Raw genomic sequence first — 72,089 nt, forward strand, 5'->3', positions numbered from 1 at the left:
AAACTTTCAGCATACTCAGTGATGCTCATTATTCCCTTCTTCAGATGAAACTCATTGTTGATTTCTAGAAGGTCCTGCTCAAAGCAGTATTGCAGTTTCAGTTGCACCAGGAAATCTTCCCACGTCATCTTGCTAGCTTCTCCTTTGGGCATCGAATCAGCTAGTAACTTCCACTAACTTAGTACTCCATATTTTAACAGGGGAACCGCGAGTGCAGTCTTCTGTCTGTTACTGCGTTTGTAATTCTCAAACACTGTCTCCATGTCGGAGATCCAGTCCATAACTTCCACCGGTGTTGGGCTTCCATAAAGACACGGTGGTTCGGATGCCATGAAATCCTTGTATTTGCATCCATGTCTGTCATTTCCTCCACATTGGTTATTTCGTCTGACCACTGGCGGTCTAGCTTGACCAACGGTCCTACTGTAGTTTCCTTCTTCCGACTGTCCATCATTCAGTTCGGGTTGCTCAATAGGTATTGTAGGTTCGTCCCTATTTTGTAGCAATCGCCTCATCTCCTCCATTTGACGATCCGACATTATCTGGATCATCGCTTGTACTCTGACCATTGTGATTGGCTCAGGTGCAACTGCTACCACCGGTACTTGCTCAATTACTTGGGGTTGAGGTTGTTGATTTATATTTCCATTCACATTTCCACTTTAGGTTCTTGCCATTTTGATCTATACACCAAAGTAGGTGAATTTAGATCTTTATTCATTATAGACGTTTAAATCCTCCTTATCACTCCGAAACGTTACATGTTAGTTGTAATATCATAGTCGAAGGGTTAGAATTCTGAACACATAAGGTTTTCCATATTCGGTCGGCAATAGACCATAGATCCGAACAAATAATAGCATATAAGGCATCCTCATGGCTATAACATAAAACATTTAGCACATAAAAGCATATTAGGCATATTTCCTAAAATAAGTTAGTGCTCGTGTCCAAAATATAGTAGACACTCATCTCACAATCATCACTTAGCATTCTAAGTTTAATTCTAGAAATCCTACAAATTCCTAGTTCGATTAAACTAATGTTTTGATACCAAATGTGTCATCCCCAATTTCGCGACCACAAAAGACCGATTTTGTTTATGCTTTATAATAAAATCAGAGTAACTTTTTAAAGAAAGTGTTGCGGAATTTGTTCCAAAAAGATAAATATGATAAAGATTTATCAAAGCATTTCCGAAGACATGTATTTCATTATATTAAATCATTTAAAACTTGTATAAAAATGTTCATCCAGCATAGATATCAAGAAAACAGATAATATGCACACATAGCACGTAATTTTTATAAAATACTTAATATCTATGTGTAAGATGAAAGTAACTATGCACTCACTTGTTAAGGTGGTGATTCTGAACTCAGACAACGTTTTGCTTAATTTATTTTCGTTCGACGAAACCTAGTATCATTACCACTAGATTTTAGTCTAATATTCATTGCGACTAATTATTAGTCTAGATTCATCATTAACTCAGAGTCTAGTTCATGATCTATCAAGTAAGGAACAACCAGGTAGGATCATATCGGAGTTATGGTCCATTTGGTATACGAAGTATACTGTTTGGAAATCCCACTTTAAACACCTCACTAAATCACAACCTAGACATCATCCTCGTAAGTAAATCAATCAGTATAACGACTTTGAATCACTGATAAATCTTATTTATAGGTTCATAATAACGATATTATATCTAAATAAAAGCTATATTTAAAGTAGGGTAGGCTTATCTCACTTACAACGGGTTTTACTATAAACTGGGCTGAGATGGAGCAGAGCTTCTGAGCCGAAAAGCTCTTTTTCTCGGAGCCGTCGGGCGCTATGAGGCTTCCTTCTAGTGATAGGTAGGTTCCCTAGGATAAAAGAGGGGGGGTTAGGGAGGCTAGAGAGAGAGAGAAAGAGAGAGTATAGAGAGAAAGAGAGTGGTTTTGGAGTGAGGAAGAAGGATGCCCTCGCACCTCTATTTATAGGTGTGAGGCCTCGCATACACTGGGCGTAGCTTCGCTGTACGCAGGGCATAAGGAGGCACACGTCAGATATTCGGTGGCGCATCGTGGCTTCTTCTGGACCGATCAAGGCGAGACCGCGGATCATATGGACTTCGTACGATAGGCGTCCTTCGGGCTACACGGGGCGTAGCCTCACACCCATCTCGTAATTTACCTATTCGACTTCTAAAATTCGTAACTTTCACATACGAGCTCCGTTTTCAACGTTCCTTATATCCACGCGTAGGCGGGACCGTACTCTATAACTTTCGTTTAGACTTCATCGGCTAATTTTGAATCTATTTTTAAAGTTATATTTTTAACAAGCCGAGACAGGAAAGTCTGTTTAAAATTCATAACTTCTTCATCCGACGTCTGTTTTTGTCTGTCTTTTACCGTTGAACTACTATTAACGAGACCTTCGGTTCTCATTTAGGTTGTGTTGGCTAAAAATCGGTCGATCTACTATTCGAACACCGGGCTGCATACTGTTACCCTGAAACTTAGAAAAATCATAACTTTTTCATACGAAGTTAGATTTGGGCGTTCTTTTTATGCACGCTCTAGGTTTAACGAACACTACGACTTTCATTTAGATCGCCAAGGCTAAAAAGGACTTTATCACAAACTCACTTTTCTTACGTTACGCAATGTCGTGCCGGTTTTGTCGTGAAACTTCGACAGGCCATAGCTTCTTCGTTATAACTTGGATTTCGATGTTCTTTATATCTCTGGAATCCTTGTTACAACTACTACAACTTTCTTCATTGATATCGGGTTTATCTAAAAATTTATTTTTGACACTTATTTTTATTATATCTTTACAAACAAGTATATTAGCACATAAAATCTCATAAATCACATAATATTCAAGTAATTCAGTTTTATTACTTCAAAATAGGTTACAATGGTTGACCTTGACTATTACATTATTGTTCTAAGGCTTAGCCCAGAAACACGGGCGTTAAATTTATAGACATGTATGTCCAATGCATGCCTTGATATCTTCTTAGGTCAAAATGTTGAAGAAATGGAACCACAATCACATGGATGTCTTCAAAACTTAGCCAAACTTTAGATCCAAATATATAACATTCAAGAGACCTCAAGGACCCATAAAGTTGCCAACTTTATGGAATCCTTCCATCCAAACTTCCCCAACATGAAGAAAAAGGGACAAGAAGCCTAGATCTAAAAGCTATCAACATAAAGTTTGGATCTTGAACACTTACAGTGGTCCAGAAATGGCTCAAATACAAACTCCAAGCTTGCCAATAGGTTCTCTACACCACAAGGGCCTTATTCTTCCTTCCAAGAGCATCAAAACTCCAAGAATAAGCTCATAAACGAAGAGGATGATATTAAGGTTTGCTTCAAACTTCTAAAGGGAAAAGGAGGTTGGAAATGGAACCCTAAATATGAGATTATATGTTTAAATACGAAGAAAACAATATAAGATCATAGGCTTAGGTTGCAGCTATTGTCACGTCATGATCATACTTATGTCAGGTCGTGACATCCTTTCAGATAGTCGTTCTCATTTTTGGCATGTCACGTCGTGACCTCCCTTTGGTCACGTCGTGACACAAGATCTTTCCCAAAAACCATGTATTTGAGTCATTTATACCCTATATCGATCCAATATGGAAAATGGGTGTTACATCTAATCCAAAAAAAATCTTCCTTAACCCCACTCCAAACATTTTTACTGCCTTGAAGTAAACATAAAAGTTATAAAAATAATTGCATCTATCTGGACTGACATTAACACCCACTTTGGTTTTACTTCTGGGGTTTCACTTAAGGATCTCCTAAGCATAATCCCATATACGAGCATAATGGTCTGTGAGCTTCCTATTAATAAATTCTAATGCTTTCTTCTTTGCCCTATAGCCTTCGTCCTTTGAAACTTCACATAGAAATTTCATCCTCGCAACTTCTTTAATCTTTCCCCCTTTCATTTTAGGCCTCCTAAACAACTGTTTAATGAATTATTTTGCAATCCAATCAGGATTGGCCAATGTAGCATACCTAAACTCCTTAATGCAAGTGTGTTTCTCATTCAATCCCTTAAATTTAAAGGACAGTTTGTTATTTATCCATGAAGCCTATAAGTTGAAGGGACATTGTTTACCATTCCTGTCCATACCATAGTTAGCTTGAAGCCATTTAGAAGAGTATCCTATCACTCTTATTGGATACCTATTAGCCACAACATAATTTGTCATACAAAACTATAATTTCTCTTAATTAGCAAACCTTTCCTCAATATGTGGTTTCATCTTCTTCTAACAAATACTAGGGTCATGCATACCATATTAAGTAGCTCTTTCACCTGACTCATCATCGATGTCCTTATCTAACCTTCCTTTATTATCAGATGTTATATCCTCTTTAATTTCTTCATTATCAATTTTATCTTGTGTAATAGGTACATGACAAAAATCATACAAAAGTTCACCGAAGCCAACATTGTTACGCAAAGAAGTGCATTCTTCTTCATCATTGTTGTTTAATAGTTTATCAACCACAAATGCTTCATTGTCTGATTGATTAGATGTTTCTATTTATAAAATAATTTCTTCAAAATATAATTCATATTGTTCCCATTTATCTCTGTAATGAAACAAATGGAAACAAAATATGCTAAAGCTAAAAGTTATGTAAAAACAAGCATATAACAATTGGCATCTTTGATATTAAGTCGTTAAGTCATTTACTTGCTATGATATTAAGTTGTTAAGTCATTTACTTACTATGATATTAAGCCATGTCTTACTAAACTAATTTCAAGAAATAACAATGTACTTTCATCTTAATATGTTAAAAGTCTAACAATTGGTAGATAACAACTTACTTTCAATCTTACTATGTTCAAGAAATAACAACATAATTCCTCTTACTTTGTAAGATAACATAACTAGGAAAAGACAACATAAAAACCTAATTCACAAGAAAGTTACGGGGAGTTAGGCTTTGTAAATAAAATTTCAAAAAGCATCAAAATTGGGACCACATCTATAGACGAGAAGAAAGGTAGCAACAGTGAAATCAAGAACATTTACCTTTGGATCCACATGCATTTCATTTGATGTTGTTGGTTCATCCATGCCCCACTTTAATGGTGATGGTGGAGTTTGTCTCCACCGAGTGTCGGGGCGTCGAGGAATTAGGGCAAACGGGGTTTGACACTTGGTTGATTAGATACACACTTAATGATAGGTGTCAACAAAACCGAACCCGAAAACCAAAAACCAAAAAAACGACAAAATTGAAATCGAAACCTAACCCTAACTGTCGGTTTTGGGTTTATATTTCTTAAAACCGAAAAAACAGGTTTTGGTTCGGTTTTGTATTTATAAGAAACCGATTAAACCTAAACCGAACCAAATATATGTATATATTCGTTATGTGAGAAAAAAAAATTTTGAAGTTTGGTCAAGCGTTTAAGGGCTTCGTCCTCCAACCTTCATGTCCCGACTTCGAATCCTATGCCTCTCACTATCGCAACTTTTATTTTGAAAGCTATGTCACGTCCCACATTTAATTTCTTAAGCTCTCACTTAGTTGATTCCCACATCGCCCATAAGACAAAACCGACACCCAACTTAGTTATTATAAAAAAGAGGCTAACTCCCATGCTTTTAAATGTAAATTTAGGAGTCCAATATCGAATCAAAGTCCTTGGTATTATATTTTCTATAAAATTCTAGAAAATATCTTCTCTATATAATGAACTTCTTGATAATATCTTAGCCTAAGTCAAAACCCATAAATCGGTTAGTTTGGGTTTAAACCCGAAACCGAACCAAGGAAAACCGAGAACTGAGATACCAAACCCATTGGTTTCGGTTTCGGTTTGTGTTAAAATTTTGAAACCGAATCTTGTCGTTTTGGGTTCGGATTTAGGTCAAAATCAACCCATGCTTACCCTTCTTAACGAGACACACTTGACATTGGTAAATTATGGTCAATGTGGCAACAATCGGTTATGTGGCACCTGATTACCGGGAGAATATGGAAAACCAATTATTTGGTTGATGTTCTAACAAAATTATAAATTATAAATATAATAATAAAATTAGAAAAATACGATGTTACAATCTAAATTTTCAATAAACTTAGGGATAAAACATTTTAATAAAATTTTACATTTTAGCCAAAAAAAAATCAAAGAAAACGACCGATCCTTTTCAAACGTAAAATTTAATAGATTATATGATTTTATCAACTAAATAATGCAATTTTACTGCAATTTAATTATAGTTCAATTACTCTAAATTAACCAAAATCCGTAATTCAAACCCGCCCTAAATAAATAAATAACCGCTTTTCTTTTTGTTTGTTTAAGCAACAAATAGTTACAAAATAGCGGTGGATCGCTTTTCTTTTTTTGTTAAACAGTGGTGGACCGCCTATTCAGTAAGATAACCGAATGGGAACAGATTGCTAAGTTTCACTGATAAGGATATGTCACCGCCAACCGGATGAAATGTATAACATTCGATAAAAAAAAATACACTTGATCACGGTTCACGGAGTCTCTATAAACTATTTGTAAATTGCCCCATTTACCAGAACTAACCCCACTCAAAATACACACGCAGGATCGATACACTCCACAAGGCCAGATGAGTCCAATATATATTATACAATGATTGGATTATTGGCTTCTTATATAAATTCTCCATTCTAAAGATCAGATTAATTTGCAAGGATCAAATTCTTTGTGGAAGCAACTAATTAAGGTTACTGAGTCGAAAAGGTTTATTAGGCTTTAAAAAGAGAGAGAGTGAGAAGATGTTGGGGCAAATTCATCTTGTTATTTGCAAGGTCGTTATGCCCTCCACCCTCATCAATACCTGCAAACATGTGCTCCATTGATGCAATCTGGAAGTCAAACATTCATGTATGCTCGGTTAGGCTACCTATTTCATTATCATATATAGTTTCACTTGAAAATTGAAATGATGTATTTAATTATACAGGAAAACAATATTTTGACATACTAACACACTCCCAACATATACTGTATGTAGCGAAACATGAAATTTTGGCAATCGTTCTTTCAAAAACTAGAATAAATGAAAACTAACTTGGAAATGAAAAACAAAGAAATATACAAACGAGAAAGATCTAAGAGTTTATGCTGCATATAGTTAAATAAATGATATTAGGCATCATGGTAAGTAAATCAATGATTGATTTGCCCCCTTTAATGGTAAAATATTAAACAAGGATATTTGTGGCCAGAAGCAATCATTTAGATTTGAATAAATTGTAGAAAATTAGATAATTTACCTATGGAAAATGTTGCAAAAGACTTACCTGCTTCACTGTTTCTTCCTTATCTTCGTTTAACTTCTTTTCCTGCTCAACAAACATAAATGTTGATTAGATTCATGTAGGGGATTATATATGATCTCAATGCATGTAACAAATAGGAGAAGGGATGTATGCGTATGATCTTAACGTTAACACCCTTGCATTTAACCAGATGAATTAGCCTCATCATACAAACAATTAACGTGTGGTGCAGTTTACAATTTTTTAAAGCATCTTCCCACTTGACTCTTAACTATGTGGCTAGCACTCTACCAATTAAACATGACCAGGTCTGTATGAAAAAAAAACTTAAGTAGAAGTTTACCTCTTCTTGGAGAGTTGATATGTAGTTCATCATCAACTGTGTCTGCATGAACAACCACAATTACTGTTAATTAATACACATAGTTTAAAAGTTGAGGAAAAAACTTTTTGAAATGAGAACTTCACATTACATGAATCACATATTCAACCTTAAAACTTTAAAATAATGGAACAAGTCAAAAAGTAGCAACAAAAGTCTAGAAAAGCGATGAATTAAAGTAGAAGCTAGAGATCGAGCAGATGAATCACCTTTATCGACCGTGTTTCCACAAGAGCAGCATGAAGTTCTTCTTCTAGTTGTGTCATGTCATTCACAGAGAGCTCCTTGGCATTATTATCTTCAACAAGCCTGTGCAAAAACTTGGATCATTACTCATATAATAATGTCAATTTCCATTATTTGGTTAACCTTGTTTTACCTGTCTACCGCATGTAGAAGCTCTTTACATGTTCTGAATTTTGTGCACTGCAGTGGAACTTCCTGTACGTATATATATAGTGCATCTCATTAAGTCACTAATTCAGTGTGTGTGTGTGTGTGTGTATATATATATATATATATATATATATATATATATATATATATATATATATATATATATATATATATATATATATATGGTGTTAAACACAATGTAGACGTTGTAGTTCATTTAGAAGTTATGGCTTACTGAATCTTTGTCATCTCCTTTGATGGTCCCGCTTTCTGGTTCAAGGCAGCTTTTCTCATACCTAGCAAGAAGATGTGCCACACTAGAGCATGCATAGTAATTAGGGAACATTTAAACGAGTAACAAACAGGCATGCATGTATTCTAGTTAATTCTATGTTGAATTAAATTAAGCAAAGGAATTCAAATACCCTAATTGGATGATCATATAACTTTGATCAGAACGCAACCATTCCAGAATTTGCCAAACATATATAAAGCTTTTCGTGGACCTAATGTAAACCTTTCCATTTTTGGTCATGGATTAACTTTATTAACTTTGTTTGGCCCATGATTAAAAGCATGACATTAAGCTCATAGAAAAAACTTAACATCCTAAGCAAACCAAAGTTAGGCATCCATTAAACCAAATATAATACTACTAAACATGCTCCTTCATTCTAGATTTCTAGTAGCTATAGGTCGTTCCAGCCTACCACTTATCGTAGATGATGTCATTTGTACTAGGTGATAATGTTCATTGTTCATGATTTCTCCAATGAAGTGACCAACAATCAACTTCCTTTACCCTTAAACTATTGGAATTGAGCCTTTAGGATCTTGAGGATTCACAACAAAAACACACATTCACACTGTAAATTATAAATGAGAAAGAAAGAGTTTAGAACACAAATTGTTTCTATATTTCGTGATGCATTAAAACTTATTACATAATGGGAGATTAAATACTCCTAGATACTAACAAAACTTCCGAGAAACTTGCATCAACAAATGCTTCAACGAGTGTGACCACATGCCACTTTATTCCCCTAAAGACATGGTCTTCAAAGAACCATATCAGATTTATTCAAATGAGCCTCTAATGTCTATAAACTAGAATTAACCTAACGCATTTCCCCCCTTAATTCTGAGTTTAAGCTATAATGCTTTCAACTCCAATCAAGTTCCTCATCTCTGTAAATGTCACACGTGGTAAAGCTTTTGTTAGAGAGTCTGCCCTCTGTTCTTCTCCACTTACATGCTTCACTTGTATCTCCTTTCTTTCAACACATCCCCGTATGAAATGGAACTTGGTGTCAATATGCTTGCTTCTTCCATAGAAAACAGGGTTCTCCATTAAAGCTATAACTAACTTGTTATCTACAAAGAGTTTGACTGCTTCTTCCTTCCACCCTGTCAACTCCTTTATTAAACTTCTCAACCACAGTGCTTGACATGCAGCTTCCGTTGCTGCCATGAACTCAACTTCGTATGAAGACAATGCCACTGTTTGTTGTTTTTGTGAAGACCAGGTGACAGCTTTTCCAGATAAGAAAAAAATGGTTCCTGTTGTACCCGTCCTATCATCCAAATCCGTTCCATGGCTGTATTGGAGTTAATTCTGGTTTGAATTTGAGTTTAATGCAATAAAGAGAATAATTGGTTACCACATTGTGGTTAACCTGGTAGTTAAAATTTTCAGTTATAATTTGGTAGTTTTAAAGCACTTTTAATTCAGATTTTAATGTGATAGAGTCTATAAATCGCAATCAGTTTGTAATTTTTTTTAGTGTGTCAAATAAAAGGCAATTCAGCAACATTTTATGTGTGCACTCTTGCCCCTGTAACAGATTTGTGCAGTTTTTTTGATCATTTTTGTAGCCTGATAATCAACACTTGGTATAAGAGCTTTCGGTTCATGCCCAAATATATCCATTATGAATCCATGTCATCATCCAACCAACTTGTTACAAGAGAGAATGGTGGAGTGCCATTTCAATGTCTGATGTTGACTCCCACGAACTACACCAAGTGGGCGATCAAAATGGAAGCTATAATGGATGCCCAAGGAGTATGGGAATCCATTGAACCAGCAGGGGGAGAAGCTGTGGATGAAAAAAAGAACAAGTTGGCTCAGGCTTATATGTTCCAATCAATACCAGAAGACATCTTGTTACAGGTGACAAAGAAGAAGACAACAAAGGAGGTGTGGGATTCTTTAAAAACAAGGTTCCTCGAGGCTGATAGAGTTCAGAAAGCAAGATTGCACACTCTCAAGAGTGAGTTCGAGGCCTTACGGATAAAAGACGGGGAGTCTATAGATGAGTTCGCAGGAAAGCTAGGTGCAATGATCTCAAAGCACAACAGTCTTGACACAACTCTTGAAGATAGTGTGCTCCTAAAAAAGCTACTTGACTCCGTCCTAGATAAATACCTGCAACTAGTAGCATCCATTGAACAATATTCAGATGTAGATGAGATGCCATTTGAGGAAGCTTTAGGAAGGCTCAAGGCCTATGAGGATCGGCTGAAACTTCGAAGCAATAACACAACCAGGGAAGGAAGTTTATTGCTCACCCTATCAGAAAGTCAAAACAATCAAAAGGCTTCGAATGGGGGTTCCTTCTCGAGTGGTAAGGGACGTGGAACATCACATCATGACAAAGGTGGTCGAAGTGGTGGACAAGGTAGAGGAAGTACACGGGGCAGAGGTGGTCGTGGAAGCTTTACAAAGTTTCATGGCTCACACAATAATCGTCAAAAAGGAAGGGATAAAAGTCATATAAAGTGTTATAACTGTGAAGAATATAGTCACTATGTATCAGAATGCAAAGCTCTAAAGGAAAGAAAATATGAAGTAAACTTGACTCAAACTCAAAATCGTGATGATGAACCAGAATCACTTTTGTTGAGTATCCTTGGGGAAGAGTCACACAACATGGTGTTACTAAATGAAGACAAAGTGTTCCCGGGACAGAACAACAGTGGTAAAGACCTTTGGTATTTGGATAATGGTGCCAGTAATCATATGACTGGCATGAGAAGTTTCTTTGCTGAACTCGATAACAAGGTGACTGGACAGGTGCGTTTTGGTGATGGTTCTAAAGTGAAGATTGAAGGAAAATGGACAATCTTGTTTAAGTGCAAGAATGGTGATCAGATACTTGTACCAGACGTATATTTCGTTCCCGCTTTGCATTGTAACATCCTGAGTCTAGGGCAGATGACAAAAGAAGGATACAAGATTGAGATGTTGCATCAATATCTATGAATTCATGATGAACATGGAAGATTGATAATGAAGGTACAATGGTCCAAGAACCAGTTGTACAAGATCACCCTCAATACTTCACAACCGATTTGTATGGCAACTAGTATTGATGATGAGGCTTGGCTATGGAATGCAAGGTTGGGGCACGTAAACTTTCGAGTTCTGGAATCAATGGTTGGAAAAGGGTTAGTAGAAGGTGTGCCAAGGATAAAACACCTGACTAAACTTTGCGATGGGTGTTTGGTCGCGAAACAAATCAGACAACCATTCCCAAAAGAAGCTATGTGGCGAGCAAGTAAACCTCTAGAGCTAATTCTCGCTGATCTTTGTGGTCCGATAACACCACAAACTTTGGCAGGTAACTGAAACTTCATGCTAATGGTCGATGACTTTAGCAGATACATGTGGGTATGTATGCTCAAATCAAAGGACGAAGTCTTTGCAGCCTTCAAGAAGTTTAAAGCTCAGGTTAAAAATGAGAGTCCATACAAGGTGAAGGTACTCAGGACAGATCGGGGAGGGGAGTTCACCTCCCAAGTTTTCTCAGAATTTTGCAGCAAATAAGGCATTAAAAGGCAATTAACTGCACCGTATTCGCCCCAACAGAACGGTGTAGTTGAGCGTCAAAATCGGATTGTTCTTGAAGCCACGAGATCATTCTTGAAGACTATGAGTGTGCCAAAAAAATTGTGGGGGAGGCTGTTCGTCACGTAGTGTATGTTCTAAATCAAATGCCAACGAAAGGAGTAAAGGACATGACACCGTATGAAGGGTGGGAAGGGAAAAAACCTACACTTGGACATGTAAAAGTGTTTGGCTGCCTTGCACACATGAAGAAGCCATCAAATCAATTAACTAAGCTAAGTGATCGAAGTATCCAGGTGGTGTATCTGGGGGTCGAACCAGGTAACAAGGCTTATAGATTGTTCAACCCTAAAGAGAATAAGATAATGGTGGGCCTAGATGTCATATTTGAAGAGAAAGTTAAGTGGAATTGGGCTGAAGCCCAAAATAATGAGCAAGGTGAACAATTTGGGTATTTAAGAAGTTTTTTTAATTCACCGACATATGGAGAAGAAGTGTATCAAAACCCGGGTGATGAAGAAAATCCTTTTTTCCAGTTTCCGGTGATTACTCCTTCAGCGACACCAACAAGCACGCGCATAGGTAATCAAACAAACTCGAACCTTCTTACGTTTGATTTTTCAAATGCATCTTTTGAGCACAACCAAGGAATAAGCCCTTCCATGTTTGGTAATACCCCTGTGCATGGGTTTCGATCTCTACCTGAAACATATGCTGAAACTCACCCCATTGAAGATGAAGAAGTAGACCTAATGTTTTTTGGTGAAGAACCCTCCACCTATTTGGAAGCAACAGGAGATCGAAACTGGTTAGAAGCAATGAAAACTGAACTTGGCTCACTTGAAAAAAATAAAACGTGGAATCTGACAGATTTGCCACGTGGACATAGACCCATTGGACTGAAGTGGGTATTTAAATTAAAAAAGATTCGGAAGGCAAAGTAATAAAATACAAAGCCCGGTTGGTTGCGAAGGGGTATGTGCAACGAAAGAGGGTTGATTTTGATGAAGTGTTTGCGCCCGTTGCACGATTGGAGACAATTCGAGTACTCCTACCTCTTGCATCAATGGGAGGCTAGAAAGTTCACCATCTTGATGTGAAATCTGCTTTCTTAAATGGAGAGTTAAAAGAAGAGGTATATGTTTCACAACCAAACGGGTTTGTTATTGCAAGCAAGGAACATCAGGTTTACAGGTTAAATAAAGCCCTCTATGGGCTACGACAGGCTCCAAGAGCGTGGAATGTTAAGCTCGACAAAACACTCAAGGATATGGGTTTTCACAGGTTCCCCCAAGAACAGACAGTGTACCAACTTCAAAACTCAAAAGCAGTGCTAATAGTTGGTTTATACGTAGATGACTTGATTGTGATAGGTACGAGTGAAGAAAAGATAGCTGAATTCAAGAATCAATTGAAGAAAGTATTCGATATGAGTGACTTGGGGTTGCTAACCTACTATCTTGGAGTTGAGGTGAAACAATGTAAAAGAGGTATATCAATCAATCAAATGGGATATCCAAAGAAATTACTAGCACCAGCAGGTATGGAAGATTGCAATGAGGCAAAATATCCAATGGAACCAAAACTAAGCTTACTTAAGAATAAAGAGGAAGGAAGAGTGGATGCTACAAAATTTCGGAGTCTCATTGGGAGCTTACGTTACCTGATACACACAAGGCCAGATCTTAGTTACTCAGTTAGGGTGGTGAGTCGATACATGGAGTCGCCTAGAGAAAGTCATTTAAAGGCAATAAAACACATTTTGAGTTATGTAAAGGGTACAGTTAATCATGTTCTTGTGTATAGACAAGGAGGAGATGGAAACTTGGTGGGTTATAGTGATAGTAGTCACGGGATGGATCGTGATGATGGAAAAGGTACCACTGGAATGACATTTGGTCACATGGAGTTCACAAAAGCAAAGGACTGTGGCTTTGTCTTCCTGTGAATTGGAATTCATGGCAGCAACATTAGCGGCGTGTCAAGCATTATGGTTGAGAAACCTATTAAAGGAATTGACCAGCTAGGAGGTTAGAAAGGTCAAGTTATATATAGACAACAAATCTGCAATAGAGCTCATGAAGAACCCTATATTCCATGGTAGGAGCAAATACATTGAGACTCGATACCATTTCATCTGTGAGTGTGTGGAAAATGGATTAATTTGTGTGGAGCATATAAGTGGAGAAGAGCAACGGGCAGATACTCTGACCAAAGCATTACCCCGGGTGAAGTTTGTTGAGATGAAAAGTCTTCTGGGAGTTGAGAAGCCTGAAGACCCTAATCAGAATTAGGGGGGAGAGTATTAGAGTTAATTCTAATTTGAATTTGAGTTTAATGGAATAAAGAAAATAATCGGTTACCACATTGTGGTTAACCTGGTAGTTAAAATTTTCAATTATAGTTTGGTAGTCTTAAAGCACTTTTAATTCAAATTTTAATGTGATAGAGTCTATAAATTGCAATTAGTTTGTAGTTTGCTTTGAGTGTGTCAAATAAAAGGCAATTCAGCAACATTTTATGTGTGCACTCTTGCCCCTGTAACAGATTTGTGTAGTCTTTTTTTATCATTTTTGTAGCCTGATAACCAACAGGATGATGTCACTAAAACCCATTATCTTCTTATCTCCACCTGTCTTGTATACAAGTCCAAAATCCTTTGTGCCTTTAACATGCCTTAATATTTTCTTTAAAGCATTAAGATGACACAGTTTTGGAGCTTCCATGTATCTGCTCATGACACCCACAAAGTAGCTAAGATCGGGTCTAGTGTGAGTTAAATACCTTAAACTTCCAGTGAGTCTTCTATAATTTGTGGCATTTACCGGTTCACCTTCTTCATCTTTCTTCAAAATCGATCTAGGTTCCATGGGATATTTAGTTGGATTACAATCCCCATCCTTGCAATTTGTAACACCTTTTCAGCATACCCAGCTTGACTTACGATGATACTTCCTTTTGTGTTAATTCGATCCCTAGACAGTAGGTCAACAAACCCAGATCGCTCATGTCAAACACTTTCTTCATTTGTTTCTTGAAGGTAGCAATTAACTCATTAATTGATCCGATTACTATCAAGTCATCCATGTACACACCAACCAACAAATTTTTTCTTTCCCTCTGAATATTGTACACACCATACTCCTGAGGGTAACGAGAGCAACCCATATCTTTCAGCACTTTATCCAGTCTTTCATTCCATGCTCTTGGGGCTTGACGAAGCCCGTAAAGAGCCTTCTTCAGTCTATACACCATGTGTTCCTTCCCTTTTATAACAAACCCATCAGGTTGAGTCGCATACACCTCTTCATGCAATATACCATTAAGGAAAGCAGACTTTACGTCTAAATGGTGAACCTTCCAGCCTTCAGTTGTTGCCAATGCTAAGATCACCCTCACCATTTCTAACCTAGCCACCGGTGCAAAAGCCTCCTCAAAGTGAACACCTTTCTTTTGCACATAGCCTTTTGCAACTACCCTGGCCTTGTGTTTGACAAGCTTTCCTTCTGCATGTTTCTTTACTTTGTAAACCCATTTCAATCCAATAGGTTTGTGGCCTTTAGGAAGAATAGTCAATTCCCATGTATCATTTTTAATGATGGATTCAATCTCTCTCTCTCTCTCTCTCTTCATGGGTTCTCTCCAAACTGGATCGTTTGCAGCTTCTAGGTAAGTAGTGGGTTCTTCTCATGCAAACATAAGTTCTTCATCTTCATCTTCTAACTGTGTACAACGATCGATTACATCACTCAGTTTTCGAAAACCCCTAACCGGTGTATCATCATATGTCGATCTGCTTGGTCTTGGATCAGATGACATGGATGTTGTATTGGATCCCTGAGCCGTTGGAGCGTTTGAAGCATAATTATCTTGAGTAGTGGGCATCTATGGTGGTGTTGAGGAGTTCGATAAGTCGTAATGAGGACTAGGGCTTCCATCTCCATCTTGGGCTTCTTTATCCTGGGCTAGCACATGGTTCTCTCCGTCTTCAACATATGAGGTTTCACTTGGAAACCCAACCCAATCTTGACCGAACACATGGGTTTCATCTTGACTCCCAGCCCATTTCCATTTCATGGCTTCATCAAAAACAACATATCTAGCCACATACTTTCTTTTTTTACTTGGACTATATAGTCTTACTCTCAGGTTCATTGTCAAGATATACTGTTGGGTTATAATCTTGATAGGTTTTTATTTTCGTAGTGTTTTAGTATTTAGTTTATCTAGTGGATTAAATATAAATGGTAGTAGCTTGAAAGTGTCAATGAAGGACCGGGTAATAGGGAGGATTAGAAAGTTGGATGGTTGCTGGAAAGGTGGGCACGTGAGTTTACTATTTGCTCCTAGACTTTAGCATGTACTAGCTATAAATAGTCTCATATCTATTGAATAAAGTGTGTAGTTTTTCTGAGTCAAGAACACTTCTTTTCTCTATATATTTTTCATATATTAAACAAAGGGTATTTTCTTTAGTTTGTGAGTGAGAAGAGTGGGACCTGATCCAACATTTGGTATCAGAGCAGGTTGAAGCATTTTGAGAGTCGGTGTCGAGAAAGGAGTAGCAGCCCTTGCCTGCAGGGCTGAGAACGAAAAATAAGAAACATGTGAGATCAGCAGATAAAATGGTGAATGGAGAGAAGAAGAAAATGAAGGGGTTCAGTCAAGTGAAAACCCCAGAAGCTTTGTAGACCAAGAAGTACTCAGTTACAGCCAAGAGGAAGGGTCATACCTGGTTAGTAGCAGAATGAAGAAAGACCGCTGCACAACAGCAAATTAGAAAGAAGAATGAAGAATTGAAGATTAACTACTATAGTAGCGAAGGCTGATAGAAAGAAAGAAGAAAGAAGAAAGAAAGAAAGAAAGAAGAAAGAAAGAAAGAAAGATGTTGGTTACATGCTTAACTGAGAAAGATGAGAAAAAAGCAAGCAGCAAGGTGAAGTGATAACAATTTTTTTGGTGATTAGAAAACAGCAAGGAGCAGAAGTAAGTTCTATGTTAGAAAGCAAGAAGCACGAAAAGAAATTAGGTTGTTATTTTAGTAGTGTTTTAGTATTTAGTTTATCTAGTGAATTAAATAAATGGTAGCAGCTTGAAAGTGTCAATGAAGGACCAGGTAATAGGGAGGATTAGAAAGTTTGATGGTTGCTAGAAAGGTGCGCACGTGAGTTTACTATTTCCTCCTAGAGTTTAGCATGTACTAGCTATAAATAGTCTCATATCTATTGAATAAAGTGTGCAGTTTTTCTGAGTCAAGAACACTTCTTTTCTCTATATATTTCTCATATATTAAACAGAGTGTATTTTCTTTAGTTTGTGAGTGAGAATAGTGGGATCTGATCCAACATATACTAGAGAAACACTACGATCACTTAACTTGGAGAGTTTATTTTGTTGGTCTTTTTGCATGAGCCACACATCCAAAAACCCTAAAGTGATCCAACGTTGGTTTCTTCCCATGCAGAGCCTCATATGGGGTTTTATTCTTCAGCTCTTTCGTTGGAACCGGTTCAAAATTTGAACAGAATGACGTATTGCTTCTCCACAAAACATCTTTGGTACCTCCATTACCTTTAACAGTGACCTTGTGGCTCTAAGAATGGTTCGATTACGCCGCTCCACTACTCTGTTTTGCTGAGGAGAGTATGGAGTGGTCAACTATCGCCTTACACCTTTCTTGTTGCAATATTCTGTGAATTCTTTTGACAAGAATTCTCCTCCATGATCTGTGCGTAGACCCTTCAAATTGTATCGGGTTTCATTTTCCACTTGAGCTTTGAAGCTCTTGAAGGCTTCAAATGCTTCATACTTTTGTTTTAACAAAAATACCCATATATACCTGCTGTAGTCATCCACTAAAAGTAGAAAGTATTTGTTAGCTGCTATCGTCTGTGGTGATATCGGGCCATAGAGATTAGCATGCACGGGCTCTAATAGAATGCTTGCTTGCCATTGAGACTCTTGTGGGAATGACTGCCGAGTTTTCTTTCCTACAAGACACCCTTCACAGACTTGAGTTTGATGCTTTATCTTTGGTACACCACGTACCATCTCTTTTCTACCATGGCTTCTAGTAGACGAAAATTGACATGCGCTAGATGTTGGATTTAATCAGTTGTTTAAGGGTAATTTGGGTCCATAATTTTCTTTATGCATAATTTGAATAAGGAAATGTAGGATAAGGTTAATTGACTAATTCTTAATGGACACGTTGGGTTTAAGAATATGGGTCAATCCTTGTACCGGTTCTTTAGGTAGTAATGGCTTAGTAGATAGTTTTTTATTGCTTGTTTTATGTTTCACGATTTCTTATCTGTTGCTAGTTTGTAAGCCTATATAAGGCATATCTTTGATTTAATTAATGGAACCCAAGAAGAAAAGTACCTTCAGTACACATCGGTAGTTTTGATAAGTGTGTGTTGTGTGTGTTTTAAAGGGCGTGTGCCAACATTTGGTATCAGAGCTAAGGTGCAGGTTTGAGAGTCATTTCAAGAAAAGGGGCCCTCTGTTGCAGGGTAGATGTAGAACGCAACTCGGTTGCATTGAAGGGGCGTAAGTAGCCGAAAAGGTGTATTCTCCATCCTTGATCAATTTGTTCAGTGTTAAAAGGAGCCTAACTAGAAGCGGAAAGACATGCAGAAGAAATCATAAACATGTGGGTTGTTTTGGTTTGGCTTGTTTGCTGAAAAAGGAAAACGGAAAAACCAGGGGATTGTTTTCGTGACTGTGAAAAAGGACTCCAAGAACGGGTTGGATCGGAAAAGGTTGGGGCTATCACAAGAAAGGAAAAATGGTGTTTGGCACCAACTTCTCGACTGGAGGTTCTAGTTGATACAGATGGCATAACAATGTTTTGTGCAGCAGGCGGCTGCAATTTATTGTGGTGATTTGCCGGTTGAAACAAGATGTGATGATGGTGAAGTCGGTCGTTGTGCTTCTCGGTATAGCATGCGATGGGAGTTAACAGAGATGAAGGAAATCGTGAGGATGCTTTGAGGTGTTTTGCTCATGATTTTCACTGGTGAAGAATACAATGGTTGTGCTATTGGCTATGAAGGCATGAACGGTGGTTCTTCCTGCGGTAAGTTGTGGGTATGTCACCGAGAAAATAGAGAGAGTTAACGAAGTTTCATGAGAAAATGAAAAGAAAAGATCTGTCAAAAGCAAGTGGCTTTAGGTTTGTTTCGTTTTGCAGGTGAAAGAAGACGGGAAAAGCGGATGGCTTTGTTTTCTTGATCGGTGAAAGAAGGTTGTGTCACAGAAGTGTTATGCGCAAACAGGTTCTATGTTGTGACAAACAACAGCCGGGTATTGAAGACTTTGAACATTACTGAGGTGAAGGTCCGGTTTCCGGAAAAAGTCGTGATTGGGTGAGGACTTTGGACGTGACCGAGGTGGAGGTTGGGTGTCCGGGAAAGGTCAAGAATCAAGATGAAAAAAAGGGATTAAAGGTTGTTTTGAACAAATGGTATGAACAACCGATTAAGGGGGTGATTGTTGGATTTAATCGGTTGTTTAAGGGTAATTTGGGTCCATAATTTTCTTTATGCAAAATTTGAATAAAGAAATGTAGGATAAGGTTAATTGACTAATTCTTAATGGACACGTTGGGTTTAAGAATATGGGTCAATCCTTGTACCGGTTCCTTAGGTAGTAATGGCTTAGTAGATAGTATTTTATTGCTTGTTTTATGTTCCACGATTTCTTATTTGTTGCTAGTTTGTAAGCCTATATAAGGCATATCTTTGATTTAATTAATGGAACCCAAGAAGAAAAGTACCTTCAGTGCACATCGGTAGTTTTGATAAGTGTGTGTTGTGTGTGTTTTAAAGGGCGTGTGCCAACACTAGACGTGCATGCCAAAGCCAAGCCTTATCATCTAGTTTTGCATGAAGGCAGACGGGTTGGGTTGTGTGCCGTAAGATCTTGTATAGATGATTATGTGAGCGTTGTACCTTCATCACGAGTCTCTTGTATTTGTCACACACCTTCAAAAAGTTTTCTTTCATTGTGATGCCATATCCTTCTGTCATTTGCCCCCAAACTGAGAATGTTACTACGGAGAGCTAGAATGTTGTAAACGTTCTGTAGTAACATTTGCAATAATTAGTTGTTCTTTGTTCTTGCAGTTAAGTAGCATCGTCCCTTTTCCTTTTATGTAGACTCTGGATCCATCTTCGAATCGCACTTCACCCGTGAATGTTTCGTCTAGCTCTGCAAAATAGCTCAGCTCCCCTGTCATATGATCGATGGCACCATTATCTAGGTACCATGTATCCTTCTCGATTCTGTGGTTGTTCGGAAATACTTTATCTTTGTTCAATAGTACCACTTCTTCTCTTTCTCCATACACTGTCAGTAGCAGTGTTGTCTCATCTTCTTGTGCTTGGGTGAGATGAACATCGCCTTCGTTACGTTTTGGATTAGGGCAATCGGAGGCGAAGTGACCGAAAGCGTCACAGTTGAAGCACTTAATATGCTTCTTATCGCGGTTCCTCCATCCTTCTTTGTTGTTGTCTCGTAACTGGTAACCACCCCGACCAACTCTTCCATGTGAGTTGCCTCTTCCTCGTCCACTGTTCCGTCCTCCACGTTCGTTGTTTGAAGAACCATGCCCCCTCCCACCGGAGGTTTTCCCATAATTTTTCTGCCCACCTTGACCCTCTGAACGAGTCAGTAACAAGCTGTCTTCGGTCGTTGTGTTTTCCGATCGAAGTTTTAAATGGGATTCGTAAGCTTTAAGTATTCCAATGGCTTCTTCGAACGACATGTCGTCTACATCGGCGTATTGCTCAATGGAGGCAATGAGTTGCATGTATTTGTCTGGGACAAAGTCATGTAGTTTTCTAACTAGCACTCCGTTGGCTAGGCTCTCACCAAGGCTTACATAATTTGAGCTTATCCCACTTAATTTTCCTACAAATTCATCGATCGTTTCTCCTTCCCTCATTCTTAAAGAATCAAACTCACTCTTGAGTGCATTCTTTCTTGCCTTCTGAACCCGATCAATACCCAAGTAGCGATTCTTCAGTGAATCCCATACTTCTTTTGCCCTTTTCTTTTGTGCAACTTGAAGAATCACGTCATCAGGTAACACCTGGAAAATAAATGCCCGAGCCTTTTTGCTTTTCTTTTCATCAACAGCCACGCCAACTCAGTGCTTGATGGATTCCCATACTCCTTGGGCATCCATTAACGCCTCCATCTTTATTGCCCATGTTGTGTAGTTCGTGGGTGACAACATTGGGTATTGGAGTGGTACACCTCCATTCGTGTTCTCCTTTGATTGTATGAGTGCCATTAGTAAAGCTCACACCAAGCTCTGATTGTGAACCCGAAAGCTCTGATACCAACTTTTGGAATTGAGCCTTTAGGATCTTGATGATTCACAACAAAAACACACACTTACACGGTAAACTATAAATGAGAAAGAGTGAGTTTAGAGCACAAACCAGTTCCATATTTCGTGATGCATTAAAACTGATTATACATAATAGGAGATTAAATACTGCTAGCTACTAACAAAACTTCCGAGAAACTTGCATCAACAAATGCTTCAACGAGCGTGGCCACATGCCACTTTATTCTCCTAAAGACATGGTCTTTAGAGGACCATATCAGATTTATTCAAATGAGCCTCCAACGGCTATAAACTAGAATTAACCTAACATAAACTGCCCAAAAGACATCCCCTTTAAGACCACTTCGTATGCAACCCTTGTCACTCCATATAATATATAGCCTTATAGTGCACCATCATTCGTGTCCCTTTCGTGATCACCATGATGCTAGCTAGCTGACACATTTGTCCATGATTACATGTTTTTCAAACTTCACCAACCATGTGCTTTGTCGTATGCTATTTTTCCTAGAAGATTTTACAAAAAAATATCTTCCAAAATCTATGAATTCTAACAAATCAAGTTAAGGTCATGGATCTAAGCTATAATAACCCATCCTACATGGACACAAAGTAAGAACTGGTAGCAGCTAGCCTCTTGTGAGCCTTAGATTGTGGGCTACCTATAACTTCCACGCACCATGGGTATAAGTTGATCTAAATTAATCTATAATTGTAGGTTAGGGTTGTTACAACGTTTTTATCAAAGCAATAGCCATCAAAGTGTGATGAGTTAGAGACTCATGCATCTCCTCAAGTATTGATCCTTGGAGCGGACCTCAACTATTGTTCAAGTGAAGAGTTTTTAATAATCCAATCTCACATGAATATAAAGCAAGAATCATGAACCCATTACAATCTTAATTTGCACCATGGTTTGAAGTTGGTCCTTATGTTATTGGGTTATAAACTTTGGGTTTGGGGTATCGATCATATCAACCTTTGATTTCCATTAACATTTATCCCAAGTCATGTGACTTTGTTGCTTATATTGAACCAATAAAGAGATGTTACCAACCAACTTCATAGATCCTAATTAATACATTTTTTAAATTTCTTTATAATTTTAATGATGATAAAACAAAACACGATGCTTGGCAATTTTTGGGTGTGTCTCCCAAAAACCCTAGGAAATTAAGACTAATACTAGAATTGATTAAAAAAAAACTTTTTTGTCTCCCATTTCCTATTCCCTTTCTGTAAAAATTCATTTGGTAGTTAACAAATTGAAATTAATTTGTTAAATGGTGCATTGTGTATGATTGTGTTATTTCTGGGTAGATTGTGTAAGTTTTATGCAGGTAAGAATGGTTCGGGTTAATGAGCGGATCTTTGATGGTTTGTGGGTTGCTCCATATATCCGAAGTACTTAATGTTGAATCTGTTGTCATTTGGGAGAGATCATCATCAGATTAAAAGATATTTTCTCTCATATTTCCTCTCGTTTTGTGTTAGGTTTTCCTCAGATTAGGGTTTAATAATTTTGTATGTAATAAGTTCGATCTTGTTCTTATTCTTTTCATCTGAGTGAGAGGGTTATTGTAGTAAGGTTTCTGATGTAAGTTGATGTATAATCGAACTGGTTTATAGTGAATAAACTGTTCAAGTTGGGAAGTTCTTGTGTTTGTGTTTTTTAAGATGGTATTAGAGCTTTCAGGCTCCGATTTGTTGTTCTAGACGCTCGATTGTGGTTTCCATCATCAGATCGTCAATCTCATAACGGTATTTTCTGATTCCCCTTCTTGTGTAGATCATTCTTGTTGTTGTTTGATCTAGGGTTCTGTTCTTGTGTGGATCTTTCCATTTCTATATTTTTTGTTTAAGATCCTAGTACTGTGAGACTGTTTTGGATCCTTGAAGGTAATAAGTGAAGGTGAAACAAACACTTTGGGTATTAGGACTTCGCTTCTGTCGGTCTTCAAACTTCTATCATATCGATCAATCTCTAGTCTGAAATAACTCTCTAGGGGTCGGGTTTGATCACTGATAAACCCTAGTAGAGAATGGACATAGAGAGTCGATTATTTGTAGTTCCTTCCAACTCTCTGTGAGGACTTTCTTGTTTCCTTTTTTTTCTTGTTTGATTGTTAACATTGTTTTGATTGGTTGATCTGGTTGTCTTGCATACACCAGTTAATTTTTTAGGTTCTTGCATTATAATTGTTTTTGACACTGTACTGATTGTCTTGGGCCCTAACATACTTGGTGACCATCTGGACATTAGATCAGTACTGTTGTCTATTTTGTTTGTGGTGTTATTTTTTGCTTCTTTATCTTGTTGACTAAATGGTCGGTGACCCTGCTTCAGCTGGTGATCCTGGTTCTACACCGAGTGGAAGTAGAAAGGATGAGTCAATTAATTTTGATGATCCTCTCTATATTCACCCATCTGATAATGCTATTACTTCAATAGTTACTACAAAGTTAACTGGAAATGAAATGTTTAGGTTATAGAAGAGTTCTATTTCTAAAGCTCTCAAAGCTAGGAATAAACTTGGATTTATTGATGGTTCTCTTAAGAAAACTAATGTTGATGAGTCAAAAAATCTAAGTGGGATAAGGCTAATGCTATTGTATGTTCCTGGCTTTTATCTTCTATTTCTGACTCTATATATCAGAGTCAAGCTTACTCTGAGGTGGCTGAGGATATTTGGAATAATCTCTTTGAAACATATAATAAGTCAGATGGTTCAGTTGTGTTTAATATACATCAACAGATTAATACTCTTAAACATAATGGAATTTCTTTGTCTGATTATTTTAATAAACTTGATTCCTTGTAGAAGGAATTTGATGGTCTTACTAGTTTGACTGAGTGCACTTGTGAGGCTTCAATCAAGCTAAAAGATCATTCTATCTCATGAAACTTATGCAGTTTTTATCTGGACTTGATGAGTCCTATAGTCCAGTAAAGAGTCATATTTTACTAATGGAACCTTTACTTAATGTTAAAACTGCATTTTCTATTCTTTCAAGAGAAGAATCTATTCAAATAAATGGATCCTTATTTTCTCTTCAGTCTTCACAGTCTTTGTCTAAGTCTCAACCTGCTTCTTTTAATAGCAGGTTTAATAACAGATCTGGTTTCAATAACACTAATAAAAATAAAACTCAATATGTTCAGTGTAAAAATTGTGGAATTAAGGGTCATTCAATTGAGAAATGTTATAAGCTAATTGGTTATCCTAAGGATTTTAAATCAAGGAATGAGTCTAATAATCAGAATGGCTTCAATAAAAAAATTTCTGCCAATTCCTATACTACTACCTCAGGGAGTGCTATCCCGTCTAGTTCCCTTGATTCTAATGGGGAATCAGAGTTTCATCAGCTCACTAAGGAGCAATACTTCAAATTCTTACAACTTATTGGTGATAGACAACTTAATGAGGAAACTTCTGCATATGATTGCTTCTGAGTCTCTTCTTCATGACACTGTGGATGTGTCTAAACTAGATCTTCTTGTTAGTCATCCTAATGGTACTTCAACTAAAATTGAAAAAATTGGCAATATGAATATGTTCAATTCTTTGACTCTTTTTGATGTTTTTATTGTTCCTGATTTTAATGTTAACTTGTTGTTTGTTCATAAGGTTTGGAAAGATAGTAATTGTGAGGTTGTTTTTAATGAACATAGTTATAAAATTCAGGGTTTACAATCAAAGGAGATGGTGGGGAATGGTAGAGAATCTGGGGGTCTCTATTACATAAATAGTGTACCTTCAAGTAATTCATGTAGTGTTAATCATTCTGTGTCTATGTGTTGTGTGTCCAAATTAACTTGGCATAATAGACTTGGTCATCCTTCTGATCAAGCCTTAGGATCTCTAAGAACTAAACTAAATTTCAGTAATGAAGTATTGCCACCTTGTGATGTATGTCATAAGGCAAAGCAAACTAGAGAATCTTTTCCTGTTAGTCAACATGTTACTACTAAGCTTGGTGAGTTAATTCATTTGGATGTTTGGGGACCCTATAGAGTGACAACCTCAAAAGGGTTTAGGTATTTTTTGACCATTGTTGATGATTATTCTAGAGCTACATGGGTTTATCTGTTGAAATCAAAAGATGAAGTTTATCGTTGTGTTCTTGTTTTCTTTAATATTTTGTTTAATCAATTTGGGGTTAAAATCAAAACAGATAGGTCAGATAATGGAACTGAGTTTTTGAACTATAAAATGAGACAATTAATGGAATCAAAAGGTATTTTGCATCAAACTTCATGTGTTCACAATCCACAACAAAATGGAGTTGTTGAAAGAAAACATAAACACATTCTTAATGTTACTAGATCTTTGATGTTTCAATTTGGATTACCTTTAAAATTTTGGGGAGAAGTGATTTTAACTGCTGTTTTTTTAATTAATAGAGCTCCTACATCTGTTTTAAATGGATCTTCTCCTTATGAGTTGGTTTATAAAGTTACTCCTGTTTTTGATAAACTTAGGGTGTTTGGTTGTTTATGTTTTGCAACAAAGTTGAATAATTCTGATAAGTTTTCTGAAAGAGCTGATAAAAGTATATTTCTTGGTTATGCTTTTGATAAAAAAAAAGGTTATAAAGTTTTAAGTCTTGATTCAAATCTTGTTTTTGTTTCCAGGGATATAAAATTCTATGAATCTGTTTTTCCTTTCAAGTTAAAGCATTCATCTTTAACAGATAAATCTACTGTTTCATTAGATGATCTCTTTTCCTATGATGAGTCAATATCTTCTACTATTTTACTAGACAATAATGATTTAGAAGAATTGAGAGGTGCCCATCAGTTGAATGGTGCTAGTGCAAACCAGAACTTGGATGAGACTTTTCCCTCTAATGTCAGCAACCAGTCTGGTGAGGTAGATGTGCCTTCATCTGATGAGGTGGTTCCAACTTCTTCCTTATTGACTGAGGAAAATGTTTCATTTGATACTAACCCTTCTGATGGTCAGTTTTCTAGGGTCACAAGGTCAGGACGTATTGTTCATATGCCCTCTAGATTTAGTGATTATGTTGTGGAAGGGAAACATAAATATGCTATAGAGAGGTCTGTTAATTACTCAGCTTTAAATTCTAAAAATCTTTGTTTTGTTGCTAGTCTTAATAAAATAGTCGAACCTAAAACCTATAGTGATGCAGTTTTAGATCCTAAATGGATAAAAGCAATGAATGAGGAAATGGAAGCTCTATATAGGAATAATACTTGGGAAATTGTAGATCTTCCCAAGGGAAGAAAAGTTATTGGTTGCCGTTGGATTTATAAAATTAAATATAAATCAAATGGAGAAATTGAAAGGTATAAAGCTAGGTTAGTTGCTAAAGGGTACAATCAAAGAGAAGGTATAGATTATGAGGAAACTTTCTCTCCTATTGCTAAAATTGTTACTGTTAGGGTTTGTTTAACTTTAGCCATTCATCATGCATGGCCATTATATCAATTGGATATAAATAATGCTTTCTTATATGGTGATCTATCTTAAAATGTTTACATGCAATTTCCTGAAGGATATCATTCAAAAAAAGGATAACATAGTTTGTAGATTGATTAAATCACTTTATCGACTTAAACAAGCACCTAGGAAATGGAATGAGAAACTGAGTTCTTCTCTTTCTTCATTTGGTTTTGAACAAAGTATCAATGATTACTCATTATTTGTTAAAAAGGTAAAACATGTTATAGTTATTTTGTTGGTGTATGTGGATGAGATTATTATCACTGGAAATTGTAGAGATGAATTGGAAAATGTTAAAAAGTTTTTAAAATCTCAATTTTTAATAAAAGATTTAGGAGAATTGAAATATTTTCTTGGAATTGAAGTAATTAAAACTGATCAAGGTATTTGTCTAAATCGAAGGAAATATTGTTTGGAATTGTTACAAGAGTTTGGCATGCTAGCTTGCAAACCTGTTAAAACTATTTTGGAACCTAATCTTGTTATTAAGAGGGAATGTGATTTAGATCCCTTTGATTATGTGGTAAACATTACAGAATTTCAAAAACTAATTGGTAAATTGATTTATTTAACTATGACACGCCCTGATATTTCATATGTTGTCCAAATTTTAAGTCAATACATGCACAAGCCTTATAAGTCTCATGTGAATATTGCATTAAGACTATTAAGGTACTTGAAAGATTGTCCAGGGAAAGGAATTCATATAACAAAAAATGATTCTCTTAGTCTTATTGGATTTGTTGATGCTTATTGGGCTAAGTGTATTTTCAGTAGAAGGTCTGTTACAGGATATCTCGTTTATTTTGTTGGTTCTCTTGTATCTTGGAAAAGCAAGAAACAGAGTACTGTTTCTCGTTCTTCCATTGAATCTGAATACAGAGCTTTAGGTGCTGTAACTTGTGAAATTATTTGGATTTTAAAATTACTGTGTGATTTGGGAATAACTGGTTTAAATCCAGTTAATATTTTTTGTGATAATGAATCAGCAATTAAACTTGTACTAAATCCAGTTTTTCATGAAAGGTCTAAACATTTTGAAGTAGATCTACATATTGTTAGAGAAAAGGTTGAAAATGGTGTTATAAAAGTTAATAGAGTTGAGTCTTTAAATCAAAATGCTGATGTTTTAACTAAAGCTCTTGGATCTTCTCAACATGAATATATTTCTAGTACACTTGGTTTAATAAATGTTTTTAAAACATAATAAATCATAAATTAAATTAATGTTCAGTTGGTGGGGGGGGGGGGGGGGGGGGGGAGGGGTGTTAAAGTTAACAAACTAAAATTAATTTGTTAAAGGGTGCATTGTGTATGATTGTGTTATTTGTGGGTAGATTGTGTAAGTTTTATGCAGGTACGAATGATTCAGGTTAATGCGCGGAGTTTGATGGTTTGTGGGTTGCTCCATATATCCAAAATACTTAATGTTGAATCTGTTGTCATTGTCATTTGGGAGAGATCATCATCAGATTAAAAGATATTTTCTCTCATATTTCCTCTCGTTTTGTGTTAGGGTTTTCTCAGATTAGGGTTTCATAATTTTGTATGTAATAAGTTCAATCTTGTTCTTACTCTTTTCATCTGAGTGAGAGGGTTATTGTAGTAAGGTTTCTGATGTAAGTTGATGTATAATCAAACTGGTTTATAGTGAATAAACTGTTCAAGTTGGGAAGTTCTTGTGTTTGTTTTTTTAAGACTTTCCTTATTATTACAATATAAATATTTTATTGGATAGATGTTCGTGCATGAGTTGAAGTGATGGTTCATTTGAAATCGAAATTCAACTACAAATATAGCATCCACAATAGAGCTTATACAAAAACTTAGAGTAATTACAATATAGCTTATTCAAAGACTTATTAATTATAAGGTTTTTCATATTAAAAAAAAAAAAAAACAAAACTTATGTGATGGTAGTAGGAGCTTTTATTTAGAAAGCATGACTTGCAAAGTCTCAGAAATCTCACAAGTGAGCTTAAGTTTTTTTTTAATGTTTTTCTGTTTCTTTATCTCTTAATTTCTATGAATTTATAATCATGCGGCCCCGGCACACTAATTAATAAATTAAGCAGATGGGATTCGCTAGACATCCATAACACGACCTTATTGGGGAGCTTTTTGAGTCAAATGAGCTTCTCAATGCTAAACAAGCTATTGCGAGGGCTTTCATTTTACTTTTAAATTTACAAGCTTATCATATGGAGCTTTTTCATAATTATAATGTTTAATTCAATTACATGAAACCTTTCAATTTGGTAGATACGTAGAACCCATAAATAAGCTTTTGTTACTACAGTGGTGTGGAGATACTTCTAAGTTTTTAGTTTTGTTGACCTGGTGCTTATTTGGAATAAAAATAAATAAATAAATAAAAAGCTTATTAATTTGAAAAGCTTTCTAATGCTCTTGTACTGAGAATAGTTGCTTTTTTGGTTGCTTACTTGTGCTCTAGAAATCTTAAGTTTTTTGAGATCTAGGGACTAGGATTGTGTCCACTTCTATACTGACGATTCTCCTGAAAACTGAAAGTACGTAAAATCTTTACGAATTTTCTTTTTTCACGTTAATAGACAATTTTTTTTTTATAAATGAACAAAAAGAGCTAGTAATACAATAAGTAATTCAAGAGTTCGTGTCGTTACTACATCATAACAGAAATGGAAATGAGAAGGAAGCAAGCAAGCAAGGTTAGAAAGAGGACATGACAATTGACAAAAACCCCAGGAAAAATCGAATCAACATAATTTGGCTAGCTAGAGATCTCGTTGAAGTACGGAGATGATATATATATATACACAGATTGTAACTAAAGGTGATGATCCCTACAGAACAGCGTGTGTAGAGAAATACGATCGAGAGCGCATATATATATATATATATATATATATATATATATATATATATATATATATATATATATATATATATATATATATATATATATATATATATATATATATATATATATAGGAACAAAAATTCAAAATTCAGGCCGAAGAATAAGATACAAACAGTACTGGAAGTCACCTGTTACTACTAGCGCTGCTGCAGAATTCATAGAGTTTGCCGCGGGCGGAGAATACGATGACGGCGACATCCACATCGCAGAGCACGGAAAGGTGTCGTGCTTTCTTTATTAATCCCGTTCTCCGCTTCGAAAACGCCACTAACCTGCTACTCTTATCTTCGATCCGCTTTATTTCAAGCTTTCTCCTCCCCATTGATATTGATCGATTATCTATCCGACCCGACGACGAATCTTGTAGCTAGACCTAACTTTCATGGTAAATATATGTATGCCCTAGCAATGCCTTATCCCTATTTCTATCTCTGTATTATTTATTTATGAACCCGATCGAATCGCATGTGTTTATACCGAAAAAAAGAAGCATGACCTGTAAATTGTTGACGAGGATCGTACGATTTCTAATTTTAATAATTATTTCCATAATACTATTTTGTCGTTTAATGTCGGCAAGCCAAGGAAAAGAAATAACATTAACTGCTTGATATTTGATACACACCTTTTTCGTAATCGACAGTATTTGAATATTTTCTGCGTTTTTCTGTTTTCTATATTCCAAACAGTTAGGTTTTGGCTTTTGTGTCAAATATAATATACAAAATTAAAAAAAGCTCTTCATGATTTTAACTTTTTTCTTTCTAAAATAATATTTATGAGATATTTTTGTGCTAATGTTTTATTTATTTATTTATTTATGAGACTTCGTATACCATAAACATATAAAATGTAATATTTATATAAATAAAAAAATTAAAACTTATGAATTGTAATCAACATGCAAATAAGTTTAATTATATAAATAATTTTTCTTGTCTAAACTTTATCTGAAATTGTAACATTCCCATGTTTAGGTACTTTTAAAATCAACCTTGATATATTTTTTATATTGCATTTCAATCCCTAAGTAGAAGAAAGTGCCCATTTGAAGCCCTAGTGGCAAACTTATAATTTTGGAAGAAGTGGGAGTACGCCATGTGTACACTTAGCGTACTAGGGCGCGTCCTAGTACGTTGGGCGTACATCTATGTACGTGGGGTGTACTCACTACGTGTGGAAACCCTAAATTTTAGGGATAAGCCCCTATATAATCATCCTTATAGTCTCACTTTCCTCACCTTTTCAGCCTCCCCTCTCCTTGTGACGTTTTTGGCAAACCCTAGCCATTGAGTGTGTTTTGAGCTTAAGTATATGCTCTTGGTGTGTAGACGAAAGAAGAAGGTTCTTTGAGGAGCATTGGTGTGGAAGCTAGCATATAGATTTGAGATCCTTGCCTCCTTGGGAAGCTCCAGAAGGTATGAAGCTCTAACCTTCATTTGTATTTCCTTAAGATCTTGCCATGGGAAGTTTTATGTGCTTAAGTCCCTTTTTCTTGGCCTTGATGAGTTTGGGCTATTCTAAGACCATATGATTTGTCCTTTTAGAAGATCTAAGGTGTTTTAAGTTGTAAAAATGCTATCTTGGCCCGTTTAGTGCACTACAAGAAAAAGTAGATTTAGCTATGGAAAAATTCCGTAGCTAAAGCATGTAATTCCGTAGGCAAACGTGATTAACTACGGAAATTTCTACGACACCATTCTGTAGTAAAATTCTTTGTAGCTAAGGGTCCTTACGGAATCCGTAGGCCCTTTGATACGGAATTTTCTACACCCCTCTTCCGTAGGAAAATAGCTACAACGATATCCGTAGTAAATCTGTAGCGAAGTGCCTACAAAATTTTTCGTAAGACTTATATAGCAAAATAGCTACAACGATATCCGTAGTAAATCTGTAGCGAAGTGCCTACAAAATTTCTCGTAGGAATTCTATAGCAAATTAATTACGGAACATGCCATAGCAAATCCGTAGCAAACTCACAACAGACTAACTTCGTAGAAAATATTCTATAGCAAAAGCACTACAAACTGATTTCGTAGCAACTATTTTGTAGTAAGCTCACTACAAAAAAATTTCATAACAAATATTTCGTAGCAAATTCCATGACGGGGAAATTCCGTAGCAAATTCACTACTATCTACTTCCATAGCAAACAAAACATGACGAAATAACTTTCGTAAAAAAATCCATAGCAATTTAACTACAAAATAAATCCGTAGATAAATGAATACAAAAATAACTACAAACTAGTTCCATAGTGAAAAATGGTGACAAGATGAATTCCATAGCAAAATACAAACAAAATTTACTAGAAAATTATCTCTAAACCAACTTTCTAACAACAAACATTAGGAAAATTCAAGATAAAATAAAACAAAATTGCATAAATTCTTCATAAAAATATTGTAGCATCCAATGTTTTCTTACTTTGTCCAAAACTTAAGACAAATTAATTAAAAAGTAAAAGGTAGCTACAAATAATAAATGCACAATTAAAGAAAATATCACTAGTTAATCATGTTTCTCATATCATTGATCGTGTTTCTCACTTCATCCAAGTCGACTCTTTGTTGCTCAATAGTTTCCTCTAGTTTTTGGATCTTGGCCTCTAGATGATGTTTTTCCAAATTTGTATCCGGTGAACTGCATGCTTCAGAAGAATTTCCAGGAAAAATGGATCTTCCATATGATCCAAGCCCATAAACTCTTCTTTTACGGTCATGTCCTCCAACAGCTGTATAAAACAACTCATTTTCATCCACTTCCTCTCCTAATAGTTCCAAATCCGCACGTCGAGACTCAATAAAATCCTACAATGTTATCAAGGTATTAATATACAATTTATACAAGATCTTTAATTTAATATCACCGAATTACTTAAATAAACTTACATGAACTTTTTTCGCCTTTTCATCTAGGAATGTCTTTCCGTCATGATCCTTAGTATGAGTAAACATGAATACATCATAGACTGATGGAGCTTTTCCGATATATTCCTCCTAACAATAATATTAGAAATATATAAAATCTCATCACAAAATGTATCGAAATATATACCATAATTATATGAATAGGTAAAAAGATGTTTACGATATCAATAGCAATTTGTTTATGAGAAGCAGATCCTCCATTATGAGTAGGTGGGGCTTTTCCACCCACTACCCCTTTACGCCTATTTATTTTATTTTGTTCTGATTTTTTCTTGAACTCATCTGAACTCCATATTGCATTCCAAGCATTCCACACTTGTTGTTCTATGTGAGACGGCTTTTCGTGGGTTGGATTTCTTGTGCTCATGTCATAGATATACTGTCGATACCTTTCTTTGGCCTTATGTTCCCAAGCAGCCTTAACTGAGTTACCAATTGCAACATCCCAATAGCATTTTTTCTACAATACATAATAACATTTGAGTTATCATAAATGAACAATGTGCCTAATAAGTGAATAAAACCATAAATAATAAACCATTTACCTGAAACTCTTCCCAATAAAATTGTTTTGTCTCTTCACTTAAAGTTGCCCACTTATATCCTTTTGGGTCCACTTTATCTGGGAACGATTTTTTAATTATGTAGGAACATTTAAGGTGATAACCTACATAACAAAATAAGCATCATAATGATTGTAACGTACATTTTTGATAAAAATTATGAAATTAAGCAAACTTGAACAAAATATATGAAAATTAACTACTATTTTAACTTACTCCTTTGCCTGAACTGTAATACGTAAGCGTCCGTCTATTCGTGTTTCGTTTTGTTCATCAAGCGGTGTCGTCGGAGCTGTTCTGGATGAAGGGGTGGATGATGGAAGTGGTGTTGATGAAGGGATTAATGATGGAGCTGGTGTGGATAAAGGTGTAGATGATGGAGTTGGTGTTGATGAAGGGGCTGATGATGGAGCTGGTGTGGATGAAGGCATTGATAGAGTACCAAACATTGGTGGGGTAGTTGTTGCCGATGTGAATGTCGTTTTGGATGCAGAGGTAGATGATGGGGCTGGTGTGGATGAAGGGGTGGATCGTGGGGCTGATATAGTACCAACTAGTGGAGGAGTAGAAGTTATCCGTGTGAATGTCTGTGTGGATGTAGTGTTGGACGCAGGCACGGGTACAGTACCAAATTGTGGGACTGTAGATGATGACAATGCAGGTATAGATGCTTCATTAGTAGACCTTTGTAACAAGCGATGCATATGTTTGTGTGGCCTTGTTGGAACTCCTTTCAATGGGAATGGAGACATCTTTCCTGCTAGCTGCACCATCTACATATAGTAATAGAAGTAGCCATCAAATGGGACCATTTCATTATGTTGATATTATGAGTATGTATGATGTTGGTGGAATAAATGTTCATAGAAGATGACATAGGAGAAAAGGTTGACACATGAACCGCTACTGTAATTTTATTTTAAACAGTGACCATTTTGTTATATAATTTGACTTATATGTTAGTAGATCTGTTCCAGTTATTTTATGTTACAAAAAGATATATGAAAGTAAACATATCAGGTGGATTAGAAAGCAACAATTGGCATAAACTAGTAAACATGATTAAATGTTCTATACATCAGATAACATTTTAAAATACCGAGTATCAAAATTCAACTAGACAACAATTGTTACTACTTTTCAATAGATTCAAATAAAAAACTATTGTACTAATTATTATCCTGTCATGATCTAACACATGTTTCGTATAATATTGTTATCAAATCGCAACATCTAAATATAATTGTATAAACAAGAGAAGTCGATCAAATATTTTTTTATCATAACGTAAATGTCGCATAAAACAGAGAATTAGAAAAGATAAATTCAATTGGAATATACTAAACAGAAGCAACGCTGACGTAAGTAAAACTCCATTATTAATTTTATATTGCTGATAGTTATAAAAGACAGAAGACTAAGAAGAAGAGAGAAGAAACAAAAGAAAACATACCTGGAAGACGGGGGAAACACTTTGATCAGAAACACTGAAAAGACCTAGAAGACGAGAGGAAACCACGAAGAGCACAGATGTACTCTAAATTCTCCTTGACGTGGGCAATTAATGGGAAACAGTTTTGAAGGGAGTGGATATAGGGAGATTTGTTTTGCCGGGTGTAGGGGGATGAATTTAAAATATTTGATTTGCTATTTTGTTTATAACTATTCTGTATATGGTAAATTATATATTGTATTATTTAAAAAATAAACTTATGTACTTACATATACAATAAATTAGGAGATAAATCAGGAATAAGGAAAAGGTAATACGAGGTTATATATGGATATGATTTAAAATATAAAGGAATGAGTCAAAAGTCACATATTAATGAATTTTTGTCAAATATATAAGTATTTTACTATTTTTTTAAGAAAAAACATAACCAACTAACGCTTTTATCTATAAGTATTTTACTATATTTTGACATCTTGATGCATTTTATAAACAATAATAGTTTATCCTCCATGGTAAAAGCATGATTCATGAATTATGATGATAAGTATCTTATAGGGTCAATTTGAAAAACTACAATTAGTGTTCTTGATTGTGTGGATCTTGTCTTAAAGCTAACAAAGAGTGGACCCCTTTCTCTCCCTGAATTCACCGATGCAGTAAATGTTTTCCCTATTGTCTCTCTTTCCATCTAAAATTATGAGTAAAAGATATATTAGACATTAGAAAATATAAATTATTGTTAATTACATGTAAATGGGACTATTTCTTTCATGTCGTCATCAGGTAGGTTGTTATATCTTTCAATAATTATAAGCATGTTACCATTTCTTACAAAAAAAATATTTAGCGACCATTACTGTAATTTTATTTTGTAGAGGAACCGTAAATATAATTTATGTTAAACAGGGACTAATAAACTAGCAGTCTAAAAAAGTAAAACACTGAAAGGACTATAATACCCCTGCCATGAGGCATGCAACATATTGTAGGGAAAATCACCATGATAGAAAACAAATGTTGATGTAAATCAACAAAACACAGTGTAGTGAATTAGGGAAGAATAAGTTGATTGTATTAGATGATTTGATGAAAATAAAATACAAAAAAGACACTAGGGAATATCCATTGATCAAGCAAAAGTTGTGAGCAAAAAATCTGCTGGCACAAACATATCATGACAATCAGAGTAATCTTCCATCATTTTATTCTCCTTTGCTCCCCACCAACTAACTATCCAGTTTCCAAATTTACCCTTTTGGGCCTTTTATAGTACATTTATCCAGTTACAGCATAAATAGTTCTCTTGGAAAGCCTTAAATGCGTGATACAATAATCAATGAGTCCCTCACCATAAACAATAATGTTTCTGCATAGTTTCGAAAACAAAAACAGAAAAAATTTTAAAAAAATGCTGATATGATTTGAGATCTCATAGAAAATAGCAAGGCACAAACACAATCTGCATAGTTTGGTTGATCGCATGGAAAGGAATGACGAATCCCTAAAGGAATGTCATTCCTTCAAAATGCGGGTTTTATTCATCCCCCCGCTGTTTTTTTCTCATTCCTTCGTTCAAGGAATGAAAAGTACCCATTTTACCCTTGATTAAATATTTCATTCCTTTATCATTTCCTTCCCTCCAACAAAACAGAACCTAAGTGATTAACCCATGAAGTAAAAAAGAAACATTCATCAAGTGTTATCTGAAAAAAGTGTTGTACTGATAAGATAAGTACTGTTAAAAATTCTATTTAAAAATATAATGCTAAAGACTGATAAGAAAAAGTAAGGAAAAAATATTTAGGGGCAAATTTTTCCAAAAGTTAAGAAATGATTAACCTGAACAGTCACCAACCTCTATCTTGACACCATAGTTGGAGGTAATTATTGACATGCTAATCACTATCATAATCAAAATGGTCATCTCCTCCAACATCTTCTTCTTCATTTGTCATTGAACTATACTCAAACTCGCCTTCATTGTTATCATTACTTTCATCATCAGAAACGTTGCTTCAGATGTCGCCATACTCAACTGTTTCATCATGTGCACTTGTGGAAGGTTCTTCCGTGCTGCAAATGATTTCATTTGCTTCATCTTCTTGAAAAGCAACATCTTTTTGATAATCACTATTTTGCACATCAATCCATCCTCGAGGTTTAACTTTACATACAGCCAACCAATCAGACATGTTCTGCCTCATGCTGGGGTATGGTATGTAACAAACTTTAGTAGCTTGCATAGCCAAAACAAATGGCTCAAACTTCTTGAACTTTCTTCGTTTGTTTATATCAACCAATTTATATTGATTGTGGACCTTGACTCCTATATCAGGTGTTGGATCATACCAATCACATTTGAACAATATTGTGCTTTTAACCGGCAAACCAGGATATTCAACTTCTAATATTTCCACCAACCTTCCGTAGTAATCACATGATTCGCTACTTATACACACTCCACTATTCATTGTTGATTTATTAGCACCATATGATTCTGTATGAAACTTATAACCATTGACAAAATAGACATTATATAATTTCACTGTCCTTAAAGGTTTTCTAGAAAGATCATATATATACTTGTTCTTTATTTGATTTTGGCGTGCCTATATGACAAATAAAGAAGTACATAAGAATATTGACAAAAAAAATTAAAAATAACAACTGTGCACTCACATAATTCTCAAACCATGATGCAAAATTTTTATCCACTTCTTCCTGGAGATCATGTTCACTTATATCAGGATATAGATCTTTCAACAACTTTTCATATTCGCTGTAAACATAAGAAATAAAATAATTTGAACTCATGTCTTGACTAAAAAATAAGTTGGAATATCGATTATAAGCTTACTTAAGATACGGTTGCACTTTTTCTTCATTAACTAATATGTAAGAATGTGCAACATTAAATTCCATATCAGTTAACCTTCTCCTCTTGAGTTTTCCATATGGGCGACCAGGATGTGAAAATATAGTCAACTTTTCTTCATCATCATCTTGAGCTCCTCCATCATCATTTCGAGGAACCTTTCGGTTACGTGTATAAAGGTCTTAAGTGGTTAAGACAAGCTAGGGTTTTGGGTTTAAGGACTTATTAAAGCATGCATAACCATATAGTTGGAAACTTTATGGTTTGGGACACCTTTTTAGGCTTAGATATGGATTGGGACATTTGGACTTGATGTATTAAGAGCTTAATGGAGGTTTGCATGCCCACAACGTACGTTAGGTGTACCAAGGCGTACGTTGGGCGTAAGTGGTCGGATGCCCACTTTTTGGTCAAGGCGGAGTATGCGGGGTGTAGAGGTTGAGTATGTTGGGCATACTTAATTGGGTTGACTTTTTGTTGACCATTGACTTTTGACCTAGGTTGACCATAGTGGTAATTTGGGTATTTGTTGTGAAGCCTAAGAATAGGTCTTTTCATGTGTATAGGTGATCTATAGAGTGGACTCGTGAAGCAATATTCTTTTATGCTATCTATTTGGATTTGCGAGGTGATGTTTTGTTATATGTTTATTAGTTATGATGTTTGGTTATATGTTTGTTAGTTATGTGCATGTCGATATGTTATGGTTGTTGGGTTGAGGCGGTATTGCTTTGTGCTGAAGGCCAAGACACCCAGAGCAGACCGGATAGACTGTAGGCCTTGCGAGGCAGTCCAATCAGGCTGAAGGCCTTAAGGACGGTCCAGATAGGCTGAAGGCTCGGTGCGGCGATACAGTCATGCTGAAGGTCCTGTGAACGGTCCAGATAAGTTGAAGGCATACGAGGCAGTCTAGTCCTGCTAAAGGCTCTATATGCATGTTGTTTGTTATTGTTGTATGTATTTGTGTGTTGGTAATTTGGGGGAAAGCGCACTAAGCGTTGGCTTACAGTTTTAAGTTATGTTTGAGGTACTTCAAAGGATCGCGGGAAGGCAAAGGCGTGACCGTACACATCCTCATGTTGTGGACTTATGATTTTTGGGAAAACTCTAATATTGAACATGTTTTAAAAACTATTTTGTAAACGAATTATGTTGGTTTTAAAAGTTTAAAATTTTCATGGATTTTATGGATGTTACAAGTGCTTAATGTCCAATTCCTTTACGTCTAAGCAAGATCTGAGCTATTTAATACGTACTAAGGCATAAAGTTGGCAACTTTATGCCTTTTCATGCTTCATAAACAACCAACACCCACATTAAGAGCTTCCCAAGGTTCTTAACCTATGCATGACACCAACATTTCCACTAAGACTCCCTTTTTGTGTTGAAATAGGACTAAGGGGCCACATATCTGTTATTTTTGTTCTCTGGAGTTGCTTAACTCCTAAGAAAAGGTCCAAACAACCAAAAAGGGACCAAACTAGAAACCCTAACTAGATCTAAAGATTTGAGTGTAAAGATTCAAGATTTTTTACCTCCAGAAACTTCTCAAAGTTGACAATATGCAGATTCTTGAAGCCAAAGACACTCCAAGCTTCCTTGACCACTTCCTTCTTCTTGGATGAGCACTTAAAAGGACCAAAATGTGCTCACAATGGATATTAGGGTTTTTAGAGGCGTTTGAAGGTGAGGGAGGCTGTTCAGGGTGATGCTCAAAGGAGTCAAGGGCATTTATATAGGTCTTAAGTCTGAACATTAGGGTTTGAACATCCTGGCATGTACACCCAACGTACTCCACGTACACCGAGCGTATGTGTTGTCCCTCCACGATCCTCCTTGCCAAGTATGTTAAGCATACTTATAAGTATGCTTAGCGTACTTAAGTGTCTCTTGTGACATATTATTAATACTTCAAGGGATACAAGGTCATACCTAATTTGGAGTGTTACAACTCTCCCCCAATTGAACTATACTTCATCCTCGAAGTCCATAGTTGTGAATACATTGGGGTAATGCTTTCGGATCTCCTCCTCCGGCTCCCAAGTCCATTAGGAGCCTTTTCGGTGCTGCCATTGCACCTTACCAACTTCACTTCCTTGTTCCGAAGACCCTTCATCTTCCTATCTAAAATGGCGACCGGATTCTCGACATAATTCAGGCTCCCATCCGCCTAAATGTCATCCAAGGAAACAAATGCAAACTCGTCAGCAACACACTTCTGGAGCTGGGACACATGGAAGGTGTTGTGAATCTGACTTAGCTCCTCTAGAAGCTCTAAATGATATGCCACCTTGCCCACTCGGGCCATGATCCTGAACAGGCCTATAAACTGGGGCCCCAACTTACCCCTCTTTTGAAACCTGATAATCCTTTTCCAAGGCGACGCCTTTAGTTGTACAAAATCTCCTACCTAAAACTCGAGGTCCGAACGCCGCCGGTCAGCACAACTTTTTTGACGGCTCTGTGCGACTAGCAACTAGTCACGCACCTGCTGAATCAGTCCGGTAGTCTTGAGCACTACCTCAGTGCTCCCCATAACCCGATGCCCCACCTCGATCGCACACACCGGGATCCTCTACCTTCGTCCATATAGCATCTCGAATGGACCCCGGTCGATATTGGCATGATAACTATTGTTGTATGAGAACTCTTCTAGTGGGAGGTATGTATCCTAACTCCCTTGAAAATCTAGCATGCATGCTCTAAGCATGTCCTCCAACATCTGGATCATCCTCTCACTATGGCTGTAGGTATGAGGGTGGTATATCATGCTGAAATGTAACTGAGTGCCCAACTCCTCATGGAATTTATGCCAAAATCTGGAAGTGAATTGGACATTTCTGTCGGAGACCACCAACACCGGTACCCCATGCCTAGCCATCACCTCTCATACATATATATCTGCCAACTTTTATGCGGATATACTTTCGGAAATCGGAATGAAGTGGGCACTCTTCGTCAATCTGTCTACGATAATCCATATTGCGTCTACACCCCTCATCGTCTCGGGTAGCTTCGTGATGAAGTCCATGGTGATTTCTTCCCACTTCCACATGGGAATGGGTAGCAGCTGAACCTTGCCATGAGGCCGCTGATGCTTGGCCTTAACCTTCCTACAAGTCAAGCATCGCTCCACGAACTAGGTGATCTCCCGCTTCATGCAGGGCCACCAATACCTCAGCCTTAAGTCCCAATACATTTTCGTAGCTCTAGGGTGTATAGAGAACCTGGACTTGTGCACTTCCTCTAATAACCTTTGTCTCACTCCCCCTGTCACTGGTACCCATACTCGGCCACACTGAGTCAAAAGGCCGCAGATATCTTTGACAAACAGACGATATTGTCCCCGAATTTTCTCTATCTTCCAGTTCTCCTTCTTCGCCCCCTCGATCTGGGCCTCCCTGATCATATCCAATAAAGGCGAAATCACGGTCATCCTCATACAAATGTCCCTAATCGGGGACCCCTCCGTCTTACGGCTCAGTGTATCGGCCAGCACGTTGGCCTTCCCTGGGTGGTATAAAATCTCCCAATCATAATCCTTCAGCACATCCAACCACCTCCTCTGTCACATATTGAGGTTCTGCTGATCCATCAGGTACTTCAAACTCTTGTGATCGGTATATACAGAGAACCACACTCCATATAAATAGTGCCTCCAAATCTTGAGGGCAAACACCACTGCCCCCAATTTTAGATCATGAGTGGGGTAATTTGCCTCATAAGGCTTTAACTGTCTCGAGGCGTAAGCTATCACATGCCCCCTCTGCATCAGTATCGCGCCTAACCCTAAGATCGACGTGTCGTAGTACACCACCAAGTCATCTAACCCCTCGGGTAGAACTAGAATCGGAGCCTCGCATAACCCGTGCCTTAGGGTCTCAAAATTCATCTGTTGATCCGCACCCCACTGAAAAGTCACATTTTCTTGGTCAAGCGTGTCAATGACACAACAATCTTGGAGAAATCCTGGATAAATCTTTGATAGCCCGCTAAGCCTAAGAAGCTACGCATATCTGATGCATTATTCGGCACTTCCCATTGCATTACAACCTCAACCTTGGCTGAATCAACTGAAATACTCTCCTGATTGATAATATGCCACAAAATCTGTACTTCCCACAGCTAGAAATCACACTTGGAGAACTTCGCATACAGTTTTTCTGCCCTCAGGGTTTCTAATACCTCTCTCAAATGTTGCTCGTGCTGTTCCCTGGTCTTAGAGTAGACCAAAATATCATCGATAAAAATAATCACCGACTGATTCATTATCGTCCTACACACTTTGTTCATGAGGTCCATGAACGCTACTGGGGCATTGGAGAGCCAAAACGACATCACCAGGAACTCATAGTGCCCATACCGAGTACTGAAATCTGTCTTCGGTATATCCTCATCTCGAATCCTCATCTGATGATATCCAGATCCAAGGTCAATATTGTAAAACCAAGATGCACCCTGAAGCTGATCAAACAAATCGTCGATCATTGGGAATGGATAACGGTTCTTCATCGTTAGTTTGTTTAGCTCCCTATAATCGATGCATATTCTGTGCGATCCATCTTTCTTTTTCACGAAAAGTATCGATGCACCTTACGTGGAACTGTTCGGATGAATGAATCCCTGGTCCACCAGATCCTGAAGCTGCACAGATAACTCCTGCATCTCCGGTGGTGCCAACCGATATGGTGCTTTTGTTATCGGGGCGGCACTCGGCACTAGGTCAATGCAAAACTCCACTTGCCTCTTCGGAGGCACTCCCGATAACTCTTCGGAGAACACAACCCGAAAATCCTGTACAAGTGGCACGCTACCCACATCCGTCACGATCTCCATCCTCGTATCCGAAACATAAGCCAGAAATCCTGTGCAACCCTGCTGTAAAAATCTCCTCGCCCTCGCAGTCGAACAGAGGGTTAGTCCCTGCGAGGCCCTCTCACCATGAATAACCAGTTCTCCCCCACTTGGGGTTCGAACCCTCACCAACGACGCTCACAATCGATTATGGCCCTGTTAGCCCCTAGACAATCCATCCCAACAATTACCTTCAGTCCTCGCAATGGTATTGGGACTAGGTCGACACGAAACCTTTCTCCAAGCACATTCAGGACACAGTCCTGATACACCCTCACAATACCAATAGTGCGGTCATCTGCAATCTATACCTCGAGTGGGGAATCCAGATCTCCGGGCACGTCCTGGAACTTCTTGCTTAGCGCAAGAGATACGAACGATCGGGCAGCACCCGAATCAAACAAAACATGTGCCGTCATACCATTGACCAAAAAGGTCCATATACAAGGATAATATATACATAAGTCATACAAATCATAAAGAGCAGGGAGAAATAGATACGTACCAGCCACAACATCTGGTGCTGCCCGAGCCTCCTCAGTGGTCAACTAAAATGCGCGACTCTTCACCGCCGGGACTTCCGCCTTGACAGGGCGGCCATCAATAATCCTCATCGTGGCGGGCGCAGGTGCCGCCACTGCTCCTCCCCTTCCTTGCAATCTTGGACAATCAGCCCGCTTGTGGCCAGTCTGGTTATAGTCGAAGCAAATCAAGCCCTTCTTAGGGGAATCCCTGATCACGTGGCATAATTAGCTAAAAGCATAGAATCCCGAGCCTGCCCCTCGGCAAGCCCCACTATGCGGTTTACCGCAGTTGGCACACCGGCCCCGGACCTACTGGCCCTTGCTAGAAGTATCTGAGGTCTTAGGCTTTTTATCCTGACCCACTGTTGTCTGTGCCTTCTCCGGTTTCCGCTTGGTGCAAAAATCTAACTCCATATCCCGTTCATGGTGCTTCTCCACCATCTTATTCAGGGCTTTGCACCCTGTAAAACTCACAAAATCCCAGATATCATCCCTCAGTATGGAATGATACCTCATCCTCCTCAAGTCCTCATCTGTAGCGTACTATAGGATCAACAAAGCTTGTTCCTGAAACTTAGCGGTGATCTCCGCCACAGTCTTGGTGGTCTGCTGAAGGTCGTGAAACTCCATCACCAACCGTTGCACCTCAATAAGTGGTGCAAAATTCACATCAAATCGTCGAACAAACACATCCCATGTCATTTCAGCCACACCAGCCACTCCCACCTAGCTGGTTACCTCTCCCCACCAATCTCGGGCTCGGTCTCTCAGCATACATGACGCAGAACCCACCTTGGCCACATCCAGGCAAGAACTCATGCGTTGGTCGTTTTCGATATTTGACACCCAACATCAGCTAACAATGGGGTCCCTGACCCCGAGAAACTATGGTTCCCCGCATGCCTTAAACTTCCTAAACGAGGGAGTTCGGCTCCCAACCTGACCCGCTACAACCTCAGCCCTGAATACCCTGAGTCTCTCCTCCATAATTTGCATGATGCCCTCCTTGACCGTCCCGAAAATAACCAGGGTCACGTCAAGGATGCCCCTAGTAACCTCGGTTGCAATGAGCTCGCGCAGCCTCTCATCGATGACATCAAAAGTGTCGCCCGATCCTGCCTCGGACACAGACCCCGATCCTGACCCTCGTGCTCCAAAACATGTCACCACCATGTCGTACTGAAATATCATAAATTACAATTATCAGGATTTCCATATAAGGGATCTTCCTACATCGGTCCTCCTTGAAATCGTCAGGTCTAACATTAGTTCGGGTACAGGTCTTGGGCTTTCAGTAGTACGGGCCCAATACTACCTTCTACACCTACATGTACCTTTCCCCAATGCCCTACCTAACAACCCCAATTTGTCCCAAAACTAAACCATATTCCACAACTACCGCATACATCAAATCTCAGACTGTCCTAAGATTTATTCTACCCACATCAATCAAACTAATCATGACATTTTGCCCTTATGAATGCAAATTGTACACAGAAAAGGATGAAATAGACTTTCGAATAAAAGACTCTACCCTAGAACCACAACCAAACAAGGAACAGGAAATAAGGCCAAATCAATCATTTTGAGGCAATGAGCACCTAACTGTATACAATTTTAAAATCATACACATAGCAAGTTCCATATAATCAACAAGGCTCAAATATTAGTATAACATGGCTAACATATTGGGGAACTACTTACTTGGCTCGGTTGTTCGCGCACGTTGCACTCTCATCTTTCACTTCTTTTTGAAAACCCTTTTAAGTTACTTTTGAAAACAATTTTACCATTCCCTTAGTTTGAGTCCCGACACGCCCAACAGTTTGCTCGAATCCCTCAAACCAAGGCTCTGATACCAACTTGTAACGACCCAAATTTTCAAAGAAAATTTTCACTTTTAATTAATAAAACATTATTGCATAAACCATGAATTCCTGACATAATTGTTTTCAAATTAACGATTCATTACAACTTATTCAAATCATCAGAGTGTCCCCAAACCCTAACGATGAGAGAGAGAGAAAGAGAGAGAGAGAGAGAGAGAGAGAGAGAGAGTGCGCGTCGCGTCATCAAGCCTTGCCCTTGCCCTTGGGCTCAAATGTATCTGAAACAAATCAACAACCTGTAAACGAAATGCTTAGTGAGTTCCCCAGAGTATACCACACACAAAACACATACTCATATCCTATTAGCCAATTAAAGCTACACACATATCACGTAAACCATGCATACAACAGATAAGGATGTTGCGGGATCATCCCCAGAGTCTTACTCCAGCATGCCATGGGCTCCCCACATGGTCTTAAACCTAAGTTCCATGGGCTTTCCCATGGTCTTTGATAGGAAAGCCATGGGCTCTCCTCATGGTCATACATCAAAGTGTCATGGGCTCTCTTATGGTCTTTCATACAAAACACACAATCATATAACATATCAAACACAGAATAACTAACACATATATCATGGTCACATAATGGGCCGACCTTGGTGCCTTAGACCCATTCGTATGGTTAGAAGACTCACCTTTGTCTCCCGAATACGAAAGCTGCTTTCCTAACAGCCTGAAACCTCCCGAGCTAAATAATAATATTAATCAATGTTAGGACCTTAGATTGGTCAAAGGAAAACCTAAACTCCAAAACCATCCATGAGGCCCAATCATCCTTCCCTTGCTATTGGGCCAAAAATCCAAGCCTAAAATTACTAATGGTCCTTTTGGCCCAATAAGGACCAACCAATAAATTCATGGCCCATAATAGATAAAATAGTCCATAATTCACAGAATACACTATGCCTAATAATCCCATAAGGCCCAGATAGCTCAAAGGCCCAGAACAAATTTGGCCCACTTGAACTGCGTACGCTCGGTGTACCATCCTGGTATGCGCGGCGTACTGGTATTTGGGACTACGCGCGGCGTACACCTGGTTACACCCAGCGTACAACCAGATTAAGCACTTACTCCATTAAGTGCTTAATGCCCAATTTCTTTACGTCCAAAAGCTAGATCTAAGGTATTTAATATGTCATGAGGCATAAAGTTGGCAACTTTATGCCTTTGCATGTTTCATAAACACCCAACACCCCCATTAAGACCTTCCCAAAGTTCTTAACCCATGCATGAGGCCAACACTTCCACCAAGACTCCATTCTTGTGTTGAAACAGGACTAAGGGGCCATAGATATGTTATTTTTGCTCTCTGAAGTTGTTTAACTCCCAAGAAAAGGTCCAAACCAACAAAAAGGGACCAAACTAGAAACCCTAACTAGATCTAAAGATTTTAGTGTAAAGATTCAATCTTTTTACCTCCAGGAACTTCTCAAATTCGACTATATGTAGATTCTTGAAGCCAATGACGCTCCAAGCTTCCTTAACCGCTTCCTTCTTCTTGGATGAACACTAAAAGGACCACAATTTCACTCTCAAGGCTCAAAATGTGCTCACAATGGATATTAGGGTTTTCAGAGGCGTTTGAAGGTGAAGGAGGTTGTTAAAGGTGAGGCTCAAATGAGTTAAGGGCGTTTATATAGGTCTCAAGTCCGAACATTAGGGTTTGAACATCCTGGCACGTACGCCCAGCGTACGTGCTGTCCCTCCACGATCCTCCTTGCCAAGTACGCTAAGCGTACTTATAAGTACGCCCATCGTACTTAAGGGTCTCTAGTGAAATATTATTAATACTTTAAGGACTACAAGGTCATACCTGATTTGGAGTGTTACACCTAGCCCACGCTACTGAACATATAACTGGTCCACGTTACGGCCTCTCGTCCTGAATTACCAGCTGTCCCCCACTCGGGGCCCTGACACGTACCAACTGCTGAGCACAGTCGATCACTGCCCCATTAGGGCTCATCTAATCCATGCCTATGATAACCTTGTTCCCACACAATGAAATGGGAACCAAATCAACTAGGTATCGCTCATCATACAACCTCAAGACGCAATCTCTAAAAACTTCTGATGCATGGACAGATCGGTCATCAGCAATCTGTACCTCTAAAGGGAAATCTAACATGCCTGAAGACTCAAAAAACCTCTTCCTGAGAGCAAGAGAGACAAATGATCAGGTAGCCCCCGAGTCAAATAACAATTTTACTGGGATGTCGTTCACATGGAACGATCCTAAACAAAACATGTAAACACATCACATAAATATCATAAACGACATGCAATAAAAGTTAAGGAGATGTAACACCGTAAAAATTTGAACAAATTTTCACTTTTGGAAACCATAAAATATCATTTGAAATCATAAATAAAAACATTGTGTCAACATTGTATCAGTACAAAACCCAAGATCAAAATAGATAAACTCCGGTGTGCGTGTGTACGAATCATGCCGGCGCCTTCCCGCGATCATCACTGGTACCTGAAACACATAACACATAACACTGTAAGCATAAATTCTTATTGAGTTCCCCAAAATACCACTCTAACACATAATAGCCACTCGAGGCTGTAACTCTGTTGACCCTCAGGTCTAGGTGTCTTAGTGGGGCCCTCCAGCCCCAACTCTCTATGGGCCCTCTGGCCCTAACTCTGTGGACCCTAAATTCCTAACTCTGTGGACCCGAAGGTCCTCACTATGTAACTCTGAATCATGCATAACACATATCGCAATAAATCATAGCACATAAATAACATGCAATTACACTGGCATATAACTCTAAAATACTCTATCACATAACTCTGTTACCACACTAGGCAAAGTATAGTGAGAAGACTCACCTCGAGTATCTCGGTAATCTCTGACTTGGTAACACTGGTTTAACCGCCGCCTCTAAGTGTAGTCCCTTGCTCTGTAGATCTCAAATCCAAAATGGTACCTCAAGCTTTAGCTTCCAAGAACTCCTTTCCTTCTTCTTCATTGAATCTCGGGGTGTTACAATTCTCCCCCACTCGAACCAGACTTCCCCCTGAAGTCTCATTCCTAGAACAACCCCGGATGTTGCCCTCGCATCTCCGACTCTGACTCCCAAGTCATCTCGGACCCCTTACGATGTTGCCACTGAACCAAAACCAGAGGCACTTCCTTGTTCCTCAAAACCTTGATCTTCCGATCCCTGATCGCCACCGGTCTCTCAACATAATTCAGGCTCGCATCCACCTGAATATCCTCCAATGGCACCATTGTCGACTCATCTGCTATACACTTTCGCAACTGCGACACGTGGAAGGTGTCATGAATCTGACCCAAATCTGCAGGTAGCTCTAAGCGATATGCTACCCTGCCCACCCTCGCGATCACTCTAAATTGCCCAATATACCGGGGTCCCAACTTGCCCCTCTTCCTGAATCGGATCACTCCTTTCCAAGGAGATACCTCCAGGAGCACCAAATCACCGACCAAAAATTCGAGCTCAGATCGTCGCCTATCAGCATAACTCTTCTGGTGACTCTGTGCGGTCAACAACCTCTGCCTGACCTGTTGGATCTGCTCTAATGTCTGAAGCACTATCTTCATACTACCCATCACACACTGCCCCACTTCGCCCCAACGAATGGGGGTCCGACACCTCCTCCCATACAACAGCTCAAAGGGTGGCATACTAATGCTCGAATGATGGATGTTGTTGTAGGAAAACTCCGCCAAGGGTAAGTACGTGTCCCAACTCCCGCCGAAGTCCAACACACATGCCCGGAGCATATCCTCGAGCGTCTGAATCATCCGCTCACTTTGTCCGTCAGTCTGTGGGTGGTACGCGGTACTGAAATGCAGTCTAGTACCCAATTCCTCATGGAATTTCTTCCAGAATCTAGAGGTGAAACGCACATCTCGGTCTGAGACAATCGAGATCGGTACTCCATGTCGTGCTACCACTTCCCTCACATACATCTCTGCCAACCTCTCTGTGGAAGAGCTCTCGCTAATAGTGAGGAAATGAGCGGTCTTCGTCAACCGGTCTACAATCACTCAAATTGCATCGACGCCCCTCACAGTCCTTGGCAATTTGGTGATAAAGTCCATGGCAATTTGTTCCCACTTCCACTCGGGAATCTCTAACGGCTGCAACTAGCCGTGCGGTCTCTAATGCTCGGCCTTAACCCTGCGACATGTTAGGCACCTCTCCACGAACCATGCAATGTCCCTCTTCATACAGGGCCACCAATACTCCCTTTTCAGGTCCAAATACATCTTAGTGGCCCCGGGATGGATCTAGAACTTCGATCGATGAGCCTCTTCCATCAAAATGGTACGCGTTCCGCCCACATGCGGCACCCAGATCCGACCCTGAAACATCATAAGCCCCCGACCATCGGTAACGAACTCTGATACTTGCCCAACAACCCGCTCTCTCTTCTGGTTTTCTGGTCTAACGGCCTCGATCTAAGCTCCTCGAATGGTGTCCAACACCGGAGTCATCACCGTCAACCTCATACAAATGTCAGGCATCGTGAAACTCTCCGCCCTACGACTCAAATCATCGGCCACCACGTTGGCTTTTCCCGGGTGGTACAGGATCTCGTAATCATAGTCCTTTACCACATCCATCCATCTCCTCTGTAGCATATTCAGGTTGGGCTGATCGATCAAGTACTTCAGGCTCTTGTGATCCTTGTATATGGTACACCAGACCCCATATAAATAGTGACGCCAGATCTTGAGGGCGAACACTACTGCCCCCAACTCTAAATCATGGGTAGGATACCTCACCTCATGAGGCTTCATCTGCCTCGATGCATACGCTATCACATGGCCCCTCTGCATAAGTACTTCTCCCAACCCTGATATCGACGCGTCACAATATACCACAAAATCCTCCATTCCCTCCGGAAGGGCTAACACCGGGGCTTCGCATAATCTCTGGCGAAGTGTCTCGAAGGAGGCCTGCTGCTCTGGACCCCAAGCAAAAACTACACCCTTCCGGGTCAACTTAGTGAGTGGCACGACGATCTTGGAGAAATCCCTGATGAATCTCCAATAATAGTTTGTCAGTCCTAGAAAACTCCTGATCTCCGTGGGTGACCTCGGCACCTCCCAACTCATCACCTCCTCAATTTTGGCCGGGTCGACCAATATCCCTTTCTGGTTAACGAGATGTCCCAGGAACTGGACCTCTCGTAACCAGAAATCACACTTGGAGAACTTGGCATAAAGCCTCTCCGATCTCAAAACCCCTAGGATCTCCCTCAGATGCTCCTCATGCTGCTCTCTAGATCTTGAAATACACCAAATGTCGTCGATGAATACGATCACCGAGCAATCCAACATTAGTCTGCACACCCTGTTCATGAGATCCATGAACACCACTGGTGCGTTGGTGAGCCCGAAAGGCATCACCACGAACTCGTAATGCCCGCAATGAGTCCTAAATGTTGTCTTCTGAATATCCTCATCTCGCACCCTTACCTGATCATATCCAGACCTCAAGTAGATCTTGGAAAACCAAGATGCTCCTTGTAACTGATCGAACAAATCGTCAATCCTCGGCAACGGGTAACGGTTCTTGACCGTCAATTTGTTCAACTACCGGTAATCGATGCACATCCGGTGTGAACCATCCTTTTTCTTGACAAAAAGGATAGGAGCACCCCACGGCAAACTACTCGGCCGAATAAACCCTTTTCCCAGCAGCTCCTGAAGCTGCAAGGATAACTCCTGCATCTCTAGAGGTGCAAGGCGATAGGGCGCCTTGGCGATAGGCGCGGCCCTCGAAACCAAATCGATACTGAACTCCACCTGCCTCACAGGAGGTACGCCCGACAACTCCTCCGGAAATACATCCAGGAACTCACACACTATCGGAACCTCTCCCACAGACCTCGGTCTCTCCGTCTCAACCCTCGCATCCATCACATATGCTATGAATCCCTTACATCCCTACTGAAGACTCTGCCTCTCCCTGGCGGCTGAGCAAAACGCTGAACTGGAATGTGTACCCTCACCGTACACCGTAGGAACTCCCCCACTAGGGTCTCGCATGGTCACCAGTTGTCGCTCGCAGTCGATGATCGCTCCAAATCTGCTCAACCAGTCCATACCCACAATGACACAGACATCCCCCATCACAATAGGGACCAAATCTATCGGAAACTCAACCCTGAAAATCTCGAGTACACAACCACGAATCACCTCGGTGGCATACACCGCTCTCTCATCTGCTATGGAAACTATCAGAGGTCGACTCATCGCCTCTCGACTAATACTGATGTGTCGGCTAAAGGCCAACGATACAAAAGCTCGACTCTCACTCGAGTCAAATAACACTAGAGCAGGTACAGAATTCACAAGGAGAGTACCTACGCATAACATAATATAAGCACAATATCACAGAATACAAAATAATACATGAAAGAGTACATACCAGCCACGACATCGGGCATTGCACGGACCTCCTTCGCAGTCAACTGGAAGGCTCTCCCGTATGCCTTCGGTGCCTCAACCTTCGCAGGCTGAACATTCGCAACTCTCATCGCAGCAGGGGCTGATCCCGGAAATGCTCCCTGCACTGACCCCCATAACTATGGACACTCTGCCTTCTGGTGTCCAGTCTGGTTGCAATGAAAACAGACTGAAAAAACCCTTGGGGCAATCCTTGGCCATGTGCCCCTCCTTGCCACACTTGTAGCAAGACCCTGCTCTGCATATCCCATCGTGGCTCTTCCCGCACTTGCCACAAGTGCGGCCCTTCTGGTTCCCAGATCTCGAGTCAGCGGGTTTGGCCCGCTTGGTTGCCGACTGAGACTGAGCTGGCTACCGATCCTTTTCCTGAGACTCGGCCTCCTCCCTAGCTTGGGTCTCCAGCTCTATCTCCCTCTTCTGGGCATTTGCCTGAAGCTCGACAAATGTACGGTACATCGAGTTCGCCACAAACTCACGTATATCCCTCCTCAGAATGCTCAAATATCAGCTCATACGTGCTGCTCGGAGGACACGTGCTCTGGGTAGAACATCGCCCGCTCATGGAACATCCTCGTAATCACCGTAACAGACTCATTACCCTGCTTGAGGGTCAGAAACTCCTGGGCCAAATGCTCCCTCTCCACCTGGGGAACGTACTCATCTCGGAACATAGTGGTGAACCTCTCCTAGGTCACCGCAGCAAGCTCAGCAGACGTAAAATGCGCAGTCACAAACTTCCACCAGTCCTTCACTCCCAAGCGAAGCTGGTTCAGCGCGAACCGGACTCTGAAATGCTCTGGAGATGAGCAAGTAAAGAAACACCCCTCTATTTATGAAATCCATCTTATCACCGTGATAGGGTCTTGGGTCCCGTAAAACTCCGGTGGTTTTATGTTGCTAAACTCTCAAAACAGCAATGCATCACCACCCTGCGGCCTAGTCGCAGCTATAGCTGCAGTGGCCGCAGCAACAACAGCCTCAGAAAGAGCAGTGTATCTCTCATCAAATGTCTCCATCAGAGTGGTCTTGATAGACCTGAACATCTCTGGTATCTCTGCCCTGATGGCTGCATCCACCTCCTCCTGGATGATCCTACGGATCTCCTCATCACTCAAACTGCTGGTCCCTGGTGTGTGGCGCGTCCCAACCATGGTCTCCTTCTGAAATACAACATAAGAATATTAGAGACCCCCTTCGAGTATAATCACACTCGATAACTCCACCCTACTCGTTCCTTGGTGCCCTAAGGATTCTTACTTTGACTACGTACCAACCCGGTATCTTGAGTAGTACAGGCCCGATACTACCGTCCATACCGCATCGGCATTCATTCCAAGTCTTCCTCCTTGAGCCCCAAATCCCAAGTACTCTACTCTCTCTCTATCATGTGCTACTCACTAGCAAAACTCTCATAAGCATCTCGCTGCTATCTAAATCACTCTTAAGCATCTCTAGCAGCAAAAACCCCTAGACTAAGGCATCATATATCAGGCCACTCTAGTCCTAATAAGAATACCTAGTCTACTCTAGCATGCATATCGTAACTCATCATACAGCATACATAACATATCTGATAATCACTTATTATGAGGGTATTTTGGGAAATCACCGTTCGGGCGCTGGCTGATCGTACACACGGCTCTGCTCTATTTGTCTCAAGACTCTTTTTACTCTTTTTCAAAAATATTATTTTTATTGTTAAAAATTTCCTTAAATCCCCAGTTTGAGTTCAGATATGCCCGAAGGTGTATCTGAATCCCTCAAACCAAGGTTATGATACCAACTTGTAACACCGTAAAAATTTGAACAATTTTTCACTTTTGGAAACCATAAAATATCATTTGAAATCATAAATAAAAACATTGTGTCAACATTGTATCAGTACAAAACCCAAGATCAAAATACATAAACTCTGGTGTGCGTGTGTAGGAATCATGCCGGCGCCTTCCCGCGATCATCACTGGTACCTGAAACACATAACACATAACACTGTAAGCATAAATGCTTAGTGAGTTCCCCAAAATACCACTCTAACACATAATAGCCACTCGAGGCTGTAACTCTGTTGACCCTCATGTCTAGGTGTCTCAGTGGGGCCCTCCATCCCCAACTCTCTATGGGCCTTCTGGCCCTAACTTTGTGGACCCGAAATTCCTAACTCTGTGGACCCGAAGGTCCTCACTCTGTAACTTTGAATCATGCATAGCACATATCACAATAAATCATAGCACATAAATAACATGCAATTACACTGGCATATAACTCTAAAATACTCTATCACATAACTCTGTTACCACACTAGGTAAAGTATAGTGAGAAGACTCACCTCGGGTATCTCGGTAATCTATGACTCGGTAACGCTGGTCTAACCTCCGCCTCTAAGTGTAGTCCCTTGCTATGTAGATCTCAAATCCAAAATGGCACCTCAAGCTTTAGCTTCCAAGAACTCCTTTTCTTCTTCTTAACTGAATCCCGGGGTGTTACAGGAGAAGAAAACATACTCGTCACCACATCTGGTGCGGCACGCGCCTCCTCAGTGGTCAACTGGAAGGCTCGGCTCCTCACCAATGGAACATCTGTCTTGCCCTGTCGACCATATGTGATTAGTAGGGTTACTAGAGCTGGTGCCACCACTGGTGCTCCTGATGTCAGTTGAGGGAAGTTGGCCTTTTTATGGCCCCTATGATGGCAATGAAAACATATCAATTATGACGCCTGAATGGTAGGGGTCGAGGCTGTACAATCCTTGCTAAAGTGTCCGATCATTTTGTACTTGTAGCAGCCCGAGCCCCCAGCTCTGCAAACTCCCTCATGTGGCCTATTGCTTTTCCCACAGTGGCTCCGGCCCTGTTGGCCCATCAACCTAGAGTCGGATCCCTTGGGTTTCATCCCTGAAACCCCAGTAACCTACCCAGCCTCCTCCTTCCTCTTCTAGAGGTGCTCTATGTTAATCTCCTTCTTCCTGGCTATCATATTCTCTGAGGTCGGACATGCTGAGTAGCTAACATGTTCTCGGATGTCAATCCTCAACATGTCGTGGTACCAAGTCTTCCTCATCTCCTCATCCCATGCATACTAAGGCACTAGCAAGGCCCTCTCCCTGAACTTGGCGGTAATCTCTGCCACTAACTCAGTTGTGAGCCTCATGTCAAGAAACTCCATGGCTAGGTGCTGAAGCTCTATAGTCGGTGCAAAGTCATCCCTAAACCTGGTTACAAAGTCCGACCAGGTCATAACCTCAATGTTTGGGGCTCCCAATGAATCATTGACCGCCTCCCACCATTCCCATGCTCGATCGGTCTCTCAAACAACCTAAAACATACCAGACCTTCGCCCCCTCAGGGCAGAAGCTCGTCAACTAGCCAGACTCTGTGTCTGCAATAAACCTGCTGGCCACAATGGGGTCTTCACCCCATGGAAGTCTGGTACACCACATCCCTAGAAATCCTTGAAGGAGAGTGTGCGCATACCTATCTGGCTGGATTCCATGTCGCTCCAGAACGCCTTGAGGTGATCCTCCATCAGCTCGATTATCCCTTCCTTGACCGACCCGAAAATCACCAGGGTCACCTCAAGGATGTCTCTAGTGATCTCTGACGCGATGAACTCGCATAGTCCATCATAAGCCGACTCGGAACCCGCACCTGAACCTGATCCCGACCCTGAACCTCTTGCTCCGAAACGTGTCACCACCATTCTGAAACAAAACACATAATCGTCAGGGTCATACATAATCTCTAGACATCTCACACATTCTACAAGTTCCCTAGTTCTATCTCAACCCTCCTTGACTCGAGTATGAGTCATCTGCTTTCAGTAATACAGCACCATACTACCTTCCACATCTATCCGTACTTTCCTCAAGGATTTCCTTGACTTCACCAAGTCCATCTTACTACTACTGCTCGTTTCACTAATCTCATCCTAGGCTTACCTTAGGGTAACCCTCTGAACCACTCTCTGCTATCAGTTGCATAAGAAGTCCCTGTTACCTTTCCCTAACTAGCTCGCGAATACTATTACACATTACTAAGACCAGATAATTCTTTGAATGAGAGGTCTCTCCCTACAACGGTTAGACTCAAACGAGAGCTGTGAAATTGGGCTAAACCTAACCTTATGAAATTATTTAGTCCTCGTAATATGTAACTTAACATATTCGTTTACTAGTTAGTTAAAGATGACTAGAGCTTCTATAAGCACAAAGAAAGCATCATTCGGGCATTGAGTAACCTAAACCAAGCATATCCTATTCAGGCCATCATTTCACTGACTAATCAGTTCTACTATGTAATTTAATAAGCACATATAGCAGGCACATAAGTCATCTTCCTAGATCCTTAGCCCTAATCTAGCATTCGGGTTTCATATATAATAGGCATATAAGCCATCCTTCCTAGATCCTTAGCCTGGATCTATCATGCAGTTCTCACAATCATATCATATGTCATAACATAACATGTACGGGTATCTTGGGGAAAAACTTACTTGAGCTCATCCGATTGCACGCATCACCCACCATGTTCTTTTCAAAGTTCTTTTCCTATTTTCAAATTCTTTTCAAAATTATTTTTATAAAATGATTTTCTTTTAAAAAAAATCCATACCATGTCCTCAGTTTGAGTCCAGACACACCCGGGAGTGTGCCTGAATCCCTCAAACCAAGGCTCTGATACCAGCTTGTAACATCCTAAAATTTTAATTTTTGATATGGCTATTCATAAAACTATTTATAGAAAAAATCATCAAGTAAATTCATTTCATCGAAAGCCATAGATCATATGTCTCATAAATATGTCATAGCATAGCAACAATGTTAGAGTACAATCCCAAGAATCTCATATGTGGAAATTGTGTGTGTGATGCACTGCTACCGTGTTGGCTCCTTTCACTTCGTGGAAGAAGTACCTAAAACCAAAACTGAAAATTGTAAGCATGAAACTTAGTGAGTTCCCCCGTTATACCACATACATACAATAAACGTACTGCCAGGCATATCTGGGTGCCCGCCCTACCCTACTGAGCATATCTGGGTGCTCAACCTACCCTTGTCAGGCATACCGGGGTGCCCGACCTACCCCTTGTCAACATATATGGGTGCTTGACCTACCCTGTCAAGCATATCTGGGTGCCCGACCTACCCTGTCGGTCCTTACAACCGATATTGAGGTGTATCCTAGCCCTCCTACCACTATCACATAAAAACATAACATAATAGCACATAACACATAACAGATAGTGGCAAACCAGACAGTTATCACAAAGACAATCATCTCTACTATAATTGTCAACTAGTGGGTTGGCATTGGTGCCTTCGACCCACTTCTACTGGAAGGTAACTCATCTAAATGTCGTGAAATAGCTAAACTTTCCTCGGTGCTAAGATCAACTCTCCTCAAACTCATATATATATATATATATATATATATATATATATATATATATATATATATATATATATATATATATATAACGTCTCTCTAATTACTCTTTCAAACTTATAACCCCTTTAAGGGCCAACTCTGGTCAATGGTCAAGTCAAAGGTCAATACTCTGGTCGAAGTCAACCCTCTGGTCCAAGTCAACATTCTAGTTGACTCAACTCGCCGAGTAGGTTCGTCAACTCGTCGAGTTCCATGATTCATAGAATCTCAAACTCACGATCTAACTCGTCGAGTTTCTCCTCATGACAGATTCGAGAATTTCCGTTTGAACTCGTAGAGTCCTTCATTGGACTCATCGAGTTCTCCTTCATACAAAGTTGGGGTATTTCACTCATAAATCGCCGAGTTCATTAATGAACTCGTCGAGTTCCTCTTCATATTAGTTGGGACATTTTGCTTTCCACTTGCTGAGTTAATCCTTGGACTCGTCGAGTTCCTTGATCCTTAAGTCCATAAACACGTCCAACTAGCCGAGTCCTCTTCCAGACTCCACAAGTTTGTTCAGTAACAGAAAAGGTTGGGGAACCACGACCCAACTCAACAAGTCATAAGAACGACTCGTCGAGTCCCCTAAAGTCTAGTTCCATACAACCAATTTTAGTCGGGATTAATGCATCCAAAACATAGATTTGGCCTCCTAGGGTTGATATAGCACGTAAAGTTACAACCTTACGTTCATGCATGGGCTATTTAGCTCATATAGTCCTAAAAAGTGGTTATTATGATGCATGAGACTCCCATGGCCATAAAGTTGGCACCTTTATGCCATGGAGTCATTCAAAGACTCTAGATCTGAAGTCTTGACCCCAGACATGCTTGCATCCATGAATGGTTCAAAAAATGGTTCCTTAAAGCCCTAAACTACTCCATGAAGGGATCTAATAGATGAATAGACAAGGTATAGACTTTATACCTCAAATAAGCTGGAAATTTAGCACAAACTCTGGATCTACTTGCCTCCTCTTCAATTCCCAAGCTTTCCTCTTCCTTCTGAAGCTTCAAATCAGCAAGGACACACAACAAAGGCTCAAGAACATTCAAAATGGATTAAGGTATCGTGAATAAGGCTTGGAGATGATGGAGGTTGTAGTTGAGGCCATTTAAGGTGTTTAAATAGGGTGCGAACCCTAAAAATTAGGGTTTCACTCTGGTAGCACTACTCGTCGAGTTGAGGCTCTCAACTCGTCGAGTAGGAGTCAAGTCCCACGTCCAATAATTCCATTCCCACTTGACGAGTTTGGGGCCTCTAAGTCATTGAGTCCTTTAAAAAATGAGAAATTTATAATTAAAATATATACCAGGAACCGGGCGTTACACAAAGATTTATACATGGTTTCTCTAAGATTATAGTACCCCTCACTCATCTGACAAGGAAGGAGTAGAGTTCCGGTGGGGCCCCGAGCAACATATTGCATTTGAGATACTGTGAGAGCGACTATGTGAGGCGTTGGTTTTGACACTCCTTGAGGGAGTTCAGGATTTCATTGTGTTTTGTGATGCATCGATCACTGGATTGGGAGCAGTCCTTATGTAGAGAGGACAGATGATAGCCTATGCATCACAGCAACTGAAGCCGCACGAGACGAGATTGGGAGCAGTTCTGGTGGGGCCCCGAGCAACATATTGCATTTGAGATACTGTGAGAGCGACTATGTGAGGCGTTGGTTTTGACACTCCCTGAGGGAGTTCAGGATTTCATTGTGTTTTATGATGCATCGATCACTGGATTGGGAGCAGTCCTTATGTAGAGAGGACAGATGATAGCCTATGCATCACAGCAACTGAAGCCGCACGAGACGAGATATCCTACATACGATCTGGAGTTGGTAGCAGTGGTATTCGCTCTCAATATTTGGAGACACTATCTCTATGGGGTCCGTTCTACTATATACAAGGACCACAAGAGTTTGAGACACAACATGGATCAGTCGAAGCTGAACACGAGACAGCGCAGGTGGATGGATGTAGTCAAGGACTACGACTATGAGATCCTTTACCATCTGGGTAAAGCGAATGTGGTTGCAGATGCCCTGAGCCGCAAGATGGATGGACCTTCTGTTTCAGTGGCATGTATGAGGAAATTAGTGGATTATCCACCGGTGTGACTGATTAGAGAGGCTCAAGCTAAGGGTGTACGACATGAGAACTGGAATTTGGAGATGACCAGAAGCGAGATCACCAGATTCGTGCAAGATAGTTAGGTATTATTGACCCGTTGTGGTTGGGTTTGGGTTATGATGTCTGGTGGGGTCAGACAGATGGTTTTGGAGGAGGCTCATAAGTCTCACTTCTCCATTCACCTGGGGGCACCAAGATGTACTGGGATTTAAGTATGAGTTACAAGTGGCCATGCATGAAGTGAGAGATCGCTTGGTACGTCGAGAGGTGCATTATTTGCAGGATGGTCAAGGACGAGCATCAGAGGCCGCATGGCCAGCTGCATCCTCTGGATATTCCCATGTGGAAATAGGAGATGATCACGATGGATTTTATCACTAATCTGCCGAAGACGGCAAAGGGTTTCGATCCTATTTGGGTAATCGTGGATCGATTGAACAAGAGTGTCTATTTTCTGCCTATTCGGGAGAGCTCATCAGTTGAGAAGCTGGACGACGTATACATCCGTAAGATTGTTGCTCGTCATCGGGTTCTAGTCTTGATTCTTTCAGACCGTGATGTTTTGTTTTTACCTCCTGTTTCTGTCATAAATTCCACGAGGAGCTGGACACGCAACTGCATTTCAGTACAACTTATCATCTGCAGACAGACGACTAGAGTAAGCGAACCATACAGACCCTCAAGGATATGTTAAGGGCATACGTCATTGACTTTGGTAGGATTTGGGATTCCCACATACCTCTTACAAAGTTCTCTTACAACAACAAATTTCATTCCAGTATTAGTGCTCAACCATTTGAGCTATTGTATGAACAAAGATGTTGAACCCCGGTATGTTGGGGTGAAATCGGCCACAAGGTGATGGGTCAAACAGAGGTAGTTCTGCAAACTACCGAGAAGATTCATCATATTAGGAAGCGGTTGCAGACTACTCATCTGCAGATGAGCTACACCGACCAACGCCGATCCGAGTTGGAGTTCCAGGTCAGCGATATGGTATTGCTGAAGGTCTCACCCTAGAAGTGTGTGATATACTTCAGGAAGAGGGGAAAGTTGGGTCCTAATACAATGGACCCTTTCGGGTTATTTCCAGGGTTGGCAAAGTGGCATGTAGACTGGATCTCGAGGAGGAGCTCAGTCAGATTCACAACACTTTTCACATCTCCCAGTTATGGAAGTTCATACTAGATGAGGAGGCGGTGGTGTCATAAGATGATATTCAGGTCGATGAGCGCCTGAATTATGTGGAGAGGCCTGTAGCGGTTATGGTGAGGAAAGTGAAGGTTCTATGGAACAATGGGGAACCTTTGGTAAAGGTACATTGGGAGCACAGGAGGGGATCTGAGTGGACTTGGGAGCCGGAGGTTGAGATGCGGGAGCATTACCAGGAGCTGTTTGCTACAACAGACTTCGAGGATGAAGTCTAGTTCAAGAAAGGGAGAATTTGTAATGCCTAGTTTTTGGTATGTATTTTAGTTAAGAATTATTCATTTGTGTAAATGAACTCGACAAGTTGGAGGCCACAAACTCGTTGAGTAGGAATTGGATTTTTGGGATACGGGACTTGAAGTTTACTCGATGAGTCGGGAAGCCTCGACTCGACGAGTAGGACTGCCAGAGTGAAACCCTAATTTTCAGGGTTTGAACCCTATTTAAGGACCTTAACACCTCCTTGCAGTCTCCCTCATTTCCTCCCTTAGTCCAACAAACCTTAATCATTGCTATTGACCCTTGTAAGTGTGTGTGTGTGTGTGTGAGAGAGAGAGAGAGAGAGAGAGAGAGAGAAACGAGTGACACTCTGGTATTTTCCTTGAATGAGTGGAAGCTAGAAGTATTTGGTTGAAGCAAGGAGATTTAGATCCAGAAGAAGAACTTCATTTCCAGTCCATTTGAGGTATAAAGTCTATACCTTGTCTATTTATTTACTAGATCCATTCATGGAGTAGTTTAAGGCCATATGGAGCATATTATGGAACCATTCATGGTTACAAGCATGTTTTGGAGTAATAACTTCAGATCCAGAGTCTTTGAGGGAATCCATGGCATAAAAGTGCCAACTTTATGGCCATAGGAGTCCCATGCATCATATGAACCACTTTTGGGGCTTTTGTGAGCTAAATAACCCAAGCATGCATGTAAAGTTAGAAACTTTACATGATATATCGACCCTAGGGAACCAGATATGTGTTTTGGATGCATTAAGCCTGACTAAAAATGATTGTATGGATTTAGACCATGGGGGACTCGGCGAGTTGTTCATACTACTGGGCAAGTTTGGTTATGGTCCCCCAACCTCTTCTGTTACTAAGTAAACTCGTTGAGTCTTGGAGATAACTCAGCGAGTTGGACATGTTTTGGGATTAAAGATTAAAGAACTCGACGATTCCAAGGAGGAACTCAACGAGTTAAGAACAAAATGTCCCAACTCTGTATGAAGGAGAACTCGACAAATTCAAGGAGGAACTCGACGAGTTGTGGGTAAAAGGTCCCGACTATGTTATAAGGAAGAACTCGTCGAGTTCATGAAAGAACTCGACGAGTAGGAGCGGGGCTTCAGGGTTTTATGGATTATGGAACTCGACGAGTTGAGTCAATCATATGTTGACTTTGACCAAAGGTTGACCTTGACCAGGGTGTTGACCTTGACTTTGACATGAGTTGACCGTTAAAAGGGTTATGAGTATGGAAGGGTAATTAAAGGAGATTGTTATGTATAGGATTTTGAGATGAGTTGATCACAGTACTAAGGACAGTTCAGCTACTACGCGGCATTGAGGTGTGTTACCTTCCAGTAGAAGTGGGTCGAAGGCACCAATATCGGCCCACTAGTAGGTGCTTATAGCTGAGATGATTGTCTTTGTGATAATTATCTAGTATGTCACTATCTGTTATGATTTATCTGCTGGTATGCTATTTTATTATATGGTAGTGGTAGGGTGAAATAGTCCCCGGGTACCGGTTGAAAGAGACCGAAGGGGAAGCCAACACCCAGATATGTTAGGCTGTAAATGTTTTATATGTTTTATGTGGTAGTAGTAGGGGTGAAATAGTCCCTTGTTATCGATTGAAAGAGACTGAAGCGGAGGCCAACACCCAGATATGCTAGGAATTATGTGATTATATGGTATGTGGTATGATGGGGGAATTAAAAAGCTTTGTGCCTACGGTGTTTAGTTTTGGTTTTAGGTACTTCTTCCTCGAAAAGAAAGGAGCCGACACGGTAGCAGCGCATCACACAAACGATTTTCCACACCAGAGATCTATGGGATTTATACTTCGATGTGATTTTGTTATGACATGTTCTGACTATGGATACGTTGGCTTGATATATATATATATATATATATATATATATATATATATATATATATATATATATATATATATATATATATATATATTATTACTATGTGGCTTTCAGACAAATGGATTTATATTTGTTTAATTTAAAAATGAAATTCTTGGTCTATATTAATGGGATGTTACAAATTGGTATCATAGTCATGGTTTGAGGGATTCAGACACGTCTTCGGGGGTGTTTGGAATCAAATCGAGGGTTTGAAAGGATTTTTATAGAAAATAGTTTTCTAAAAATTTAAATAAAGAGTCTTGAGAAAGAACAAGGTGTGTGATGCGTGCAATCGGCCAAGCTCAAGTAAGTTTTCCCCAAGATACTTATACATGATATGTTATGATACAATATGATTATGAGAACTGCATGCTAGATTAGCATTAAGGATCTTGGAAGGAAGCCTTATATGCCTATTGTATGTGTATGAGAACTGTATGCTAGATTAGGGCTAAGGATCTAGGAAGGATGCCTTATATGCCTATTGTATGGGTATGAGAACTACATGCTAGATTATGGATAAGGATCTAGGAAGATGCCTTATGTGCCTGCTATATGTGCTTATTGAATTACATGCTAGAACTTGTTGGATTAGGTGTCTAAGTTCATAACTATTCCTGGAATGTACTTGACCCGGTTAGCATGGTCCATTTGGGTTGCATGGCATTGCAACACCTGGATAGACCAAATGAGAGAAATAACACTTAAGGTTTATTAATATATTATAAGTTCTAATATATTAATAATATTATTTAATTAGTATTGATCAAGAATTAATTTAGAATTAATTAAGTGATCAAAAAGAGACTAATTAAATATATGGGGTTGATTGTGTAAATCATCTATTCTTGTATAGTTGGGCTTATGATCCATGGTTTGTATGGATTGGGTTAAAACCCATAAGGTGCTCCATGGATACTCCATGGAGGATACAAACCCATGGATCATGGAATATGGAAATCCATGACAATTAGGGTTTACATGGTGTAACCCTACTTGTGCCACAACTATATAAAGACCCCTATGCAAGCAAAATCCGTCACTATTGGTACAAGGAAGAGGGCTAGCCGATTTTAGAGTGTAAGTGTACTTCTCTCAAGGTTATTTCAAGTGTTGTAGTGTTGTGTGAGACATTTGAGGCATCACACTTAAGGTGTTAGGCTCAAAAGGTCCTCAAGGAATCCAAACTACAAAAAGGTATGTTCTTCTTCTAGCATTTATGTGTAAAAGTTCCCCATGCTATGCTAGATAGGTTAAGAACCTTGGAAAATCATTTTTACATGTATCTTAGTAAAACATAGATCCAAGGTTTCTAGGGTTGCATGTACACCTTAGGAGTGTTAGAATGCTAAAAATCATTCAGTTGTATCAGAGCCTGGGCTTGTTTATTTGATAATTGATGCAAAATTGTTGAAAAACTCAAGAAATATGCTATATGCTGAGTGAACTCGCCGAGTCCATGGGGGGACTCGACGATTCCGTGTGATAATTCATCCTACTCATAGAGTAGGTTCGTACACTCGACGAGTAGGAGCCCCTGATTGCAGATTTTCGAGTTTTGTTGCTGGAAATAGACTAGAAACATTACCCTAAACTATTTTGGTCTTGTTAAACTTGTTTTAGATGGTGCAATGGTTATCCTAATCCATTTTCAATGGCTAATATCATAATTTCAAGTTTTATATGGTTTATTTATGATTATTGAAATTGTTGATATGCATGTTCATGAACTTATGAGTTTAGAAGATCATAAGAATTATTTGTAACTTGACTGGTAGTTTAATTCCTGATCTTGATGTGTTTTAATGGAATCCATAATTTGTCCTCAAGTTATGGATTACCAAAAGTCACACTTTTAAATTCCATTATTAAACACATAGGTTACATAAAATGAAAAGTCTCTCATTTTATTAATCCATTAACTCATAAGTTATGAAAGATGAAAAGTTTTGAAAGTTACAAAACTTGCTCTCAAGTTTTGGAACATGTAAAGTCACTTTAAAAACTTTAGTTCCAACCCCTAGAATTTTAAAAGTTAAAATTCAACCCTTATACTTTATAATATTATAAGTTAATAATATATATATATATATATATATATATATATATATATATATATATATGGGAAAAGTGAATATACCCTTAAGGGTATATAAACTTAGGTACCCAAACTCACCATAATAAGTTGTTTTGTTTGATATATTTATTATAATGTTCTTCAACTTCAATTCTTAACTTGATTTACTTTCAAGATTTTCAAAATTTCATTATTATCTTCCTCTTACATCACATCTTTTTGACGAACATCAATTAGGCTATATATATTATAGTTGAAAATGAAAATTATGTAAGAGGAAAATAAATGTGAAATTTATAAAAATCTTTGAATGAAATCAAGTTAGAAGTTGAATTATAAGAGCATTAGACAATTACAATGTATATATATTATACAAAACGACGTAGTATGGTGAGTTTGGGTACCTAAGTTTATATACCCTTAAGGGTATATTCACTTTTCCCTATATATATATATATATATATATGTATGTATGTATAAGAAAAAAAAAGGTCGTGTTACCGTTAGTAGGCCTCATTCACGAAGCCGGTCTATAAGGGGGGTATAAGGTTGTTGCCTATAAAATGGCAGCTTAATGGGTGTCCACTCTCACCCACCGCTTCCTTGACTAGTGGAGGGTCGTTAGCCGAACGGGTAGGACAATGACTTTAATCCTCATTAAAAGAATAATGATACTAAAGTAACTAAATGTTTTTTTCATAAATTCCCAATCTTAGTTACTTTAGGAAAATGTGAATAAGGTGCTAACTCAAGAAATTACGATAGGCATCCTTGAGGTGACCTCGATGATTTTTGGGTTGATCAAGGAAGGGATCATCGAGTTGTTGGAGGATCGCCTAAGGGCATTCAACAACGACATGCCATCTGGCCAGATAGGGACACACGCACTCTACTTCAAGGACTTCCGGGGATGTGGTGCACTAGACTTTAATAGGGTGAAGGACCCCATTGTGTCCAGGAGGTGGTGAGCTTATGCCCTGAGGGGTCGAAGGTCCAGTATGTTGCAGGTTGTTTGAGAGATAGAGCTAGGGACTAGTTAGAGGCAGTCAATGATTCGTTAGGAGCCCTAGACATCGAGGCTATGACTTGGTCAGACTTTGTGATTAGGTTTAGGGTTGATTTTGTGCCGGCTGTGGAGCTGTAGCAGTTGGCTAGAGAGTTTCTGGATATGAGGCAGAAAACTGAGTCGGTGGCGGAGATTACAGCCAAGTTCAGGGAGAGGTCCTTACTGCTGCCTCAATATACAGGGGATTAGGAGATGAGGAAGACCAGGTATCACGACATGTTGAGGGCTAACATCCAGAAACATGTCAGCTACTCGGTATGCCCGACCTTGGAGGACATGATTGCGAGGGTGAGGGAGAGGTAGATTGACATAGAGCACCTTAAGAAGAGGAAGGTGGAGGCCGGGCAGGTTACTGAGGTTTCAGGGAAGAAACCCAAGGGATCCGAATCTAGGCCAAAGGGACAGCAGGGCCACGACCGCTGTGGGAAATGCGACAAGGCGCATGAGGGAGTGTGCAGATTAGGGGGATCGGGCTGCTATAAGTGCGGCAAGCTAGGGCACTTTGGTAGGGATTGTACTGCCCCTACCCCCACCCTTCAGACATCAGACCTTATTTGCTTTAATTGCAATCAAAAGGGCCATAAAAGGCCAACTGCCCAAGATTAGTACCAGCAGCGCCAGTGGTGGCACCAGCTCCAGCGACCCTGTGGATCACGGATGGCTCATAGGGCAAGACAGATGCTCCAGTAGTGAGGAGCCGAGACTTCCAGCTGACTACCGAGGAGGCGCATGCCGCATCGGATGTAGTGGATGGTATGTTTTCTTCTCCATAACTCTTATTACCTTTCATTTATGTTAGTTATGTTATATGTTTTATGTGTTTTGTTACTATCGTTCCATGTGAACGACAGTCCAATACAGGTGTTATTTGACTCGGGGACTACCCGATCATTTGTCTCTCTTGCTCTTAGCAAGAGGTTTTATGAATCATCAGGGACATTGGATTGTCCCTTAGAGGTCGATATTCCTGACGACCGATCTGTGCAAGCATCATAGGTTTTCAAAGATTGCGTCTTGAGGTTCTACAGCGAGCGATACTTAGTGGATTTGGTTCCCTATTTTGTTGCGTGGGAACAAGGGTATCATCGGCATGGATTGGTTGAGCCCTAATGGGGGCAGTGATCGACTGTGCGCAACAATTGGTACGTGTCTGAAACCCGAGTGGGTGAGCGCCGGCGATTCAGGTCGAGAAGCCGCAACGTCGACCAACTATTTGTTCGGCATCGAGGGCTAGGCGCTACCTTTAGCAGAGTTGTGCATGGTATGTCGTCTATGTTATGGATACCCAGGACTCGGGTAAGGGGACTATGAGTGATATACCATTAGTACAAGAGTATCCGGATGTATTTCTAGAGGAGCTACCTGGGATACCTCCAGAGAGACATGTGGAGTTCAGGATCGACCTAGTCTCTGGTGCGACTCCGATAGCCAAGGCACCATATCAATTGGCTCCTACCGAGATGCATGATTTGTCTACACAGTTGCAGGAGCTGCTAGACAAGGGGTTCATTAAACTGAGCAGTTCGCCCTGGGGAGCCCTGATCCTTTTTGTGAGGAAGAAGGACAGGTCGCATCGGATGTGTATAGATTACCGGGATCTGAACAAGGTAACGGTGAAGAACTGTTACCCACTCCCGATGATTGATGATCTCTTTGACCAGTTGCAAGGGGCATCTTGGTTTTCCAAGAAAGATTTATATTCGGTCTACTATCAGATGAGGGTCAGAGATGAGGATGTACAAAAGACTACTTTCTGGACTCGCTATGGTCACTATGTGTTCGTGGTGATGCCCTTTGGGCTCACCAATGCTCCTGTTGATTTCATGGACCTCATGAACCGCATATGCAGACCGATGCTGGACCAGTCTGTGATATTCTTTATTGATGACATCTTAGTTTACTCCAAGACGTAGGAGTTGCATGAGGAGCACTTGCGAGAGGTGTTGGATACCCTAAGGAGGGAGAAATTTCATGCCAAGTTCTCTAAGTGCAAGTTCTGGTTGCACGAGGTGCAGTTTCTTGGGCACCTTGTCAACCAGAAAGGTATTTTGGTCGACCTGGTCAAAGTGGAGGCCGTGATGAGATGGGAGGTTTCGAAGTCTACATTTGAGATTCGGAGTTTCGTTGGGTTAGCAGGCTATTACTGGAGATTCATACAGGACTTCTCCAAGATAGTCGTACCCTTGACCCGGTTGACGAAGAAGGTCGTGGTCTTTCGCTGGGGGCCTGAGCAGCAGGCAGCGTTCGAGACGCTGAGACAGAGGTTGTGTGAGGCAGCGATCTTAGCCCTACCAGAGGGCGTATATGATTTTACAGTGTATTGTGATGCGTCTATTTCAGTCTTGGGCGCAATCTTGATGCAGAAGGGGCATGTCATTGCCTACGTCTCTTGGCAGCTGAAGCCTCACGAGGCAAACTACCCAACACATGATCTGAAGTTGGGGGTGGTTGTCTTCGCCCTCAAGATATTGCGGCACTACCTCTATTTGGTCCGATGTACCATTTACAAGGATCACAAGAGTTTGAGGTACCTCATGGATCAGTCGAATCTGAACATGAGGCAACATCGGTGGATAGATGTGGTGAATGATTACGATTGTGAGATCCTCTACCATCTGGGGAAGGTCAATGTTGTGCCCTATGTGCTTAGCCGTAAGGCAGCCCCAATCAGAGACATTTGCTTGAGGATGATGGTGGTGACTCCACTTTTGGAGCAGATCCAAGAGGCGCAGGTTAAGGGTATGAAGGAGGAGGGCCGAAAGTGTGAGCGGATCATAGGTCAGATGGACTCGTTTGAATAAGACAGTCGCGGGTTTCTGACCCTGCATGGGAGGGTCTGGGTTCTGTACTGGGGTGGAGTACAACAGATTTTGATGGATGAGGCCCACAAGTCCAGATTTTCCATCCATCCCGGGGGGATGAAGACGTATAGAGATCTTCACCCTGACTACTGGTGGCCCTACATGAAGTGGGATGTAGCCTGGTACGTCGAGAGATGCCTGAACTGTAGGAAGGTCAAGGCAGAACACCAAAGGCTTTACAGAAAGACGTGGTCGTTGGATATTCCTATGTGGAAGTGAGAGGATATTACTATGGATTTCATCACGAAGCTTCCCAGGACTGCACAGGGAGTGGATTCAATTTGGGTCATCGTGGATCGGTTGACTAAGAGTGCCCATTTCATCCCAATCCAGGAGATCATTTCGGCCGAGAAGCTGGCTGACATCTAAATCAGAGAGGTAGTTGCTCGACACGGAGTGTCAGTTTCTGTGATTTCTGTCCAAGACGTACGATTTACTTACGTATTCTGGAAGAAATTTCGTGACGAGTTAGGTACTCATCTACACTTTATCATGTCTTTTCAACCTCAAATGGATGGTCAGAGTGAGGGGACCATCCAGACTCTGGAGGATATGTTGCGGGCATGCGTCCTGGACTTTGGTGGTAGCTGAGATACCTAACTTCCCTTGGCAGAGTTTTCCTACAATAATAGCTACCATGCGAGTATCAACCGTCCTCCCTTCAATATTTTATACGGTAGGAAGTCCAGAACCCCGTTATGTTGGGGTAAGGTTAGACAAAGGGTCATGGGGAGTACCAAGGTGGTACTTAAGACGACAGAGAGGATACAACAGGTTCAGAGCAGGCTTCAGACTACTCAAAGTCGGCAGAAGAGCTACGCCGACAGACGCCGATCCGACCTAGAATTCCAGGTCGGGGATATGGGTCTCCTAAAGGTGTCACCTTAGAAAGGTGTCATCCGATTCAGGAAGCGGGGAAAGTTAGGCGCTAGGTACATTGGTCGTTTCAGGGTTGCAACCCGAGTGGAAAAGGTGGCGTATAGGCTGGATCTGTCAGCCGAGCTTAGTCAAATCCACAATACCTTTCATGTCTCCCAGCTGCAGAAGTGACTGGTAGATGACTCTGTGGTGGTATCTCTAGAGGATATTCAGGTGGACGATATCCTGAATTACATTAAGCGGTTGGTAGCCATCCTCGACAGGAATATAAAGGATCTGAGGAACACGAAGTTCGAGTTAGTGAAGGTGAAATGGCAGCACCGCAAGGGCTCTGAATAGACTTGGGAGCTGGAGGACGAGATGAGCGAGCACTACCCCGAGCTGTTTGCAGATGCAGCAGACATCAAGGACGAAGTCTAAGTGGGGGAGATTTGTAACGCCCGGTTCCTGGTATGTATTTTAGTTAAGAATTATTCATTTTTGTAAAGGAACTCGACGAGTTTGAGGCCCTAAACTCGTCGAGTTGGAATTGGACTTTTGGGACGCGAGACTTGAAGTCCACTCGATGAGTCGGGAAGCCTCAACTCGAAGAGTAGGACTGCTAGAGTGAAACCCTAATTTTCAGGGTTTGCACCCTATTTAAGGACCTTAACACCTCCTTGCAGCCTCCCTCACCGCCTCCCTTAGTCCAACAAACCCTAATATGTTCTATTGAGCCTTTTAAGCGTGTGTGAGAGAGAAACGAGTGACTCTTTGGTATTTTCCTTGAAGAAATGGAAGCTAGAAGTGTTTGGTTGAAGGAAGGAGCTTTGGATCCAGAAGAAGAACTTCATTTCCGGTCCATTTGAGGTATAAAGTCTATACCTTGTCTATTCATTTACTCGATCCCTTCATGGAGTAGTTTGGGTCCATATGGAGCTTATTATGGAACCATTCATGGATACAAGCATGTTTTGGAGTAATAACTTCAGATCCAGGGTATTTGAGGGTCTCCATGGCATAAAGGCGCCAACTTTATGGCCATGGGAGTCCCATGCATCATATAAACCACTTTTTAGGGATTTTTAAGCTAAATAACCCATGCATGCACGTAAAGTTAGAAACTTTACGTGATATATCGACCCTAGCGAAGCAGATCTGTGTTTTGGATGCATTAAGGCCTACTAAAAACGACTGTATGGATTTAGACCATAGGGGACTTAGCGATTTGGGTCGTTATCCCCCAACCTTTTTTGTTACTAAGTAAACTCGTTGAGTCTAGGAGATGACTCAGCGAGTTGGACATGTTTTGGGCTTAAAAATTAAAGAACTCGACAAGTCTAATGAGGAAATCGATAATTTATGAACAAAATGTCCCGAATCTGTATGAAGGAGAACTCGACGAGTTTAAGGAGGAACTCGAGGAGTTGTGGGTAAAAGGTCCCAACTATGTTATAAGGAAGAACTTATCGAGTTCATGAAAGAACTCGATGAGTAGGAGTGTGGCTTAAGGCTTTTCTGGAGTATGGAACTCGGCGAGTTGATGAACCAACTCGGCGAGTTGATGAACCAACTCGGTGAGTCAAGTCAATCATTTGATGACTTTGACTAAAGGTTGACGTTGACCAGAGTGTTGACCTTGACTTTGACTTTGACCTGAGTTAACCCTTAAAAGGGTTATGAGTATGGAAGGTTAGTTAAAGGATATTGTTATGTGTAGGAGTTAGAGAGGAGTTTATCACAGCACCGAGGACAGTTCAGCTACTATGCAACATTGAGGTGAGTTACCTTCCAGTAGGAGTGGGTCGAAGGCACCAATGTTGGCCTAGTAGTAGGTGATTATAGCTAAGATGATTGTCTTTGTGATAATTGTCTGGTATGCCACTATCTGATATGCTTTATGTTCTAGTATGCTATTTTATTATATGGTAGTGGTAGGGGTGAAATATTCCCCTGTTACCGGTTGAAAGAGACCAAAGGGGAAGCCATCACCCATATATGTTAGGCTGTATATGTTTTATATGTTTTATGTGGTAGTAGTAGGGGTGAAATAGTCGTTAGTTACCGGTTGAAAGAGACCGAAGGGTAGGCCAGCAGCCAAATATGTTAGGCAGTTACCAGTTGAAAGAGACTGAATGAGAGGTCAGTACCTAGATATGCTAGGCATTATGTGATTATATGTGATATGATGGGGGAACTCACTAAGCTTCGTGCTAATGGTTTTCAGTTTTGGTTTCAGGTACTTCTTCCTCGAAGGGAAAGGAGCCGGCATGGTAGCAGTGCATCACACACACGATTTTCCACACCAAAGATCTATGGGATTTATACTCTAATATGATTTTGTTATGGCATGTTCTAACTATGGATACATTGGCTTGATATATATATATATATATATATATATATATATATATATATATATATATATATAATTACTATGTGGTTTTCAGACCAATGGATTTATATTTGTTCAATTTAAAAATGAAATTTTTGGTCCGTATTTTTGGGATGTTACAAAATTGTAACATCCCGACACCTAGGTGTAAATTTTAATGTTTTATATTCATAATCATAGACCTACTCGATGAGTTGCCTGCCCCAACTCGTCGTGTAGAGACTGATCAGGCCACGTGGTTTATGGAACCTACTCGACGAGTTGGAGGACCCTAACTCGACGAGTAGAGGTTGTGCATGAAAACCCTAATTTTTAGGGTTTGCACCTGTTGGTGTACAAAGTTCTTCATGTATGACTTTGTAGATGGTTTGACTTTTGTAGACCCACTTGCATGTGGTGCATTAGCCTAATGACTAGTGAGTATTTGAGAGTGAGAGAAAGACATGTAAACACCTCTATATAAGGTGGTTTCATACCACTTGTAGAAGTGTGCTTGAGAGATGTAGTTCATAGTGATTATTGAGTCAGATATTTATGAAGTTCTAGACTAGATCCATTTTTGTACTCATTTACTATGATCGAATATATATTTTAGCATCCAAATCACCATGTTAGTTGTGTAAAATTTAATTCCGCATGCCAAACCATGTTCTTTTGTCGCTACAACACCCTATTTAAAGGACCTTAAGTCATCCC

At 39.8% G+C, this 72,089-nt stretch overlaps 2 protein-coding genes across 4 annotated transcripts; both read right to left on the bottom strand.

The window, feature by feature from the left end:
* Window positions 1-6,477: 6,477 nt before the first annotated feature.
* LOC145041044 (MADS-box protein FLOWERING LOCUS C-like) lies at window positions 6,478-30,124 on the bottom strand. Of its 3 annotated transcripts, none has more exons than XM_078988949.1 (7): window positions 29,801-30,124; window positions 8,327-8,387; window positions 8,075-8,136; window positions 7,905-8,004; window positions 7,657-7,698; window positions 7,335-7,376; window positions 6,478-6,896 (listed from the first exon to the last, which is right to left on the bottom strand). In XM_078988949.1, the coding sequence occupies exons 1-7, from the start codon at window positions 29,992-29,994 to the stop codon at window positions 6,777-6,779; spliced, it is 621 nt and encodes a 206-aa protein (XP_078845075.1). In that variant the 5' UTR covers window positions 29,995-30,124; the 3' UTR covers window positions 6,478-6,776. The 3 variants fall into 3 exon arrangements, with proteins under 3 accessions (XP_078845075.1, XP_078845074.1, XP_078845076.1); XM_078988948.1 differs by having other exon boundaries at window positions 8,327-8,408; window positions 29,801-30,123; XM_078988950.1 differs by having other exon boundaries at window positions 6,779-6,896; window positions 7,308-7,376; window positions 8,327-8,408; window positions 29,801-30,123.
* Window positions 30,125-32,145: 2,021 nt separating this feature from the next.
* On the bottom strand, window positions 32,146-33,894 carry LOC145044285 (uncharacterized). The gene is made up of 5 exons (XM_078993167.1): window positions 33,382-33,894; window positions 33,148-33,269; window positions 32,763-33,062; window positions 32,564-32,671; window positions 32,146-32,482 (listed from the first exon to the last, which is right to left on the bottom strand). The coding sequence occupies exons 3-5, from the start codon at window positions 32,967-32,969 to the stop codon at window positions 32,180-32,182; spliced, it is 618 nt and encodes a 205-aa protein (XP_078849293.1). The 5' UTR covers window positions 32,970-33,062; window positions 33,148-33,269; window positions 33,382-33,894; the 3' UTR covers window positions 32,146-32,179.
* Between the last annotated feature and the right edge of the window lie 38,195 nt (window positions 33,895-72,089).

Source organism: Lactuca saligna, chromosome 4 (genome assembly GCF_052625555.1).
Source record: "Lactuca saligna cultivar CGN05327 chromosome 4, ASM5262555v1, whole genome shotgun sequence".
NCBI classification, from domain to species: domain Eukaryota; kingdom Viridiplantae; phylum Streptophyta; class Magnoliopsida; order Asterales; family Asteraceae; genus Lactuca; species Lactuca saligna.

Coding starts and splice junctions, on each gene's coding strand:
- LOC145041044 (XM_078988948.1), bottom strand. CDS start 29,994: ATGGGGAGGAGAAAGCTTGAAATAAAGCGGATCGAAGATAAGAGTAGC. Junction 8,005..8,074: donor CTTCTACATGCGGTAGACAG/GTAAAACAAGGT, acceptor GTTTTTGCACAG/GCTTGTTGAAGATAATAATG. Junction 6,897..7,334: donor AGGAAGAAACAGTGAAGCAG/GTAAGTCTTTTG, acceptor TTTGACTTCCAG/ATTGCATCAATGGAGCACAT.
- LOC145044285 (XM_078993167.1), bottom strand. CDS start 32,969: ATGAGCACAAGAAATCCAACCCACGAAAAGCCGTCTCACATAGAACAA. Junction 32,672..32,762: donor AACAAATTGCTATTGATATC/GTAAACATCTTT, acceptor TATTATTGTTAG/GAGGAATATATCGGAAAAGC. Junction 32,483..32,563: donor AAAAGGCGAAAAAAGTTCAT/GTAAGTTTATTT, acceptor ATAACATTGTAG/GATTTTATTGAGTCTCGACG.